The following is a 60,948-nucleotide window of genomic DNA, read 5'->3' on the forward strand; positions in this document are numbered from 1 at the left end:
GTTTTAGTTAGTTTTAGAGGTTTCCGTTTTAGGAAATGACTAGCTCTAGTTAGATTTTTATTTGAACATTTTTTTCGAAACAAGGTCGATTTGTTCATTGTGAATAGATGCATCAACCAGTACGAATGAGACATCACCAAATGAATAGTTTGCTGTGAAATGTGCACAGACATGGTTCTGGAACATTTATTTGTCACGCTATTATCATACTTTTTTGTTAGTTTTCCTCCCAACCTACACCCAGGGATTTTTTACAGTCTGGCTGGCCCTGTAGACAGCAAGCCATATACAAATGGGTTAATCTCACAAACCACTGGACCAATCAGCTGCAAATCTTGTTTTGCACACACTTTTTATTTACCACGTTTATATTTTTGGAAATCCATGGTGGTCGGACCTGTATTTAACAGTATACAGTATATCAAGGAAGTAAACCCCCAAATGTTTTTTCCACATATTGTGATTTTCCTTTTTGGGGTGAATATTTTCCACATTCTGTTGTGAATTCATTCAACATTTCATCAATACGATGTCAGAGATTCGATTGTGTTATATACAATACAATATTGTGTGTATATTTCTGAAGCGGTGAAAGCCGCTTACAAGGAGTGGCTTTGTGTGTCCCGTACATGTCCATATATGGTCATTCCAGCCCAGAATGAACAGGCTTTGTCTGTCCCGTACATGTCCAGTACATGTCCCGTCCAGAATAAACAGGCGGTAATTGGTCGGGCTTCACATGACAGTTGCCCACCTGCAGAATATAATATAATTACATTATATTATAATTATAATATAATATAATATAATATAATATAATATAATATAATGTAACATTTGGCCGGGCTGGCCAAATGATTGCCTTCACCGCTTTACTTCGAACCGAGGTTTGCATTTTTTTTAAACATTCTGTTTTCTAAAAGTACAATCCTTTCCTAAATATGGAGTCGTGGAGTCACAGATTACTTAATTGTACAAATACAGAATTCTACCCTGCCTGTCTGAGAAATGCACTGAGCTCACCTTTCTGGTTGTGAACTATTGTGCTGGTTGCAAATGAAACCGGTTTAATGGTGTGGCTCTATATGTGGGAGAGTTGTCTACAAATGGGTCTGTCTGTTTTTTCTCATGAGCCACTGGACCCAGGGTGCCACATTTCTTGTGCACGCAGTAGACCAAGTACCTCCATTCCATGTGCAAGAACCACGCAATATATTGGACACCATGAGAAAGAAAAGATCTAACCACAAATCTGCGCTGAACATTCTGCAAAATTAGCCGAAGATGTATATAACAAACACTTTTTTTGAATTCATATCCAGACTGAAAGCTTTTTCTTGTGGCAAGTTGGCCTTAATTGCAACCATAGGTCGCTACGTAGTATGAAAACCTCCAGCTCATGTCTGTCTGGACACACTGCTCATGCTCTTCGGACATCACAATGTTGCAAATGAATGGCCAAGACAGAATTCATTTGCACTGACCTGTTCCGACATCAAAATGATGACTTGACCAGCTCAGCAGAAGGATATAGGTGACCTGTTCTAACATCACAATGAAGACTTGACCAGTTCAGTGTTCGGGCTGGAAATTAAGGCCTGACCCTAACAGGCCTGAGAAAATTGAACTACTGTCCCGGCAATTTCTGGGAAATGTACCACAGTTTTCATAGTCAAAGTACTTTTGTCAAATGAAAAAGTGCTTGTTTGAGTATTAGTTGAGTGAGTATCCTGGAAGGAGCTAAGCTCCAACATCTGGGTTTGTCCGGTACGAAGCATCCCTGAAAAAGCGCCCCGAAGCGCGGCCTAGACCTGGCCTACGTCTTGCCACAAAGCCCTCAAGGTTTGTTGTACGCCCAGGGTCACATTGGCAAAGCTAAATGAAACTACACTGCACTCTGTCGAGGCGCCAACTTGTGCGCCAGCGGAGCGTGCCTTGTTATTTATATCAGGTCGCACTTGTTGATGGTGACGTCACCAACAATGCTGGTCCCTGATTGGCTATGCGGACATTGACCGACATAATCACAGAACGCAGTACTTGCGTACTCTGCTGGCTACAGTTTGGTTTGATTCAACACTTGGTTTCCTGTGTTCTTGCGTTTTGGGTCCTTTCCTGTTCCTCTCCTTTTCGTGACAATGGAGACAAGTAGAGCCTGAAATGAGGTGTTAATATAGACACACTGCAAGTCTGCAACCATAGACTGTACTGTATGTCTATGGCTGTCTGTGGGACCATTCAGAGACTGGCTTTAATAATTAGTACTGAATCAATCGTCCCTTAAGACACACACATGCACACACAGCTTGTCAAAATACAGTTTTCTTGACTACATCAGCTGTAGATTTTGTTGACTAAAATCTTCAGTCAACTAAACTAAAGACAAAACATTTCTGATGTGACTAAAACTAAATGGAATTTTATTCAAAAGTAAATCAAAATAGACCTCAACGGAAACAAGCCATGGAAACCACTTAAGCCCTAGTCTAACAACAAATTGTGAAAGTGGCTGAACTAAATACACACAGTGTGTCAATGCATTGTGAGCTTCTTCTGTCGTGTATCATGGTCCTTGATGATTGGGTGGCGACATTTGTTTCACCAGATTGTCTTGTTACTTGCAGGGGAGGCCACGTGGAGGCTGTCGTCTTCTCCCTATATTGTGAGCTACAGTAGTAGATCTGCTATTTTCACCTATAATGACATGCCCAAAATATTTGATCATATTTGGGGCTGGAAATAAAAGTCAGTAACAAGTCTATCAGTCCACACACACGCACGCACAGCCCCCTCCCCCCCCACACACACACGCACGCACGCGCGCACGCACACACACACACACACACACATTTATCTCCTACTTCTCATAGAGCTGTAAATTATAGAACCATTGTTCTGTCCCTGTTAAGCTCTGTTACTCCCTATCTTGACTATCACTATGTGACATCTATTGGACACACACACACACACGCACGCACGCACGCACGCACGCACGCACGCACGCACGCACACACACACACACACACACACACACACACACACACACACACACACACACACACACACACACAAGGTAACCAGACCGCTTCCCCAAAAACAAGCTCGCCCTAATTTCTTTCCCGCCGACCCCATGCCGACCGCTCGGTGGGGCGGTTCTTGTATTCTTGTATTTGTTTTACTGAGGATATAACTTCAGTTTTACTGAGGTTAAAGGGATATTTCACTTTCAAAAAAATGTTTGGTCATTTTATCGTCTATTCAGGCTTTTATGAACACCCTGAACAGATTTTAATTTGCTTGATTCAATATTTAGATATTTATGTAAATGTTTAACATTTACATCAATCAGGCCTTCCTCCTGCAGGACGCCTCCCCATACACACCCTACAAACTCCCATTTTAACCATGATAAATTCATTAAAAACACCCATTATTTTTTCTGGTGACTCATAATATGCTCCTAATACGTGAGCAGCCCGTGCTTTTGTGATAACCTTTTTCATTTATTTTGAATAATTATTTAGGGAAAAAAAAAAAAAAACAGACAAGATAATGGGTGTTTTTGATTAATCTATCATGGTTAAAATGGAGTTTGAAGTTACAATGGATGTGTATGGGGAGGCGTCCTGCAGGAGGAAGGCCTGATAACATTTACATGAATGATGATATCTAAATATGGAATCAAGCATTCAAATCTGTTCAGGGTGTTCATAAAAGCCTGATTAGACGATAAAATGACCAAACCTTTTTTTTTTAAGTGAAGTATCCCTTTAAGGTTAGAATAAGGTAGTTTTAAGTTAACTGTTTAGGCATAGTTTACAGAGGTTAACTTACGTTTAGGAACACCAGGCAGAGACTGTTCAACCATGGGTGGAAATATAGGGTACGCCTGGGGGGGCATAAAGGTTAAAGGGGCGGGGTAAAAAACGGGCACCCAGCTCAATATTGAAACGTCTACTCTACGCCCATGCGTTCAACCATTCCGCGGGATAGCCGTGTGCCGAGGCGACTGTGTTTTGGGGCGAGCGTTCTGGTATTCCACACAAAACACACACATTGCTGGGTGGGAAAATGCCATCATCTGATATCAAACCCCCACACTGGAAATAGCAGCTCACAAGCTCACAATGCGTTGCATCGCAAACTGTCCAGCCTTTGGTCAGACATGTAGGCCTAAGTTATGTCAGAGGGGGGTTGCATGCTGTGAAACAACTGTTCATCAAAACGATGGTCCATGCAGAGATGGAAGATGAACTGTGATAATAAGCAGTAGGAATGTGACATTTAAGCTTGACACTGCCTGGACATCCATCCACGTCCTACAAGATTGTTGCATATTTCGGCCACAAGGCGGCGCCATTGGGTATAGGAGCATTCACCTGTGTGAAAGCGTCACGCTCACAGCTAGGCCTGGTGAAGGATAGAACAGGTCTGAAAGACTTTACTTCTTTTCTGGTTCTAGATGTTTACCCAGGGGCATAGTTCCGCCGATTTAAAATGACTCCAATACGGAACTAAAACGATCTCGCGCTGCAAAATCACCTGAACAGCGTCAGTCTGCTGACAGAGACGCGCAGCGACGATCTCGCGCTGCAAAACCACCTGAACAGCGCCAGTCTGCTGACAGAGACGCGCAGCGACGATCTCGCGCTGCAAAAACACCTGAACAGCATCGAGATGCACAGCGACGATCTCGTGCTGCAAAACCACCTGAACAGTGTCGGTCTGCTGACAGAGACGCGCAGCGACGATTTCGCGCTGCAAAAACACATGGACAGCCTCAAGGTCCTGAGAACACACAGCCACGACCAACACCTCACCAACGTGAAAGTGATGCTGAACGATTAGCACTCTACGCTCAAAGGTTGGCTCAAGCAAACAGACAAAAACATCACACAGCATGCCCTGATGACATGCAATACTTTGATGAGACCCTGTATGATATCAAACACACACTCAGAGAAGTCAGTATTTTCCAATGCCCTAAGTGTCCCTCATGTGGCGCACATTGTTGGAAAGAAGAGAGAAAGGGATTCAAGATTCAAGATTCAAGATTCAAGATGTTTATTGTCACAAGGGAATGTACAAGTACATGCACTGTGAAAAACTTGTGTTGGGGGGTGCTCCATAAAACACATAATTAAAAACGGTACATAAATAACAATAATAAATGTATCTAAAGTTAAGAACAGTTAAAAACAGTTTAAAAGAACCACAGACAGCATACAAGGCCTTGGCACCACAGAAATGTTCATTTCATAGACTTGTTTAGCAGTCTAACAGCCTGGGGTAGGAAACTGTTCTTCAGTCTACTAGTGCTCGCTTTGATGCTTTGATACCTCTTCCCTGAAGGCAACATCACAAAAAGTTCTTTGTGGGGGTGTGTGGGGTCCTTAATGACCCTCAGGGTCTTCCTGAGGCAGCGCTGTGTGTACAGCTCCTCCAGGCTGGGCAGCTGACAGCCAGTGATGCGCTCAGCTGTGCGCACCACCCTTCGGAGGGCCTTATGGTCCTTGTCGGTACAGCTCCCATACCAGCTGGTGAAGCTGCTCGTCAGCAAGCTCTCGATTGTCCCCCGATAGAAGGCCTTGATGGTGTGCGGACTCAGACCAAACTTCTTAAGGTGTCTGAGTCCGTACAGGCGCTGTTGTGCCTTGGAGACCACCAGAGATGAATGTACCTCCCACGTCAGCTTCTCATGAATGTTCACCCCCAGGTACTTAAAAGTTTCCACCCTCTCCACCACAGCTCCGTTGATGGTAACAGGAGGTTGTGGCTCCCTCCCCCGTCTATAGTCCACAATGACCTCCTTGGTTTTGGAGACGTTCATGTGGAGGTGGTTCTCTCCACACCACTGCTCCAGGTTGGTCACTTCCTCCCTATACGCTGCCTCGTCATCCTTGGAGATCAGCCCCACCACCACCGTGTCATCTGCAAACTTGACGATGGTGTTTGTAGGATGCAGCGCCACACAGTCGTGTGTGTAGAGGGAATACAGGAGTGGACTGAGTACACAGCCCTGTGGTGCTCCTGTACTCAGAGTCAGCGATGAGGAGGTGCAGTCGCCCACTCTCACCACCTGGGGGCGGCCCGTCAGAAAGTCCAGGATCCAGTCACACAGGCCTGCAGGCAGACCCAGGTCCTGGAGCTTACTGACGAGCCTAGATGGTATTATGGTGTTGAACGCCGAGCTGTAATCAACAAAAAGCATTCTCACATAAGTGTTCTTTCCCTCCAGGTGGGAGAGGGCAGTATGAAGGACGTGTGCTATGGCGTCCTCCGTACTTCTGTTGGAGCGATAAGCGAACTGCAAGGGGTCCAGGGTGGGGGGAAGCATGGGGCACATTAATGCTTTTACCAGATCCTCAAAACACTTACTGGCTATAGGGGTGAGGGCTATGGGGCGCCAGTCATTGAGACTGGTCACTTTCTGCTGTTTGGGGATGGGAATAATGGTACTGGACTTGAAGCAGGTGGGAACAGTTCTGAGGGAGAGAGACTCGTTGTATATTCCCGTGAACACCCCTGCCAGCTGGTGGGCGCAGGCTTTCAGGACGCGTCCAGGAATGCCGTCTGGGCCGGCTGCCTTGCGAGGATTAATCCGACGAAAGGAGTGGCGGACGTCAGCCTCACTGATGGTAAGGGGCTGCTCGGCGACAGAGTGGGGGTGAGGGGGGGTCTGTTCTCCCACAAGGGTGGAGGTGAGGGAGGGGCCAGTCGTGCTAGTGGATCTGACAGAGGAATCAAACCTGGCATAGAATGAGTTAAGTTCATCTGGGAGGGTAGGTGTTATTTGTGGGGTTTGATTTGTTTTCCCCTTATAGTCACTTATAGCCTGGAGTCCACACCATAGGTGTCTCGGGTTTGTAGTGACGAGATTGGACTCCATTTTCTGACTATACTCCCTCTTTGCCCGTTTGATTGTTGCCCTGAGTGAGTACTGAGCCCTTTTATACTCATCTTGAGTACCAGATTGAAAGGCTACAAGCCGAGTATGGAGAGCTAACCGCACATCAGCATTCAGCCATGGTTTCTGGTTAGGCATGATTTTAATTTTCCTCATAGGGACAACATCCTCTGTGCACTTTCTAATGTAGCTGGTGACAGTGTCTGTGTAGTCATTCAGATTTCCTGCAACCTTGAACGCATCCCAGTCAGTGTTGTCAAAACAATCCTGGAGAATGCCTTCCGATTGGTCTGACCAGCGATGTACCGTCCTATAGACAGGGGCTTCCCGTTTCAGTCTCTGCCTATAGGCGGGGAGGAGCAGGATGGAACAGTGATCGGATTTGCCAAAAGCAGGACGGGAGAGGGCTCTGTAACCATTGCGGAAGGGACTGTAGCAGTGGTCCAGCGTGTTTACACCTCGCGTTCCAAAGTTGATGTGCTGTTGGAGTTTAGGCAAAACTTTTTTGAGATTTGCCCGATTGAAATCTCCAGCCACAACAAGCGCTGTATCCGGCTGACGAGTCTCCTGCCTGCTGATCGCGGTGTGGAGCTCTTCAATCGCTGTGTCGGTGTTGGCGTGCGGTGGGATATAGACAGCGGCGATGGTAACCGACGTAAATTCCCTTGGAAGCAGGGCCGTGCTTAGCGATTTGGAGGCCCCAGGCAAACCCCAGTTTGAGGCCCCTGGGTCGGGAGCCATATGCAGGTCGCGGACCAATTTCTAGGGGTCGCGAATAAATACTCCCTTATGTTTTGTTTCCTATATTTTAGCTTTTAATTATTTGAATATATATATATATATATATATATATATATATATATATATATATATATATTAATTTTTTTTAATAACACAAGTTTAATAGCCTATAAACTCTAGCACTTTTTCAAAAGAATTCCAGGGAAAATAATAAGAGGAGGAGGGAGAAAACAGGGGTTGGGTGTTTTACTCAGGGACACTGCAACACATTGCTAACCTGGCCTGGAACCATACCTGTGACAACCAGGGATCTGGTTCCCTTGGCAGGCTCACTAACCACTCAGCTATGGATGGCCACAACATTTGACATATAGAAGATAAAGCATGAGCTTCAACTTCTCTCACCAGAAGCAACTTACACAGGACAGGTAAAGTAATAAGAATAAGAACACTGAGTTAAGCATTACATTACATGACCATGTGTTAACAGCCTTTTGTTAAGGGCCCTTTTACTATTTATATATGAGGGTATTGAGAGCTTGAGTTTGAGAGCTGGTGGGGCACCAAATGAATTTGGGGGCCCTCAAAACGTTAAATATAAATATATACAGTATAAATCTTGTTTATATTTTTAAGGAGACTAAAGTAACTTGTGACATTAAAGCTCTTTTCAGATAATCAGAGCCCATTGTTGCAGCGACAGGCCAACTTCTTTCAGGTGGTAATTAGCTGCATGTCTGTGGCAGAAATGTCATCTAAGGATGGTTGCTTCATGTTAAATAACACACTTCAGCTCAAGTTTCATACTCTATTAAACCTATGAATTGAATCAGTGTTGTTACTTATAGTGTTTTAAAAAAACATAATTATAATAAGAATAAGAATAACTTTTAAGTGCATGTTTTGCAGTGGTTTTCAAAGACAAAGTTTGTCTCACAGGACAGTCAGTGGGTTAAGGCTATACATATCCATTCGAAGTTAAACACATACATTACATGACTATGTTAAGGGCCTTTTTACTGTTTATTTATATTTGACGATAACTGATGGAGCCCCCTGGGTGTTTCTGTTTGAGAGATTGAGAGGCCCCAAATGGATATATTTGGGCCCCTTAAAATGTTAAATATAAATAAACAGTATACAAACTATGCGTGCCATCTTTAAGAAGCCCCAGTAAACCCTGTGAAAGTATTTCAAGTTAAACATCACATTTCATGTTAAGGCCCTTTTTACCCTTCTTTTATATTGATCTCATCCCGGGCCCCACTTCAAACTATCTGGGGCCCCAAAAATGAAATGGAATTGATATAATAATAAATATGAGGGCCCTCAAAACTTTTTTTAAATATAAATATATACACACACTTTAGAAATAATGTATCCATTCCCTGCATCGATCCTTCTTAAAGTTAAAGTAATGTACGTGACATCACAGAACAGACACAAAAGAACCGCTTGGGTAATCAGGACCATTGTTCTCTGGTCACACCTTTGAGAGCCACGCTCTTTTCAGATTCTAATGAGCTAACCCTCACCCTCACTTCAACTGTTCTCTGTCTCATAGTTGAGAGCTCAACTGGGGCCCCCTGATGGCCATCTTGGTTAAAAAATAAAATAATAATAATAATCTCATGAGGCCCCCAGGCTGTGAGGGGGCCCCAGGCGGCTGCCTATTTTGCCTGTATGGTAAGCACGGCCCTGCTTTAAGTAAACACTGAGGATTTAAGGGGCCCAAATGTCCTTGTTGACGTGTGCGTACTTGTAACTGTCACCAGAAGTATGAATTTGCACCCAAGTTCACCCATCTCACCCCCCCTCAATCCCATGCGATGCGACCAGTTCTGGAAAGGCAACCATTTGGTTCACCAACAATGGTGGTTCTTCAGTGATTCTTTGCATGGTTGGGGTGTTTTGTATATACTACTATACAATACCCCATCCATGCTATACAATGTATAGCACTGCTGCTAAAGAAAGAACACCTTAAGACTATGCATGGTTCTTTAGAGGCTTTCTACCTGTTGGCATAGTTTATGCACCTCTAATGGTTCTATAGTACACACACACACAGAGAGAGAGAAGCAGATGCAAGGAGGAGATAACAAACTGCTTGAAGACAACAGAGCATGGACTTGATAGAAGCTCTGTGCAAACACTATGGATGGATGGATGGAAGGGTATTGATTTTATCGATACCGATATGATACTGCTTATCCGGTACTGCCAGATAAGCAATAATAATACTTTGCGGTGAGGGGGAAAAAATCACATAAAAAGAATGAACGGTTCTTGTTTGATTTGTTTGAGTGTGGGACAAATGTCTGATGTTGTTTCAACATTACCGACATTTCTACTTTAATTCTGTAGAGTTACCTATAATTCTATAGACATTTCGAGGTTGCAACATTGTTATCACCACGAGGCCAACGGCAAGGGTGAGATTATGTTTTCACCCCTGTTTGTGTCTGTGAATCCCGCGCTAATCTCACAAAGACACAAGACCAATCAGCGCGAACTTTATTTGCGTGAACAACTTTGAGGAAACAGGACAAAGACATTCTTAGAGGCTGGCTGGCATTGGTGGGGTGGCAGCAATGGCGGTTACTTTTTGAGAAAAAGGTTTTGTTATTAATGTTGGTGGCATAGTTCATAGCATTAATAGCAGTGAACAAAAATCATTTTTAATATCTTCCTTAGTTGTGACTCATTTTCAAGCCACTGCAGGAAAGTGCTGTTGTGGTCTCCAGTCTCCCAGTAGGCTGCAGAAGCATTTAGATTACTGCCTCCTTAGGAGATTACTCTCCTATTGAACATGCAAGGCCCCCCGAGGGCCAGCAGTTATTCATCCCGGTTGGCCTTTATAAAAAGACATAGAGCCACTACACTTATATGTTCATTTTTCACTGCAAAGGTTACCAATAACGCATTTGCACACTTGACATTGCGCACAAACGCACGCACGCACACACAAATATACACGCATCAGTATCCTTATTAATATTGGAATTATTTCTGCTATGAGATGTATATATACTGTACAAACTTATATTGTAGATGTGCATGTTAATATGTGGCCAAAATGGAACTCATGAGCATCCTAAATAACATTAATGAAAGTGAAGATATTGTAGGCTTTCTTTCCCACATCTTTAATCCCATTTAGGCCTAGAATTATTGAATGCTTGAACCAGTGAAAAATAGCAGATCTACAAGCTCACAGTGCGGCACCCGTGCTGCGAGCTTGTAGATCTGCTATTTTTTATTTTTATTAAAAAAATTAGAATTTTTACCTGATTCTATAAGTGTCTTTTGAATCCTTCTAAGACTTTTTGAAAAACCTATGTTTCTATATCAGCAATCTGGCCAGCCATCGTCAAAGAAACGGTCCTTTTCACTTGACTGGAGCTGGCTGGAGTGGGCAACAGCTGTTTTCCAAACAGATGTCTATTCACCCTATGGAGAAAATGCACTGGGTGAAATCAGGCATTTCTAAATGGCAGATTACAATGTGGGCTGGCATAGTCACAGATATATTGTATCACAGTGGTTCTCAAACTCTTCAGGTCAAGGCCCAAAAGAGAGAGATTAGATGTTTGCCCGGGACCCAAACTAATGAAAACAGCAGATCTCCAAGCTCACAACACGTCGCTTCACGTTACGTTGTGAGCTTGTCTCCACCAGGCCAAAAGGCATGACCGAGAGTATGTTTTCACCCTTGTCCGTCCGTCCGTCCATGTGTCCGTCCGTCTATTACCGGCTAAATCTCCTGGACCGTTGGCCCGGTCGCGGCCAAACAAACACACACACACACTCCCTGGATGCCAATTCAGAACCTCTGACCCACATCTTTCACACAGGCCTGTTCTAGCACCACCATGAGGCTGATGTTAGCTTCCACTTGCACACAATTGGAAGTGATAAGAATATAAATAAATAATTGCATTCAAAATTTGAAATGGAACACTATAAAATTGAACCTGATAAATTATCTTTGTGGCGTTCCCTCTCCTGATTTTTGAAAATTTGTTCTCATGCGCTGGGCGGGCGGCACACAAATCGATAATATAGCCAAACGCAGGCATTTCAGCATTTTTGGCATGCATCTTAATTATTATATTTGAATTGTTATCTTCATTATTGTTATTATTGTTACTGGGCTGGTGCCCATTGGGAACGATGCTCGTTGGGAAAGCATGCTCCTCGGTTATGCAATACCACTTGCCAGCGTATTTATTGCAGTGCCCATTAGTACTTGGAGGCTGGAGATATGTTGGGGACAGCCACACACACACACACACACACACACACACACACACACACACACACACACACACACACACACACACACACACACACACACACACACACACACACACACACACCCACCCACACACCCACACACACACACACCCACACACACACACACACACACACACACACACAGTAGACACACACAGCTTACTCCCACTTGCTGTCACATGAACACTCTGCACACTAGCGTGCACGCATATACATATATACACACACACACACACACACACACACACACACACACACACACACACACACACACACACACACACACACACACACGCACCTGCACCTGCACCTACACCTCCACACACACACACACACACACACACACACACACACACACACACACACACACACACACACACACACACACAAGCAAGCCTGAGTGAATCCTCCCACCCGCTACATTTAACACACAGAGGGGAGGCCGTTAACGTTCTTTTATAGAACACGTTTTATGAGCTAAAGTACAGTTCCTTCTCTCACCGCAGCCCTGTGACGAGGACAGTGGGTGGAACATTAGCTCTCATCAGCAGTGTTGGAAGAAGTACTCACATGTTTGTAAAAGTATCAACACTGCAATGTAGAAATACTCTGTTACAAGTAAAATAATTCAAAATGTACTTGAGTAAAAGTACAAAAGAAAAAGTATACTCATTATGCAGAAGGTCCCATTTCACAAGTTCAAAACGTGTAAAAACTATATTTTATTCTCGGCATATCAGATTCGAGAGCACGACGACAACTTCTACCACTTTTTGTGGTCACATGTTCAGATACTGGATTCTGATTGGCTTAAAAAATGGAAAAACATCTGGAAAACGTACCACATCCGCATTTGATACAATGGAAAAACACATGGACATACACACACACAAAGTCACGTATTGGAGCGTTTAGCACCGCTCAACAAGTGCGTTTGAACTCTGCTACTATGGTAACTGTGGCGTCATCACAGTGCTATAAAATATGTGTAAGCCCATGCAGACTTTAGTTTGAGTTACCTTCCAGTGCAGAGTTGAAAATAGCCACCTACCTGCCCAGCACATTTAAGTAATGTAGAATGGCATGTGGTTTTGGGCAAGATGTCGGTACCGATGTGGAAATAAAGCACAGTGATGGGCGAGAAGAGATTGACTCTGAGGATCTAAATCCAGATGTGGCCCCAAATGAGGAGATTGTCCCCAGCCCAGAGACCCAACCACTTCCCACTCGTGCTAGAACCAGTAAAATTGCAAGGAAACAACAGCGTACGACAGCGCCGTCAAAGAGCGAAAGACGAAAACCACAGGAGGCAACTAACTATAATTTCAAGTACATGATCAAGGATTTCCAAGCCAAACTAGACTACAAACCTCTGTCCACAGCAGACATTATTGAAGAGCACAAAATATGTGTTTGTGTGAGGAAGCGTCCACTGAACAAAAAGGAAAAGACTTTGAAGGAACTGGATGTGATCTTCGTTCCCAGAAAGGATGAGGTGATGGTTCTCAAACCCAGGACGAAGCTGGACCTGACCCGCTACCTGGATACCCAGGGTTTCCGCCTCGATTACGTCTTCAATGAATGCACGACCAATGAGATGGTGTACAGGTTCACAGCCCGGCCTCTGGTGGACACCATCTTTGAGAAGGGCATGGCTACTTGCTTCGCATACGGACAGACAGGAAGTGGGAAAACACATACTATGGTCGGAGATTATTCTGGAAAGAACCAGGAATGTTCCAAAGGAATCTATGCATTAACAGCTCGGGATGTATTTCTCAAGTTGACTAAACCCCAATATAAGATGTTAGAACTACAAGTGTATGCAACCTTCTTTGAAATCTGCAATGGGGGTGTGTTAGACCTGCTGAATGGTAAAGCTAAGCTGAAGGTGATGGAGGATGACAAAAAGCACGTTCAGGTGTCGGGACTGGAGGAGAAAGCGATTCGATGTACAGAGGATGTTCTCAAACTCATAGAAACGGGAAACAAACATAGGACATCGGGTCACACATCAGCGAACTCCCGCTCTTCCAGGAGCCATGCTATATTCCAGATCATTCTGCGGAAGAAGGGGCAGGTGCACGGGAAGTTCTCGCTCATTGACCTGGCTGGGAATGAGCGAGGAGCTGACACATCTGGCTCTGACGTAAAGACTTGTCAAGAGGGATCCGAAATTAACAAAAGTCTGCTGGCACTAAAGGAGTGCATCAGGGCTCTGGGACGCGAACAGCCCCACATTCCCTTCAGGGGAAGTATGCTCACTCAGGTCCTCAGAGACTCCTTCATTGGCAAGAACTCCCGTACATGCATGATTGCAACAATATCTCCTGGTATGCTGTCTTGTGAAAATACCATCAACACACTTCACTACGCTAACAGGGTGAAGGAGCTGAAACTTGATGAGAGGCACGATCGTCTGCCCCAGACCCTGGCCCCCCTTACGTCCACCGATCGACTGAGAAAACTAGAGGATGAGATTAAGGAGAATGCCAAAGAGATTAACACTTGAGAGAGGAGAATGCCAAACTCGCCAACAAGGAGTGGGAGATGCAGCAGACATTGATCAAGGAGAGGCAGGAGTATGAGAGGGAGATGCAGCAGACATTGATCAAGCTCGCTGAGAGAGAGAAGGCCTTGCAAAAGCTTCTGTGGGAACAGAGAGGGGAGGCAGGGGAGACCGTTGCCAATCCCAAGGGGGAAATTCTGCTTCAACCAGCTGTTGGCTGCTCAGATGGTCTTGATGAGCGCTTAGGGGGGAGCTATTAGGGGTTTAGGGTCTTCGACGCGTAGATGTAGGCAGGCCGGGAAGTAAACTGGTCACCTCCAGACAAGACACCTCAGCCACTAAGCTACGGCCGCTTGTTTGGATTCAATAAAACCAGATAGGTGCTCTCAAAACTCCACCAGGTGGCACACCCTCCAATGTTTTGGTGTTACAGGTTTGTATAAAAAGACACGGGGCGATGGGGGTAAGAGCTATGAGAAGTGTGTTGGTACTTGGTACAGGGGCAGCCTTTGAACACAAATCAGCCCGGGGATTTGAATGGCAGCTACCCCAAAGCTGATCAAATCAACATAAAAATAAATCTAAAAAAAATGTTGTCCACCAGCTGATCACAAAGTCTATGAAAGTAAACCAACCCTATGGGAGCAGCAGCAAAACACAAGCCCTGTATATGTGTTCTGTTGGCTTATGAAGTAACGTCATATTTTGACGGCACTTGCAGTTTTGGACTGTATGGCTGGAAGCTGAGGACAAAAATATAACAAAGAATGTGAAATGTGAAAGTGACAGAAACAATTGCATTTTTTATCAACTTCATGTTAAAATGTCTTCTCCAGCAGACCATAATATGGTAGTATGGTAAAATAATCATCCAAATGTAACCAGGGTAAATCAATCTACTTCACTATACATAGTTTATAACACCCCCTCGCTGATCGTAGTGGCAGCCAACAGTCTATTCTCTCTCTGCGTTGTGCTTTGATGACAGTAGGTGGACTTTAGGCTGACATGTAGCGAGTCGACTCCAACAAATAGACACTGGCAGCAGCGGGGGAATACAAGCCCGGTATATCTTTATAACTGCATCGTTACCTCGGATACTTTGTAGTATTAACTATGAAATACATGAAAAAAATAAAATAATACAAAAATAAAATAATAATAATAATAATACAAAATACATACTTCATTTGACAGTTGTATATAAAATAAAGGTAAAATTACCGACAAAATTAAATTCTATATTACAAAATCTTGCTATTACACATAGTAACCATTTTAAAATCAAATGATTTATTTAATCTAACAATTTTAAATAATATTTATTAAAATTCCCAAATTGAATAAAAAAAACATATTAAACTTAAATTCATGAAACCTTGAGGAAATTCATAATGAGTAAAAAGGTGTCACCCATACAGATATTAATTGTCAAGATACTCTACTAGCGTACTGGCCAGGTAACAACTCAACACTAAGATAATGTGCCCGTGTACACATTTCTACAACCTAAAACATGAGGATATTGATAACACTGTTCAAACACTTAGCACTTAGATTTGGATTCAAAACTTTTTTTTAAACTTTTTTCTTTTTTTACTTTTTTTTTAGGGATTATGTTTGGATTAAACTACTATGTCCCAGGGTTTGTTTTAAAATCTCACAACCGAAAGGACCCAATGCCCATGTTGAAGCCACACAAATCAATGAATTGGTCGCATGGTAATCCAAAGATTCTAAATGAATCCTAAATGAATTCCATCTTACCATTTGTATTATATACAGTGACAACAGTGTGTGAAGCATGACCAAAAGCTTCACTTTACGGTTGCGCAGAAAATAAATCTCAGACCGAATACTATAGTGTGTTGTTGCCTATAGCAACAACACTAATAACTAGACCAGGTCAACCTGGTTGTGCCAGACCCCGGTTCTGCCAACCCTCTGGGCCTATAAATTTAATGGTACATTTATAGGCTGTCTGTCCCTCCCTCATGTCATCATCATTTGTGACATCATTGTGACCAAATATGGAGAAAAGAGGGAGGGACAGACCGACAGACAAAGCCTTTTGCTTTGTCTGTCGGTCTGTCCCTCCCTCATGTCATTGTGATGACATGAAGGCTTTGTCTGTCGGTCTATCCCTCCCTCATGTCATCATCATGTCATCATCATGACCATCTATGGAGAAAAACCGGACAGACCGACATTTGCTTATGTAGGCCTACCCATTTCATGGGTCTGGCAATAATCTGTACCGATCGTTCATGGATATTATGACATGACATGGGGGCGGCAGTGGCTCAGGGGTAGAGAAACAGCCATTATAGGACACGGAGGGTTCCCAAAGGGTTCCTTCGATCCCGGGCTCCCCCAGCGTTAGTGTCGAAGAGTCCTTGAGCAAGACTCTGAACCCCTAGTTGCTCCCGGTGAGCAGGTTGGTGCCGTGCATGGTTTCCTCCGCCATCGGTGTATGAATGTGTGTCTGAATGGGTGAATGTAATGTGCAATCTCTGTAAAGCGCCTTGGATTAAGGCTTTAACGTGGTAAAACACCTATAGGCTAGTCCGGAATTCTCCTTTAAGCCAAGCGGGACGACACTGCAGCATGATGTACTCGAGGTCGCGGGTCGCGGGTCGCGGCTGTTCCGACTGTCACAATATTCCCCTGGTCACACCAGGCTCGGTTGACCAAGAGACAAACACCTCCACCCGTCTTCTTCCCGGAGAGAGCCCTGTCTCGATCTGCCCGATGGACAGAGAACCCCAGGACATCGATGGCGTGATCCGGTGCTCCAGCTGACAACCAGGTCTCCGTAAGGCAAATGACATTACAGTTCTTGATGTCAGACTGGAAGTATATCCGACCACGCAGTTCATGCAGTTTATTTTCCAAAGACTGTACGTTGGCCAGCAGCATGCTAGGGAGTGGAGCACGGTGTGCACGCCGCCTCAACCGGACCAGGACACCGGCTCGCCTGCCTCTCTTCCTCCGCCGTAGTTCGGGGATCAGGGAGATGGGATCCGTAGGTCTCCCGCGGTGAGTTTGGCTCACTTCTCTGATGGTTAGTAGCATGTTCTTGCTGTAGGTGAGTCTCGTCATTGTACAGCTGTCAAGGTCTCCAAACTATACTAAACTGATGTTACAAAACACTAGTTTGTAATCAAGGTCCTATCACCAAACTAGATACTGCTAAAATATCAGTTTGTCGCTAAAGAAACAACTGTTCTCAGACAATTGTTTGCGGAGCTCCCAACAAGTCGCCTTCTCCCTCCTCACGGCGCCATCACTGTAGTGGTAGTTCTGCTGTTCCAACAGCCGTGTCGATCTACGCTGACCCGGACAACCCCAAACCAGGTTCAATCCCTCCCCAACCTCCACAGACCATCAGAGACTTATTTGAAAACCCACACTTTGTGCGTGACGCTAGAAATTACAACAACGCCCTAGCAATGGTCTCTATTGGTATGAAGGAAATCTTTCCACCAGGACCACCAGGCTTCAACCCAGGCCTGCGTATTCAAGGGAAGATGCATCATTATATTGGCAACCTACTTCCTGATTCAGATTCAGCAACCCCCTGCTTCGCCCAACTGTACGTGTACGATCCACAGAACGAATTAAGCAACCGCAGAGCGCATCCTTCCAATCAACACCTCGACGCAAGCCTACTGGAGAAAGCACAGCGGGAATTGCACAATTGTAACCCTCTCATACAACAGTTCAAATCCGCTGTGGAGCTTCTTACTCTTAACAATCCTGCTTCAGAGATGCACATCTACCTCAGTGACAACGCTCCTCGCAACATTCATCCAGGTTTGTACATTGACATATTACAAATGGTAACTGTTACCAGACAATGCTCCCTCTAAAAACTCTCTGTCTTCAAAACAAAGCAGCACTGCACATCCACTGCCATTGCTCTATTTCAATTCCCCTTATAAATTATGAGCCTTTATAGAAATGACCAGTACAATAACATCCTTTCTTTGCATAAAGTAGCTATATAAATGTAGCATTTACCATTTATGTGTACTATACAGTATATGTGTGTAATATCACTTCATCTGCTATAGTCCTTTCACAGACACATTTGACAACAACTCCCTCTCTCCCCACAGGTACCATCAACCTCCCAACTGGCACAGATATTGCTGTGATTGTGCCAGGCACAACTGAACAGCAGCAGTTTGGCCGTCTCCATGTACGGATACAACTTCGTGGTGGCGGTTTAAAGCACAACGACTCTCTTCACCCACTCTATGACCCCCTTGCTTATGTACTACTGTACCCCGAATGTATCTGTCTGCGTCCATTTTACGCCCATATATGGAGATCTCTGTATCTGTCTGTCTGTTTCCCTTTCATGCCCATATATGGAGATCTCTGTATCTGTCTGTATGTGTCCTTTTATGCCCATATATACGAATCTGTCGCTTTTTGTTTGTTTCTTCTTCAAGAAGAAAATGCAGATGTCAACAGCTAGATCTGTGACATCAGAACACGTCATACTGATGACATTCAATACGTAACCATGGCATTTTTTGTTGACTCATGTGGCGTACGTGATGTCAGAGCCTTTTATGAAGTGATGTCACAATGAGTCAGCGCTTGCGCCGGTTCCTCCGGAACAGCCTGATGTCAACAATCTGCTCCTCATACGGAGATTCTGAACGTTTTGTGCCCGTTCCGGAAAACTGTGCCGAATCTGAAGCCGGTGGGACAAACGGTTCTCGAGATATGCAGATTACATACATACATACATGCACAGAGACTTCTCGCATTTATTGTAAGATTATGTTTTGACGTCATTCCTGTAAAGATGTGACATGTTGAAAAGTTACATTTGTTTGGTTAATTGATTGAATGCCTCACTGCAGCTTGTAAATGGGCTATTTTCCATGCTGTTTTGTTTCATGTTTTGAGATTTGGATTTTAGTTTTACAACTAAACTAAAACAAAAAAACTAAACAAAAAAACTAAAGAGATGAGGACAAGTATTCTTAGGCTGTAACAATTAGCCCTATTCACGTCCCGCCTACTCAACAAATTTCTCAGCTTCCCCCGGGTGCTGAAGTCAATTTAGAAGGGCAAACTATAACAGAAATAGTTGGACTTAAAGCCAACAAATCATTATTTCGAACGGTAAAGTAAATTATAATGCTTTGTGCCTTTTACTATCTTGTGTTCTTGATCATGCTAGCCGTATTTTATACTTTACTATTCGGAAATTGCATTAAATTTGTGATTTCTGTGTTATCTCTATTAGCGAGGCAGATAAAGTGCATATTACAGGTGAATCGTTCACTTGCGGATACAAGCACCAAAATTGGCACACATACTCCTTAGGCATTGCTCTTTTCAGAAAACCATCTGGCCAAAAAAAAAATCAAGATGGCGGCCAATTTTCATGATGGCCGCCATTGAATATACAGTAATCTTGCATTCCGCAATAAAATCCCATAGACTTGTCCTATTTGAATAATTTTGGTGTCAAATCATACATTTATCACTATGTAGAATCCAAATTTGGACCCATGGACTTACTCAATGGCTTCCTTGTACCATATATCAGTCCCGGAATCTTAATATTCTGCTAATAGTGTGGTGCGATGCGACCAAAAAACAGCTCCCGTAGGATTTTTGTGCTAAAATTGATCTTTTTGCAGATCCTGGTTCTATAGAGTCCAAACTATGAGAAAATGATGGGTGTCAACTTTTCCGGACCCCCACCCCCTTTCTGGGGGTCATCTAGTTTGGGACCTGCATGCCAGAACAGTACACCAGCCAGTTAATGTCCAATTTTCTTAATATTAGGGTTGTTTTGTAGGTTTTAAAACATTCTGAGTTCATTTATTACACTTTTGAAGCAGCCAGAATAAGCTTTCTGACTTTTGGTTGGGGTCTTTCCTCACCTGGGACCCCCCCAGATGGACCCCTGAGCCTATCTCAGTACTCGCTCTGCTCCTGCTCCAGAACAATGTCATATTATTAGATCATAATTGAAGCATAAACTTTTTTTCTGAAAACAAAATAAAAGTAGTAACAAATACCAGGGGTCTTCCACAGGGGCTTCGGGACCCCTGGGGGTCCTCGGAGTTACTACCTAGTGTGATAAGAAGTGTACTTCTAAGGATTTCTTTGCTAAAATGTATTTTTTTACTGCTTTGGCATTTATAGGGACCAAACTGTCAGAAAATGATGGGTGTCAGATTTTCCTGACCCCAGCCCCCTTTCTGGGGGGTCATCTATGTTAGGACCTCGCAGAACAGTATGTCAGCCAGTTAATGTCCAATTCTCATAATATTAGAGTTGTTTTGAAGGTTTTAAAACATTCTAAGTTCATATATTGCACTTTTGAAGCAGCCAGAATAACCTTTATGACTTTTGGTGGGGGTCTCTCCTCACCTGGGACCCCCGGAATGACCCCTGAGCCTATCTCAGTACAGTCCTTGCTCTGCTCCTGCTCCAGAACAATTAGATCATACTTGAAGCATAAAAGCTTTTGTACCTGTACCTGGGCTCTGTAGCTAATACCAGGGGTCTTCCACAGGGTCCGGGACCCCCAGGTGTCCTCAGCGTTACTACAGGGGGCCATCCAAACGGCTGTTTACCCATATATGGAGACCCCCTGGTACCCATATATGGAGGTCCATGTACTGTATATGGAGATATGCTGTGAGAGCCCAAACATGCTTACTCAGTTATTTGTTATGTGAAAGTACTATGATGTCCATGACAACTGACAACATACCCTTTTATGCCCATACATGGAGATCCCTGTCTGTAGAACCAGTCACACAGATATGGGCTGTCTTGGCCATCTGTCTTGGCCATATATGGATTCTGTTAGTGTGGTATGTGGCCAATGTGTCCTCCATATATGGGCATTCCCATATGAAGTCCTGTTAGATATGGGCTTAATATTGAAGACATCAGGGAACTCCATATATGGACCTTGTCATACATCTTGAATCTATGACCTCAGCATCAAAGGCTGGATTGGGGTATGTCCCTGTGACAAACTATTATCATGTCCACTAGGGGTACTTAATGTACATCAAGCAGCCTCACAGAAACAGGACATAGACTCCTGCCCTATGAGCCTCAGGGCTGGGCAGTGGGTTGCCTTTGGCCAAAGACAGAACTTAAAGTGGATTCTGTTCATTACCTGTGTTGCACTCTTGCAGAAAAGAGCAAAGGGATGCTCTTCTTCCATGCCTTCACTGGCTGCGATGTTGTTTCAGCATTCCGTGTAAAGGGGAAGAAGTCTGCGTGGCAAACCTGGAATGTTTGTGATGAGGCTTCTGGTGTCTTCAGCAAACTCAGCCATTACCCACCTGTAGTGGATGATGAAGACCTGAAAACCTTGGAGAAGTTTGTGGTCATGATGTACGACCGATCCAGCACAGCTGAAGGTGTCAATGATGCGAGGTTGGACTTGTTTGCTCGGAAGCAGAGGCCATACGAAGCCATTCCTCCAACGCAAGCAGCACTGAAGCAACATGTGAAGCGCGCTTCCTATCAAGCGGCCTGCATCTGGAGTCAGTCAACAGTATGTCAACCAGAAATGCAGACTCCTGACAACTGGGGCTGGACCAAGAAAGGAGATCTGTGGCAGATTGATTGGACTGAGCTCCCACCCATTGCAGAGAGTTGCCAGCAGCTGACCAAGTGTGGATGCAAGTTGGAATGCTGCAGTCGATGCAAATGCTACCACTTTGGTCTGACCTGCACGGCACTGTGCAGCTGCAGGTGCGAGGTTTAGAAGCGTTGTAGTATAGGCCTACTATACTATTGTACTATACTGCCTAGGCCCTAGAAAAAAAAAAAAAAAAGAAAAGACAAAAAAAAAAACTACCTCCTGCCTCGACGGGATCATCACCTTATCGTGGTGAGGCAGTTTGCGTGTCTCCATGACCCCCAGAGCTATGTCGGCAGGAGTCTTGTACTCCTGTACTCCTGGCAGGGTTACCCAAGTCGAAGAGGTCGAAGAATAGAGACTAGACAAAGAGTGATCCCACGGCGCTATTATATCTACCATGCATTTTAGCCGCGTCAGCCGCTGTGCATTGAAATCCGCTCTGTTGAGTTACTACATTACTACATTACCCCCCCCCCCCCCCCCCCCCCCCACACACACACACACACACACACACACACACACACACACACACACACACACACACACACACACACACACACATACACACACACACACACACACATACACACTATAAACCTCTAACAATACTAAGATATACACTACCACCCATTTTATCCGAGTCAGACATAACACAAACCTCTAATTTAGCAGAATATTAGGATTCCGGGACTGATATATGGTACAAGGAAGCCAGTGAGTAAGTCCATGGGTCCAAATTTGGATTCTACATAGTGAAAAATGTATGATTTGACACCAAGATCATTCAAATAGGACAGGTCTATGGTATTTTATGGCGGCCATCTTGAAAAATGGCCACCATCTTGAAATTTGATTTGGCCAGATGGTTTTCTGAAAAGAGCAATCCCTAAGGAGTATGTGTGCCAATTTTGGTGCTTGTATCCGCAAGTGAACGATTATTTCTGTTATCTGCCCGGCTATATAGGCTTAGCAGGGTTTTACCCCTTCAAAATGTGACTTCAGCACCCGTGGGATGCTGAGTGGGCGGGCCGTGAATAGGGCTAATAATGTGGGTATTTTTCTGTAACTTTTGAAATGAGGTAAAGCTCTTTATCAACCAAGACTGATCTACGAGCTCACAACGGTTGCATCTGCGACGCAACGTGAGCTTGTATGTCTGCACAAATAATTCTACAGTAAATTCTCACGGAAACAGGTGGATATGTTACTGAGCGATATATGCCTTCATACTGAAACAGGGCTGGATTAACCATTGGGCCGGTGGGGCCATTGCAAGGGGCCCTTGGCTGAGTTGGCTCTCAGGGGCCCTTGGGGGAACTGGGCCGACAATTTGTCAATTTACTAAAATTAAATGTATATATGCATTAATTAACTAGACCAGGTCAACCTGGTTGTGCCAGACCCCCTGTCTGTCATCATCATTTATGACATCATACCTTTTATAGGCATGTCATCATCATGTCATCATCATATATACCCTTTATATAGAAAACCCGGACCGACATTTGCTTATGTAGGCCTACCCATTTCATGGGTCTGGCAAAAATCAAATGTGCGGGCCCCTCCTCTGTTGTCTACAGGTGATTTCTTGGCCCAGGTGTTATTTAATAGATATTGAGAACACTGAAGGTGAACTGGTTATGCTGTCATAAGAATTGAGCTATTGTTTATTTAGGAAGAATGCTGTCCATCTCCTTGACCTTGGATTGCAAGAGGATGACATGTAGGTTTGAATTGATATTGTTTGACTATATCATTTCACAGTTTAACGTCGTTCGCTGAATTTATTTGGATCGCTTTGAAAACTTAAATGTTTGTCTTTGTCATTGGTAAACAGAATGTTATGCATTAGCGTGTCCACTGTTGCGTGGGTCTCACGCGCGATGCAATAAAGCTCATTTGAATTCAATAGCGTCTACAATGGAACATAATTTCTCTCCATCGGCGTGTACATATTTCTCTCTTCAGCACAGTCTGTCAGCCTGTCATTGCCACCGTTGCGTGGCTCGCACACGCGATACCATGCAGCGGGTGAGTGCGTGTCACGTTGCGCTCTGTTGTCACGGTTACGGCCCGGTCCGCCCCGGACCTCCGGCCCATGGGACCAGTAGACTGGGATTCTGTCGTCGGGTAGCCTGTTTCAGACCCTGAATCGCTAGCCAGTACCACACCCCTTTAACATTTGTCGAGGAGGACCTGGTAATCTGGAATGTCCCAGAGGTTTCTCACCCAACAGTAACACAGGTCCTGGATAACAGAGCCTATGTTCATATTTTCTGATATTTTCTGTCTGCTTTTAACAGTCAACTTTATGTCTACCATTCAAAACAATGTGTGCAAATGACAGACCGATAAACCGAGGAACCATTCAAAATTGTGCTTTTCCACTAAGACAAAGTTCATAGTAAGTCCATTACCTCCGAACGAGGATATGGGGAAGTCTCCCCCTCTTCTCCATCTTTGGAAGCCGCACCTGCACCAAGGATGCTGCTTATATCTGACATTATGTTGGTAGCTGATTTTTAATGCCTGTTGACAATATATTCGGATTTAGGAGTGACAATTAGAGATATCTAAAATCCCCCCTGTAATTTTTTTTATCTCATATGTCAAGAAAATGAAACAATAGTTTTGAACCTGGCTTTATCACATCGCATAATCCTGTAATCGCCATTTTGCATATTTAAACATAATTTCAGAAAACTTGTATTATACAAAAATAAAAAATATATATATACATGAATCTTAACGTAATCAACTGGAGAAGTGATAGCTATTAAGGCTGGGCAATATATCGAAAATGTATCGAGGTATCAACATGCAAGGTATACATAGACAAAGATGGCTTGTAATGAGGTATTGGTGTCAAATTAATTAACACACACACTAATAGACACTACCTGTATGCATGCACGTAGCACATGCGAAAAAGCAGTCCATCTGTAACCAGGTGTGGTTATTTAAAAAAAAAACATTGTTGGAAAATAGAAATAAGCCTTGTATTGGGTCCCCATCCAGAATCAATGGGGGTACATTTACTATAATCAATCTTTTGTCTTAGGAATGTGACAAAAAAAAAATAACAAATAAAAAAAAAATATATAACTCAAAGTCTCCATGGCATGACTAATCAATGACTAACCCAAAAAGTAATTTTGGGGGAGTGAACTACTCCTTTAAACCACTGTTAAAGAGGGCTCCATCTGGTGGCCAGAACATGCATATTTGACTGCATAAGCTACAGTACAAAATACACTAAAATGGATCATTTAAATATTCGACTATTTTCGAAGATTTGAAATATTAAATGAATGAAATTCGAATGGGATTTTAGAGGGAAACTGACAGCCCTAACGTGGTCCCGATTTAAATTATGTTGAGTTGGTAACCAAATGGACCCTTAATATCTCTAACCCTTGTGAGTGTAAAATGAAACCAAAATGGACATTTATCTTTTGTCAAAAAATAACTCAAGTCTTCATGGCGTGACTAGTAATCAATGACTAACCCAAAAAGTCATTTTGGGGGTGAACTACTCCTTTAAAGGATCTCAAAGTAAATATAAGCTGCGGCTTTCCTGAGCTTATCCTTTTAGTTGACCGTGTACCAATGAACTGTAGGCCTACTGTCATGAAACTGTACCTTTTCCTATGCAAACGTATAATAAATACTTCAATCAATCAATCAATCAATCAATCAAAGAGAAGGGAAGAGAAGAGAGGTTTCTCATCCAGACCACTAGAGGCTCTAGCTCTAGGAAGTGCATGCTGACCTGACCAATCAGAGGCCCGTATGTACGGACGGTATTTTTTATCGCGAGAGTTCGGTCCTTCCTTTTCCCTTTTCGCTCCGAGTCCAAGATGGTAGGTGAAGCTACTGGAAATTTTAATCACACCAAACTAGATTATCCATGACCATCCGCTGTTTTACAAGCATCTAATCTGCTCACAACCAACCTTTACGAACGCCCGTTACTGTGTACTTCGAAATCCCCCTATTATTTTGTCCTGTACACATCTATTATTATTGTTGGCTTGATACCATTTGCGTCCCGGCGTCTGTGCCGACAGTCGTTCAGTGGTGTGTAGACAAACCACCAATACTCGCATTGAAAACGTGTACAAAACTGAACACAGTACAGAAACGCCGCACAATAAACACTACATTTGAGACCCTTTGTGTCGGCGTAAAACAAGTCTTTGCGTGGCTCTTATCTCCTTGTATGAAGAGCCGCTGTGTTTATATGGGTATGCTAACGCAGTGTCAACGCGTGTGCTTTTAGCCCTGATTAGATGTGTTTGCTAGACCATTATCAGACTGAAACGAACATTAAATTATACCTACTCTTGGGTGTAATCTTTAAACTCAAAATATACGTTTTGATTTGCTATGGGCAGTAAAGATACACGTGGGCATGTCTTGTGTTACTGTCTTGACATGTTAAGCTAACATCATGATGATGATGCTAATGACTCCTGGGAGTTGTTGAAACTAAATGGAAATGACTGGGCAGTGGGCTGTTGGTTTTTAAGTTGTTGCTTGTTGTCATTTTGCACTAAAGGGAGTCGACATCAGACACAACAAGGACCGCAAGGTGCACAGGAAGGAGCCCAAGAGTGAGGATATCTACCTCAGGCTCCTGGTTAAGGTGAGTCTACTTCCTCTACTGCAGTGTTTCTCAACCTGTGGGTCGCTGGGGGTCCCCACATTATTTTTGGTGGCCCCCAGATGATTACCATAACTTAATGTGCATTGCTTTCTCACTAAACAAACCAACAACGTTTTAAGTGTATAAAGGTTATCTAATGTCTGCACATTTCTAAAGTAACAATCAAAGGACTATTAAATACCTCTAAAATGACAAATCAAGCATTGGCCAAATTGCTAAACATTAGAGGCTGACAATGTGAAAATAGGCGATCTACATGCTCACAGTCACAACGCCTCGCGTTGCGAGCATGTAGATCTGCTATTTTCACAATAGTCTTGTACAAAATGTAAGTCCTCAACTCAGGGTGGGCTGTCCCAGTTGAAATATGATTATTTGGGGGGTTACGGCCTTAAAAGGTTGAGAAACACTGCTCTACTGTCCATGTTCTTTTCTAGCCATTTAATCAGCTTGCACTCATCACATCGTCTAAATCAATGTTGATATTGGAGACAATGGCACCCTGCAACAGTGTGATATGAAGGATTTCATATTCATTTGTCTTTTTGTGGTTGTATTAAGCTTCAAACATATTGTCTGCACAATTTGCACATTGTGCATATTGAAAGTCCAGACTTTTTCATGCATTCATATTGGATTTCTAATTATATGGCCTTGATGGTGAGCTAAAGCTAAACTATACATTAGTCAAGGTTGACTTGACTAATGTTAACCACTTGAACCCCAGCATCCATACTTTGGGTGAACATAATCTAAAAATAGCCCATCTGTAAGTTCACAATGCGTTGCTTTGACTCGTGAGTTTGTAGATTGGCTATTTTTTGGGGGGGGCAAAGATTTGGTATACAGTGGAGGAAAGAGAACCAAATACAGCGCCAATTCAGGTCTGTTTTAGAAAGTATAGAGTGGGTCTGAGTGGTTAACACGACTGTATCAACATGCTGTAACCTCACTGTTGTGTATGGTGTACAGTTGTACAGGTTCCTGGCTCGTCGTACCAATGCTCCCTTCAACCGGGTGATCCTGAGGAGGCTCTTCATGAGCAAGACCCACAGGCCTCCCCTGGCCATCTCTCGCCTGGTCAGTCTACCATTCTGTCTTTTTTTTAATCTCTCGTCTGGTCAGTCTACCATTCTGTCTTTTTTGCCCTTTTTGCTTGACTGGTTTCTTTCAAATTCCTATCTGTAATGGCTAAACTGATCTGCTCGTGTTAATATTAATTTCAATACTGTGATAAATGTTACATTTAGGAAACATTTGTTTAAAGTTTAAGTCCACAGCAGCTGGTACTACTTGTGAAGTGTTATGTTTAACACTTCACAACCCTAACCCTGGAAGATAAAAAAGAAATATAGAAATGATGCAGCATCAATTGGGAGCAGTAGTCATTTATCCAAGTCCTGCTTTGCTGCTGCATTTCCCACCATTTTGCAGTTTATACCATTGTATTGTTGAATGTATCTGTCCTTGACTTTTATGCCCTTGATAATCAGATGTAGCCACTGCTGTCCAAAGAATGTATATCTGTTACGTCTTTGTAGCAGTGACAAGACACTGGGCATTATGTACTACCCCTGTATCATTTGGCAACAGTCCGCCATTCCGAAACACCGCTATTCCGAAGCAGGGTTAGGGTTAGGTTTAGGGTTAGGGGTAGGGTTAGGGGTAGGGTTAGGGTTAGTTAGGGTTATGGTTAGGGTAAGGGTTAGGGTTAGGGTTAGGGGTAGGGTTAGAAGTCAGCGTTCGGAATAGCGGTGTTTCGGAATGGCGGGGTGTAACCGTATCATTTGTCACAACATTTCATCGCTAAAATCTGCAGACTTAGAGTTTTACGTTTGATTTAATGGCATGTGAGCAGTGTGGGTGGAAGTTGCTTTAGGTGCTGGAAGACGGTACAGTATATTATATTGTACGTATAGTACCTCTTAGCCCTATGGGACACAAGCAAGTTGATGGAAACATGCTATGGAGCAGCACTGAATTGCCTGTAATGATATAAAACTGAACACTAGAGGTAAATAATAAATGGCAAGAAATTATGAATGTTGAACATAGAATATGGGTTTCAAATGGTTCTTATATAGTTCTTGGTGAAGTATACTATGGTAACTACTGTACATGCTTAGGCGGAATTTGCTTACGGTAGCCTTTGCCCACGAGAAGTAATTTGTGGGCAGATATCTGCTTTCAACCATTACCTCCAACACTGGTCACTTCCTGCCCAACAGATCAGAAAGATGAAACTGCCCGGTCGTGAAAACCTGACTGCCGTTGTCGTGGGAACAGTCACAGATGACGTCAGGATTCAGAAAATCCCCAAGCTCAAGGTAAATATAATTGACAATTGAAGTATACAATACTGTATAGATTTTAGTCTACTGCAATTGTGCTCACTGTCAGACATGGGTGTCATTATGCTATTGTTTTGTGATTATTTGTATTAACCGAGATTCCACAGCACCAACCGTTGTTGGGAATTTTGTCAGAATAAACACGACTGGGAATATATTATGAATATCCACACAACCATTCTTTTATTCTGTAACTGTCAAATCTGTAAAAGTTTTGAATAATTGTGTGCCAACAACCAAGCTATATTGCTCCTAGTATTGGCTGTTCTTGAGCTGCTGGTGTGTGTTTGTGTGTGTGTGTTACAGGTTTGTGCTCTGAAGGTGACCGATGGCGCTCGCCGCAGAATCCTGAAGGCTGGAGGTTCGGTGGTGACCTTTGACCAGCTGGCGCTGAGCTCCCCCAAGGGAAAGGGCACAGTTCTGCTGTCAGGTTAGCACATCCTCATTTCACTCTACACCAGGGGTCTTCAATGTTTTCAGGCCAAGGACCCCTTAGCTGAGAGCGAGGGAGATAAGCAGGGACCCCCTCTACATGTTGTATAAATGTGTGATGCAGATTTTCATCGATTTCATAGACTCATAGACTTGACAGCACCGTCATCAGTCTTTTTGGATTCATGTTAATGTGTATTTCAGGCGTTTAAACATTTTCACCCATTACTCATACCTGAGTTGTTGTCCGATCTGATCACTTGTTGTGAACAGTATTTGAAGTAGTAGTTTAAGTAGTAATGGTGTCTGTATAGTTGGTATGCCACACAGGTATGCGTTTGGTCTGTGTGGTGCTTTTGTTGTCCTGTCAAATTGCTGCAACTCATGCAGTTAAGCTGACGAATGCCCTTAAATAGAACAAAGTACTGCATCCTTGTCTTTTCCTTAATGCTTGCCATATGCAAATATTCAGTGTTGCATGATTATGGCCAGTAATATTTTGCTGCCTCATTTTATGATTATTTTCTTCTGGGTAACAAAGTTCATGATCAATATATTCTACTTTCCTACTTTCAGCTTTTTTTAATGTCCAATCCATCCTGTCCCTACATTTTGAATCCATTGTTAAGCTAAATGACTGGTCAATATTTCAAAATGAATCGAGTGAAACTGTACAAGAATGAGTTTTGATTAGACCTTTTGATTAGATTTGTGTAACATAGTTTAACAAGTACTTGTTTTCATCCCAAATGTATTCTCGTTTGCATGTTCTGTGATTGTAGCAATGACAATTGTCATATACAATTGTGTAGTTCAATAAGAACCGTTCATGTATGAATTGATGTGTGCCTTGCACTGTAGTGGACACAGGAGGGAGGAGTGGGGATTCTGGTACTGGTCAGTGTCAGTCAGACCACCGTCAGCCGTTGAGCCATTGTATCTTGTCTGGATTCAACACACATTGATCCTGTGCCTCCCAATAGATCAAACACTGATTTACACCTCTTTGTAAGATAAATGGCACAAATAGCCAAGTCACATCACAGGGCTTTGTGATGAACGTGAATGTAGCTCCTATTCTACGACATGCTATCTATTATAACTGTTGTTTACCTCTTTGTGCTGCAGGTCCCCGCAAGGGCAGAGAGGTCTACAGACACTTTGGAAAGGCCCCTGGAACACCCCACAGCCGCACCAAGTATGTGCTTGCTTCTTACCTTTTAAACCCAACTGTTCGATTTGTGGACATGTTTATACTAACAGGGCAGACGATGACCAATTTATTTTCTTTTTTCCTTGTAGACTGTAGTTGAAATATTTTTCAACAGTGTTTTGATTGACAGCTTTATTAACCCATTTAGGCCTGAACACATTATGACGCAATATTTTATGCTTTAAATATAAAAAAATAGCAGATATACAGCGAGCTTGTAGATCTGCTATTTTTGAAAAATCGTGAAAATTAGAATTTTGACCCGATTCTATAAATGTCTTTTGAATCCTTCTAAGATTTTTGGAAAAAACCTATGTTTCTATGTCAGCAATCTGGCCAGCCATCGTTAAAGAAAAGGTCGTTTTCACTTAACTGGAGCTCAGTTAGTCTGTTCTTGAGAGACTACTATGTCAGTGGTGCTCAAACCTTTTCGTGTGAAGGACCCCCAAAATGATATTTATTTGGCCACGGACCCCCATTTCAAAATATCTAGTTCCAGGGACCACCCATGAAGCAATATTTGAGTTACAAACGTTTGCTTTGAAAACACATAATATTCAAAGATTTGCAAACATTTTCACGACTTTTTCAAAAATAGCAGATCTATAAGCTCGCAGCGCGGCACTCGGTGCTGCGCTGTGAGCTTGTATATCTGTATTTTTCACTGGTTAAAGCATTCAATAATTCTAGGCCTAAATGGGTTGATGCCATACATGCAGTAACATATAGATTAACACAAAGAAAAAGGCTGAATGTTAATTCATTGTGGTCCAAATTGTAGTTCTCAAATGAATGTCATACTGGGACGGGTAGTTGTCCTCACCTGACAGACATTTCAAAGGGTAGTGGGTCATTGCTAATATCCGTTAACTGTGCATTTAATTCCATCAAATTTCACTTGGAACATTCGATGTGGACAAATCAAATCCCGTCTCCAGATTTAATCAGAATTAATCTATTCACAAAATATTCTAATAAAGAGTTGGCACTCGGATGGAAGGACACTGGACACCGTCCTGATGTGCATGGATGGATTCCACAAGCTGCCACATATAGTGCAATATGGGGCTAGATTTTGGACTACACACAGCCTTATAGTCGGTAGCTCTATGCTTGGGTTACCTGAAATGTCAGATTTAGGGGAATTTCAGGCAACTGTGCTTTAACATTCTGAACTTGAATCAAAAATAAATCTATTATAAATAATATAAATGTTTTCCCAGAGTGACAGTGAACTGAGCCGCAATGTTGCTCACCCCTCAAATATTCTTTCTTTGTCTCTTGAAGTTTTTGCTGCGGTGCCATGTCCCAACCCCAAACACATTTATTGGTCCCATTCCATTCCTGGAATACTGTGATTATTAGGGTTACTTACAGCATGTATATACTAAGTTTCAAAGAAGAGGAAATCTGCAGTAAAAGGCAATAGGTGGCAGATGGCACATCGGCTTCTATAGCCGTGCCGCAACTATCCCCTGGTGCGCTTCATATTTATATTTCAGAATTGTTCAGTCAAGTAACATTGAAAAAACCCTGAAAGACTCTTCCTCTAGGGGTGTTTTTACTGAAGGAAGGGCTTCTCACATTAAGTATTTAAAGGATATCCGTGTGTGTGTGTTTGTGCAGGCTGCATGTGTTTGGAGGCAATATCTAAAAGACTGGTGTATGCGTGGTAGCTTCATGCAGCAGAGATATATTCCTTCCCCTCAACCGAGAGTTGTTTACACCCCTAGTTATTATTATTATTATATATATGTTTTTAAGGCTAGTCTCATGACGGGTGACTACATATCAGGACAGATTTGTACCGTCTTTGTCTCTGTCTCGCAGTCAGGAACTAGTGTAGCATGGCAATATTTTAAGGAAGTTGGTCTCTTGTTTTTTGTCCTCAAGAGTTTTTCCACAGTAGGTGCATGCATAACAAACAATCAAGGCATACATAAATTGAACTCTACAAAAGGAATTTACAGGAACACTGAACAACATTGGTCATACAACAGACATTGATTCAGACACTACACACCACTGCTTGTAACTTGAGATGAGGTTATTTATTTAAAGCTTTTATGACTGTGGGAACAAAGCTCTTGCTAAAATGGGCCTTTCTGCACATGGGTAGAAGAACTAAAGCCAAAAGGAAGGAAGAAGGTAAATTGATGGTAGAGAGTGAGTGCTCTGGGTCCTGTATGATTTGCCTCAGGGATAAGTTGACGCAAGAGTTTGAACAATGTGAGGCTTATGGAACTTTAGAAGTTGATGTTAGTTTACTGAAAGTGAGAGCCACAATTTAACCACAATATATACGTAATTGACCAGTCCCACTGTGGTCTATACTAGTGGTTCTATTATTTTGGGGGGTCCCCAGATGATTAGCTTAATGTGAAACATTGTTTTCTCACTCAAGTAAACAAACCAACAAAGTTTAAGTGTATTTGGGGTATGTGCACATTTATTATGTGAAAATGTAAGGACTTTTTATTACCTGTAGATAGTCAGATATTAGAGGCAGAAATTGTAAAAAATAGCCATTAGAGGCAGAAATTGTAAAGAATAGCCAATCTACATGTTCACAATGTAGATCTGCTATTTTCACAATAGAACCGTGTTATACAAAATGTAATTCCTCAACTCTTAGTGCTTGTCGGGGGGGGATTATTTTGGGGGTTGCGGCCTGAAAAGGTTGAGAACTACATACCACTGTAGGCTCACTCCTTCTTTCCCTTTACACCAAATCTCTTTGCCCCAGAATGGTTATGCCAGGGTTCATGTCAAAATTGAGATTTTTCTTGTCTCTCTTTCTTCCAGGCCCTACATTCGCTCCAAGGGCAGAAAGTTCGAGAGGGCCCGTGGTCGCAGAGCCAGATGTGGCTACAAGAACTAATCGTCTGTTTCAAGGTTCTTTATTAGATTGCTTGGTTCTTTGTTTTTGTTGTTCCATGCAATCTGATGCAAATAAAGATTGGAGATACAACATGAATCGTCTCTTGCTTTTTTCTCAGATGGTTTGCAGAACTGCTCTTCAGAAATCTCTATAGCACTGATGTCATTACTAGGCATGCAGAACAACATAAATGGGTTTATAGTTTACATGTTGGATGTGTTGTGAAGTCTCATCTAGAATGACATGGTGGTAGAGAACGGTAGAATTAAAACTACTGTGCTCACTTTTATTTGTTTACTTGGCAGGGCATATTATAGAGCATTAAGCAACATTTCATGTAAATGTACCAGTATTGGTCAACTGCTGGAATTCAACTGTAGTCCTAGGGCAAGTGGGAAAGCTGTTTAAAGTGGTTAAGCATGCCATCAGAGCAAGATCATACAACACTGCCTACTGCCACTACACACACAATAGTTAAACTATTTCATTGGGAAGTGATGCTCTGACACTTGATTGGAGAATGTGGGTGGGCGTTTCTGTTTGCCTTATCACCATTGGACTTCCTTCCAACCCATCTAAGCACATAGTGTAGTTTTTTCCCTTGAACAGTGCCTCTTCAGCCCATTGTATAAATGGTTACATAGGATAAAAATTATCAAATATGCCTCTGTAATTATTATTGATCAGTCATCATGGAAAGGAACAAATGTAGAGGCCAGAAATATAACTGGGTGTAGAAAAGTCTTTATTTGGGACTATGCTTTCCATTCATGTGGAAGGGCAGATTGTATTTGCTATAAATAGTGTCAATCATAGGTCATGTTAGTAAACACTGAGGAAAGTGACAACCAAAAAGATCTCTACAAACTAAACTCATTCAATAAAACAATATGTGCCTATAACGAATAAAAACGATCCCACACTTGGCATTTAAGTGAACTATAAATTGTTCTGTTGTAAATTTATTTGGCTATGAAATTATAGTCTACAAAGAATCTTTATTATAGTCTATCTGTATTTTCAATCTGAGTGCTGGTTGGTTAAGAAAAGTGCACTCATAGCTTTAAAAATACATTCATTTCTTTCTTTTAGCCAATTTTATACTGTTTAGATATGGGAGGAGACAATGCTCTTCTTTGATAAGCCAAGGGCAAAAGCTACCTTTAGTCGTTGAGCAGCAGTGAGATCCATGCATGGACTTGACTTCTATGGTAAGGCGAGGCAAAAAGGTTCCCTGTGCCGCTGAGCAGAGCACAGCGCAGACACTTCCTGAACAAGCGTTCCAGAGACCAGAAGGCTTCAGGGCCAAGAGAGGCTGCAAGCGACTTGTAACCGTCGCGGAGGGAGCAAAGATGAGGTAATTCCTTTCCGTCTTTTGTGTTTTAGTCTAACCTACCGTATGTAATATTAAGAGTCTCAGCAGCTCTGTCTCCTGGTTGTCCTGCGTTGGTAGATTTTAATTCAAGCCTTGTCGGACGGTATATAGGGCTAGAACAATGAATAAGATTCCTGGTGGTCTTCAGGGAGAGCGATCACACGTTTCTTATAACGGATAACGGTCTTTAACGACGGCTAGGCTAAACTGTTGTCACCCCGGTGCGGTGCGGGATCTCCTCTCCTATCAGCCCTGCTCCCGGTTGACTAGAAACCTCCAACCGTACATCATCAGCTCTTTGTTTTTACCCACTAGCCCGTTAAACCTGGCGGCTAAGGAAGTTTAAAGGAGTTGGTTATGGTAGCTTTAGCCAACTAGCAAGACTATAGCTGCTTGCTAGTGAACTGGCGTAACCTATGTATTGTTGTTATTATCTGTCAAAATGTGAAGTATTAAAAAGCCTTTGAAGCCAAAGCCACAACAGTTATTTTTGGCACTCCGTCAGTCATTGTTTTGGTCTGTGGCCAGGCACTGATCTTGTTGGGTAGCATGTTTCATTAGCTATTAAACAAACCTGAGTTCCGATCACATCATCTGATGGCACTTTGTGGAAAATATTGAGAAAATATTTCTTATAAAGTCTGAAATTGTTGTGTTTTTTAAATCTTTTATTGCCCGTTGGCGTGAAACTTTGAACCCTGCAGGCCCCAGCAGTTAATGTGATGTCCACACAAAATTGTTTTATGTTCGATTACAGCCTATATAAAACATTTTCCATGATTAGCAAAACGTTGATGCAACAAACAACAGTAACTTGACAGCTGTCAACAAAGTAACGGTAGACCTCTTTGTTTCACTTGTTCACAGACTGTTTGCACGGTGTGAACTGAAGACAACTTGTCTAAGCAGGTCTTGAGTCACAGCAATGGAAACAGGAGATGTTTTTATGCTAAAATGTTCCTTTATACTTTGGTCACTCAGCAGGTCATTGTGTGCACTGTGCATGGGAGACAAAATTAGCCTGCTGGTATTATGGTGTCCCCGCCCTGTGTCAAGGACATTAAAACGCAACAATGGGCATCAGCAAAGTTTTATTATGTATCAGAACTGGACATAAGTCAAGTATTGATTTTGTCTGCACTGAAGTTTGCTTATCTCCCAGCCCGTGTAAAACTTCACAGCAGGATTCGGAACCTTTAGTCTGGCGCTTTTGAGTGACTGAAATAATTATTACAGCTCCCTGATCTAATAATAACAACGTTTAGTCATTCCAAAGCCTCACCTTTAGTCTTCACCCTGGACTTTGGAAGATGAAGGATTCTGATATGATAGAAGCCAGACCATGAAGTTGTGCTTTAAAAGTAATCAATACAGTTGCAATATGTATGGATAATTTCAGCTACAAATGTAAACGGAACACACAAGTTCAGTTGAGACAGAATTTTAAATGAATCCTGTTGAGTGAAATATCTAGTGTACTATTTAACTTAGTTACTTAGTACAGTTGATTAGTATCAACTGTATTACATAAATAGATAACTGGATAAAAGGGATAATCTACAAAAGTCACTGGGTGATATGCTTGCTGAGCTACACATTAAATTATACTGTTATTATGAAAATATGACCCAAGAAACCAAGTGTTTTTAAACTTAAAGCCTAGAGCTGTCAAATTAGTAACTGCCATCAAACTTCAGACCAATTGTAGCCTACTTATTCTAACTGTTTGGAAAGGTATCATAAATAATATATTTTAACCACATTAACCCGGGCAAAGAAAATATAAATAATAAATAATAAAAGGACTATTTATTTCATCAATATAAGGCTTAAGGCGTTAATCGTTAGAACAATAACTGTCAAGTTGAAGTGTCAAGGCCAGCAATCTGTATAATCTCAATTCAGGGTGCAAATTGTAAAAGACAGTGTGTGTTGTAGGTCCCCTGGCAAATCAGAGAAGAAAATCTCTTCTGTTCCTGTAACCTCTCATCCCAAAACGATGTGCTGCCTCAGCCAAGGCTGCTTGAGGATGTGTGATTCTGAGTCATTGTGGCTTTCATCAGTCAGTCACGACTGAGGTTAAAGTTCGTATCGGATAAATGGAGATCTTGTCGCTCCGCTTGCCTCACCCTCCTTGTACAATCTGTCCCACATATCAGGAGGACTTTTATTGTCCTACTTCCATTTCTGATGAATGCTATTCTCTAGCCACAATGCCTCTTGCTTACTGCTGGTTGCTGGTAAAGTTGATGTATGTGATCCAGGACTGCAGCTGTGGCTTATTCCATGAGTGCTCTTGTAGGTTCAGCTTCTGCTAAATCCCAGAACAAATTCAATTAAGTATCTGTAGAAATTGTCATTCATTTTTCTATGGCGTGGGCCGTGGCCCGTGGCTCTCTGTGTGTCCGGAGATATCATAAACCAGTGGACCTTATACTTATTTAAAGGAGTAGTTCACCCCCCAAATGACGTTTTTTCTGCAAATATTATTGAATCAAGTCTCCATGGCATGATATGAGTAATCAATAGAAAAAAAAGTCATTTCGGGGTTGAACTACTCCTTTTAAATAATCAAACTTAACTTAATAATGTTAATTCAAAGGGGCTCTGGATGGGCTGAAACCATGCCCAAAGTTGGAGTCATATGTCATAGATGCTTAATAGACGACTCAAACACAGGTTAGCAATATGAATCTGAGATCGACTTTTTAAATGGATTATTTATCATGCCTTCTTATTATATGGTAGAATGGATGAGTTGGGTGCCATGATGCGCTTGATTTGTCTGTACTATTTGAACCACCAATGGTAGGTAAGTTAGTAGCAATGCCTGTTTAATGGTTTATCTCCTTCCTATCCCCTGTACAGGAACACACATCTATGGGAGGGAACATGAGGTTTGTCTCCAGCAGGACATCGCCATGACTTAACACAGGGAACCGTCTGGACCGTTCTTTATTTTGTATTTTTTATGTATTATTCTTTTGTTTTGTTATGTTCGTCAACTGTTTACTTGTCTGGTGTCGTTCACCCTCCTGCTACGAGGAACAAATTCTAGAATGAAGCAAGGGTATTAATTTTGGATAAAGACTGCATCTGTGTCGCACTGCCTGCTGTTCACTCCGTGTATCTCAAGTTACGGGCACACGTATTATTATCTGTAGCATTAAATCATTATTTTGGGCCAGCAGCCCAGCACACAAAATATTCCACACCAATATTTTTTAAAGAAGTGTGAAATCTACGTAGCCTCCTTGTCAGAGCAAGGTGTGTTTTTATGTTTTTGTCTTAATCAGTGAATCAGTTTTTACGTGCAACCTAATTGTTTCCGTATCGTCCCTTTATGTTGTGCTTTATTTAAAAAGTCTGTATTGATGTCGCGTGGCCGTTCTTAACTACAGTGAGCGCTTTTGAACTGTTAATTTAAACGTATCATTATTTGTACTTAAGTGATCTTTGTGTGAACACTCTTTAATTGACCTACTGGAAGAGTTGAGTCCTGTTGGCCTGGGATCAGGTGTTTCTGAAGTGCTCTCCATCATTTGTCACTGGATAGTGCTGAGAGACTGTATGAACTGGTGGCACTTTAGACCAAACTGTCTCTGATTAGACGGGAGCTTTATGAATAAGACATAAGGACTGGCTGTCAATAAGCTGCACTTAATGGAATTGCAGGATAAAACAGAAGCACCTTCAACTGGAAGCTGTTGTTTTGTTTCCCAGATCAATAAGCCAATGGCTACAAATAGTTTTTTGTCTTGGACACTATTTCTTGAATACAAGCACTGAAGAATGATTTTCAAGGACGATTCAGGGATGATGTTTAATATCGACTGACTGACACATTTTTTAGGGGTTTCTCAATCTTTAAAGAGCTTGCGCAATTTACTCCTCCAAGACTCCTTTGAAACGGCTGCCGTCCGCTTGTTAGCAGAAACCTCTTAACAGCCATCCAAGCTCTCTTCCTTCGCTAAACCAAAAGCAAGCCACCATGCGATCCCCAGAGCCGAGTCCTGTGCCATCCCCGGCAGAGGCCCTGCTCCACAGCCAGTTTGCAGACTGGGGCTCGGGCACTAACAGCAACGGCAACAGCTGTCCCAACAGCCCCGGCGGGCCCTCACCGGCTGCCTCCCCCACCACGGCACCCGTCTCCAACTATGCCCTGACCCTCACCCACACGCACATCCACATTCAGCGCCTGTCGCCGCGACCCGGTAAAGAGGCCCGCTTGCTGATGCCCCTGTCGGAGCTGGCCGGCTCCAGCTGCCCCCGGGCACCCGCGCCCCCGTTGCTGGTTCTGTACTGGTACCCCCCTGGCAAGAAGAGGAAAGGGGTGTCCAGACGCCGGCAGGTCAGGGCCTACCTGGCCGAGAGCAGGCCAGAGGCAGAGAAGTGGTCCCTGGCGGTGCAGTGTCTGCTGAGGGGCGTGGTCGTAAATCCTGAAACGGGTGAGTGTACATACTGTATATGCATGTATGTTAGTCCCCTTTTGTGAAGCTCAGTGCCTTTGACAGAAATGTTAATCCTAATTACATGATATTTGGGACCGTGATAATAGCAGGGGTTGACACTAAGGTCTCAGAGGCACTTGCCCGTCGGACAAGTACAGATAATTTTCTACTTGCCCAATGGTCAAGCCCACTTGCCCGAAAAGTAAATTGCCCATTAGAAAATGATAAGTTAAATGTAACACTTTAAAAATGTCATATCTCAATCTTGATCAAAATACCTACATAGTTATAATTGAATATGACTATGGGTTCACACCTATTTTATATTTTTAAGTGTAGCAACAGTGAAAACAGCACATTACATTATAGGTTAACAGTGCTTTTCCACATTCCACAGACCAGAAGACAGAGCGCTTTGGCCAGGTTCAGGTGTTTAGACAGATATCTCGTACTGTGTTTATCCACCTCTTTCCGCAGGAATTTACTGGAGAATATTTTGCACCACTTCTGGTTAACAGCAGACATACAATCACGCCGCGTCGCAGATGCAACCGTTGTGAGCTTGTAGATCACACTTCGGCTGCAGCGCCGGAAGCTCCGTGCAACTTCTGCGCAATGCACAATGGGATGTTGGAAAGTTGTGGATAGACAGTTGTGTCCCCTTTCAAACTAGCACTTGCCTGGTCGGGCAACCTGAAAGCAAACTCCACCTGCCCGAAGGTTTTATTTACCTGCCGGGGGCAGGTGGGCAAGTGTCAATGCCTGTAATAGTTATTTATTTGGTGAACAGAATTGTTTTCACATTGATGACGTTCAATCAACGTGTCTCTTGACTGCAGTCAGCTTGCTTTGCTAACAGTGTTTAATGTATAGCGGCACTAACAGGAGTCACTCTGACAATCATCGTCTTGTTACATGAATGAATCTCTGGTACTGTGTACTTGAAGGCAAATGAGGTCGGTTACCTCAGGTAACCAGGTTGATCCAGGTGTCTGGTTCATGTTTGCTACTGGGCGACCTGCTTTCTAAAGAGCCTTCATGTGGCCAAGATGGTCGTATAAATACAGCAGTGTTTAAAAAAGCTACAGTAGACCTTTATTGATTCCGCTGGGGGGTCATTTTGTTATTAATCATTTCTTATTAATCATTTTTCTTATTAATCATTTTAACCCTATATGCTTCATTGACCAGTGCGGCCCACAGATCGATATATACTGTAGTCCCCTCCTTTTTTTTCCCCTTTACACCAAATCTCTTTGCCGAAAATAGCTAATATACAAGCCCATAAATAACCTGCTGCTTTTTGAGGCGTTGTGACTCATGAGCTTCAGAGAACGTTCACCTATTTATACCAAAAGTTCACCTATTATGACATGCCCTAAGCCCTATAGGGATGCTAGTGTTCATGTTGTTCAAGAAGGATATGTAAATTAAGAGGAAACATGCCACATATATGCCATCGTAGACACCATAGATGCACTGAAAGACAAACTGGAGATCCATTGACGTTTCCAATGGAATGCAGTCAATGAGAGCCGGCTGTACCCAACCCATAGAAAAAAAAACACTTCTTAATGATCTTTGTCAGATAATCGGTTCAGGAAAATAAAAGGCATATTTCGTTGTTTTTTCTAATGTCCTTTTTTTATGTGCACACTTTCATTTTATTGAGGCATCTAAATAGCACAGAGTACGTTTCTGACACTATTTGCTCTGGCAGGATGGACAGCCCAGTCAGGAAGGGTTCTAGGTCTTTTATTTTCCTGAACTGATAATTTAACAAGAGCCGCAATCATTAAAAGATAGTTTATCCATAAGCCTGTCCACCCAGCTCATTGATGGAAGTCAATGACTTCCATGCATTCCATCGAACTTTCTGTCTCCAGTTTGCCTCCCTGTGCCGACGAATGCTGGTGAATCTGCCAGCTGGTATTGCTGCCTGACCAAGAAAGTGATGTTTCTCCCAACAGCCAACAGGAAGTCATACTTATTCCAATTTCCAAGCCTCTATTGGGAGTTAATCCGTTTGGTTTTGGATCAGGCACATTGATTTTCCAACTTACCCTATCTAACATTTAACCAATTCTCTCTCTTTTTCTCCATCCATCTGGGTTGTTATCTGTCCTGCACACATTATGGTCTGTATCATTCATTGTATGACTGAGTGTCCAGTGTAGAGACAGAGAGGGTGGGTCAGAGCTGCCATTTCCTACCCCTCCTACCCCTCCAATAAACAGACGGACAGATACCACTGTAGTGTCTACCCCTCTTGTCCGTGCGTAGGCCTCACCTTTCTCACCACTCCCATGGTTCTATTTACTCCAGGCACATCCGACTGCCCGACCCCGTCTGCGTTTTCTTCCTGTCTACTTCCTCCTTCCTATGCCCACTCCTCTACCTCTCCCTGATCCCCCTGGCTCTATCTGTTGCTCCTCCGTAGCAGGCTGCCATGCACATCCGCGTGCAGCTGATAACAGCCTGCCCTTTATCGGCAATTTGTCCCCTTTCTTAAGAGCCTTTCGTCTTCTTCTCGTCCCTGTCACACCTCCACTCTGTCACGGTACTGCCTGACATGGCGTCCACCGCTTTGCACGCCCACTTCCTTCCGCGATGTTCCTGTATGTGTGATTGAGCGAAAGAGTGCCGTTTGATCTCCCGCCCGGCATTCTTTGAGACTTTGGGGCGACAGTGACTCAGGAGGTAGAGCGGGCTACTTGGGAATCGGAAAGGTTCCTATTTTGATCCCCGGCGACCCCCGAGTTGGTTTGTGTAATTGTAATTGAGCAAGGCACTTCACGCCTAACTGCTCATGATGAGCAAGTTGGTGGCTTGCAGGGTTTCCCCCGCCGTTTAATGCACAAAGCACTCTGGATAAAGGCGCTATATTAAAAAATCACACCCGTGTGAACTGAGCGGTGGTTTACCCACCAACCCCCCCCCCCCCCCCCTTCCCCCCTGTGTGTGTGTGTGTGTGTGTGTGTGTGTGTGTGTGTGCGTGTGTGTGTGTGCCTGGTCTGGCCTGGCCTGAAAACAGCGCCCCTCCCTTAACATGTGTGGTCAGAAAAGGTACTACACAGGCTTGAGGCTACATACGGACGCACCCACCCACGGACGCACCCACCCACATACACGTACCTCTACACACACGGCCACGTATAGGAGCGGCGTGACCACCGCTCAAAAATCACGATTTACACACAAACAGGAATTTGGGGGCATGGCCAAGCCAAATCAATCAGTGTCCCGGAGGTGCAAACAACACCGGCATCTAGCCTTTGTGAGATTGTACACCGTGATTTAATTTTTCTGTCATCTGCACAAAACTGTGTTTACGTATTGTACACCATCTTATTGAAAAATTAAGACGGCACGTCTAAATATTTGTTTTTCATGCTCCAGAGCCACGATAAGGAGCCAAGTCAAATCCATTCAAGAAGTGCCTTTCGTTAGCATCTTCAACAACACTGACAGCGATTCCCATCGCTTCCCCTAGTCACACTTACTAGGGTGTGATGCATCTGTAGCTAAAAGAATACTGCATTTGTGAACCCCCCCGCCCCCATCTTGTCGAGTCTGAATAGTGTCATAACCACTTAACCCATTAAAATCGGGAAAGCATCTGTCATTTTAGATTTTAGCGTTAGCTATTCGAGAGCAGCAGATTCACAATCTTTGAACAGTGTGAAAACTGCTGATATAGAAGGCATTTGTAGAACTGGCTTCAGGTCTTAATGGGTAAAACCTGGGGTCTACCAGGGATCCATACAAGCTCACAATGCATCGCGTTGTGACACAATGTGACGAACTTGTAGATTGGCTATGTTCACAAAATGTTTGCCTACGATCTGCCCAGAATCGGCGGGGGACTGCCCCTTGGTTAGACCTCTATTTGGTTAGACTTAGGGTTTAGGGTTAGGGGTAGGTTTAGACATAGCTTTACTGAGGTTAGGTTTAGGTAGTCCGGGGGTCAGCAACCCGCGGCTCTAGAGCCGCATGCGGCTCTTTAGCGCCACCCTAGTGGCTCCCTGGAGCTTTTTCAAAAATGTATATTTTATCGTCACTGTCGGGCAGAAACCTTGTATCTCCAAGTTTCAAATGTGTATGTTTTTTTCGCAAAGTAAAGCCCTGCTTCATCATACAAGACTGACGCACAAAAGTAGTGAAAACAGCCGATCTACAAGCACATAATGCCTCGCACCGCGAGGCGTTATGTGCTTGTAGATCTGTTTAGTTAATGTTAGTTAGTTTAGTTTAGTTAATAGTTTAGTTAATGTTTTAAATGCTAAATATAAAACGAAGTTTTGGACACACAAGGTTTCCACCCAACAACGACGATATATAAAGCTTTTATAATTTTTGCGGCTCCAGACAACATTTTGGGTTGCCGACCCCTGAGGTAGTCTAACCAAAGGGAGGTCAAACCAATGACATGTTACCAATCGGCGAACTAGGGTTCATGTGGTTAATAATGACTGATAGATATTGGATACGCACCTCTCTCTGGCACTCTCAGTGATGGCTCATCTGGTTTCCCCACACCTGGGTACTGTGTGCTATCTTTGTCTTCTTGAGTATCCTACCTGAATGTAAATGATTCATAGACGCTGCATCCTGAAGAGCAGCAGCAATGCACAGCAGGAGGCAGATCCTATGACATGAACAAGCAGGATTGAACTTGGATGTGCCAGATAGGCCAGTCACAATGATTACATCATTGTCTAATCGCAGTTATTTGACATAATTGCAGTTATTTCGTCATAATCGTCATAATCGTTTACATGTTGAAAAATGTTCATATATGTTCAAACATTTTCATGATGCGACACGTTGTGAGCTTGTTGATCGGCTATTTCCACTATCAATGTTCTTTTTTTACGTATAAAGTTGTCAAACATGTCAGTCGTTTCTTTGTATATTTAGGTTATGTGTCATATCTGCCATGTGCAACTTCAAAGCCTACAAGCCAAACAGAAATGTAATTGTCAACGACAAAAACGCAATTAAATCGTTAATCGCAATTATTTGAGTGACAATTAATCGTCATGTAAAAGGTCATAATCGTGACAGCCCTAGTGCCAGAGGTCCCAGGCCGAGGGAACTCTGTAACGACAGCTAGGGCGCTTTTCCACCGGCAAAGAACCGGTTCGGGTTCTTTCTCCCGCCTATGGGATGAACCAGAGGTGAGCTTTTCCACTGAGAACCGAGTTGGTTCCGAACCGTAAAAGTTGTTTCGGAACGGGAACCACAAAATCCTTGGTTCCTCTGGTTCGATCTGGTGGAAACGCAAGCCGGTTCGCGGCCGGTTCGCAAGAACACACCAAGGTTCCAAGAAAGTTGAACGGCACTGGTTCTTGAAACCAAGGTTCTTTTGGTGGAAAAGGCCCCCTAGAGAGGTTGATGAGTCTTAGCAGTGTAATGACAATGCTCGTCCACTAAACATCCATACTGTACTTGACATGCCTCCAAATTGTTGTATTTCCTGTAATTGTCCTTAACCCATTTAGGCCTAGAATTAGAAGGATTCAAAAGACACTTATAGAATCGGGTCAAAATTCTAATGTTCACGACTTTTCAAAAATAGCAGATCTACGAGCTCGCAGCGCGGCACTCGGTGCCGCGCTGTGAGCTTGTATATCTGCTATTTTTCAATAGTTAAAGCATAAAATAATGATACACAAAATGTGTACCCGTTCTAAATGGGTTAAACACACACATTTACAACATACCGCCATGTTTTGTTCGGCCCTATTTTCAGTAATATATGAATATATTACGTTGTGTTTGTAGAAATCTGCCTCTAGTGTAGAAGTATTTTAAATGCTTCCCGGCCATAATTAGATATTCCCCAGCCATAATTATAGTTTAGCTTACCTCATCGGTAGCTTTCCTTTGCCAATGCAGTGTGTTGCTGATTATGCCCAGCCCTTTGCTTAGAATCCAGTTCTTCTCACACCACATGCGTTATGTAATGGACAAATATATTTTGCATTTCAGAATTCACACGAAGTCTGCTACCTCGACCCCGACGACTGATGCTATTGGTCAACCCTTTCAGTGGGCGGGGCCAGGCGATGCAGTGGTGTCAGACGCACATCCTGCCGATGATCAGAGAGGCGAACATCAGCTACAACCTGATCCAGACAGGTAGCACGCACGCACGCACGCACGCACACACACACACACACACACACACACACACACACACACACACACACACCCTGCAACATCAGTTACAACCTGATCCAGACAGGTAGCACGCACGCACGCACGCACGCATGCACACGCACACACACACACACACACACACACACACACACACACACACACACACACACACACACACACCGCAACATTAGCTACAAGACCAGGTTTTTCAACTTTTTCAGGCCAAGGACCCCTTAGTTGAGAGAGAGATGAAGCAGGGACCCCCACAACCTTTTCATAGATTCCATATACCGGTAGTTTCATCGCAATCTTCAGTGTATTTTGGATTCATTCATTTAACCACTTGAACCATCAATACCTAATAAACTTCACCTTTCACTCTGTATTTATATTAAGTCTGCTCCTTTTCCCCTCTACACCAAACCTCTTTGCCGAAAATAGCCGATCTACAAGCTCAAAACGCCTCGCTCTGCGAGGTGTTGTGAGCATGTAGATCTGCCATTTTTGGCCAAAGTCATCAGAATGTGGACGCTAGTGTTCAAGTGGTTAATATAAAAAGGTTTCTATTACATAAAGATTTGGAGGACCCCCTGTAGTAACTCTGAGGACCCCCTAGGGGTCCCGGACCCCCTGTTGAAGACCCTTGATCTAGACAGATCTCATACATGCACACGCACGCGCGCACACACACACACACACACACACACACACACACACACACACACACACACACACACACACACACACACACACACACACACACACACACACACACACACACACACTTATTCACACACACTCACTGTCATACATCAAGTTTTGTTTGTGAGAAAGTTTGAGTGCCAGGGTGATTGAGGGTACACTTCCATACTGTCAAAAAAATAATGATTCCCAGGGAGGAAGGGGAGCCGTGGGTGTGTTTACACTCTAGTGTCAAACATCCATCTTGTTTTGCCCAATTTGATCCACCGAGGCAGAGCTGCAGAATGACTCTTCAGTGACGCATGCAGTGACTGGGCAGAATCAAATCACTATATTTTGTGGCCATCCACAATCACATCCATTTGAAAAAAATGATGGCTGATGCACAGACAAGTGGTAGCTTTTTACCTACCAAATAATGATCAACTTAGTGTCGAAGAAATATCAGTTTCCATTGGATTATCGTTGCCTTCCTGAACAGATTTGGATTCAGACTCATACCAAAAACACACACACACACACACACACACACACACACACACACACACACACACACACACACACACACACACACACACACACACACACACACACACAGACACACACACACACCAAAATCAGCTGCAACCTGACAGATAACCGCTTAAAGCTTCATACATCTTCGCATAACAAATAGTGAAAATAGTAAATATATCTACAATAGATTGTAGATAATACTATTTTAGCTATTTATTATTTATTCATTTTGGGGGGAGACGTCGCGGGATGTCATGCCAGCAGGTTTATTCATCGGCCTTAGCAGTAAATGCTGGGCTCTCATGTTATTTCATACATTTCAAAATGCTGACAAATGGGCAATAAATAGACCCCAGAACATGTATCTTTTCAGACCACATGTCTTTTTTCAAACCAAGAAATACACTTTCATGTCCACAAATTGAACGTTTTCTAATATTTTGTGGAAAGATGTGAGACGACAAATTCTGATCATGACTAGTATCTTTTATTATTGGCCAGTTGTTGTGACTGTGAGTTTGTGGCTGACCAACATTTATGAAGATGACAATTAACAAAACAAAAATATATTTTGCTTATCATTATAACAACCATTTATTCATGTGCAATAAATGTTAAATGGCTTTATAATATGAATAGTACTGTAATAATATCTTTATCGCCTCTTGTCTTGATTGTTTAAACATGATGTCTTGGGATGCTATATGCTCGATAACAGGCTTGATAAGCCCAAAGCTTATTGATACCGGGTACTCACTAAATGTGTTATCGTGTACAGTATGTAACAGGCTAGTGTTTCGAGCTCCATCCCTAGTTGTTGACTCCCATGTATGTGTTGAAACAAGTGCTTGATGTTTGTGCTGTGTTGTGCTCCCAGAGCGCCAGAACCACGCCAGGGAGCTCATCAGAGAGGTGCGCCTGTCGGAGTGGGACGGCATCATCATCGTCTCTGGAGACGGCCTGCTGCATGAGGTGGGTCTCCAAGGGACTGTGTGTTTGCTTGCTTGTATTACTATTAATACAATGGGATGGGACGATATGAAAATTTCATATCACTGTTATTGTGACCAAAGAAATCGCGATTTACGATATTATCGCGATAATCAAAATACCCCCAAGTAATTATCCTCAAAGTGGGGTCCAGGGACTCTGTGGGTTCCTTTTGGGAGGTCTAAATTTGACCCTTACAAGATTGTAACTCTGACAGTATACAAATACAAAAAAGTATGTAACTCTGACAGTACAAATGGACCCGTAAGGGTCCTTTTTGGTTTCATTTGTATAAGGGGAGTCCATGACATTTTAAAGTTTGAGAACTGCTGATTTAGACCAAAATGCAGGTTTACATGGATTCTGCAGTGAATCTCTGTATTAATTCAACAGGAGTTTTTTTTTTATAAGGCTCCCTCATTGTATCACGGTATATACGAAATCTCTGATAAGGCATTTCGTGGAGTATTGTGTCGTCTCAACGATATTTATCACCATATTTCCCTCCCCTACGTGTGTGCAGGTCATCAATGGCCTGATGGAGCGTCCGGACTGGGAACAGGCAATAAAGACCCCGGTGGGCATCCTTCCCTGTGGCTCCGGAAACGCCCTGGCCGGTGCCATCAACCACCATGCTGGGTAAGAGCTCCTCTCTGCACGTCGCTTCACCAGGGGCGTCACAAGGGATGGGGAAAAGTGGGACTGAGTTACTAGGGCCCAAGGTGGAGGAGGGGGCCTTAATTATTTTGATACTTAAGCTATTGAAAAATAGCAGATCTACAAGCTCACAGCGCGGCAACAAGTGCCGCGCTGCGAGTGTGCAGATCTGCTATTTTTGAAAAGTCGTGAGAAAGTGTGCAAATCTTTGAATATGTGCAAATCTTTGAATATACGTTATTTCAGTACGTTATACTCAGATTTTGCTTCTGGGGGGTCCCTGGAACTAAATATTTTGAGATGGGGGTCCCCCCCCTCCCCCCATGAAGAACATTCATGGGGGGGGGCCCGCAGTGAATCCACACATGGAATTTCTCACGGTGTGATTACGTACAAAGTCAATGCAAAGACACAAATCACGCTGCTATGGGAATTCTGCACCCACACACAACATTGTTATGGTGGTCCCAGATGGGACAGAAAACCAAACAAGGTAGCAATAGTGGTTAGTTCTGGGCAATATTGATATGGTGATATCAGACTATATCTTCTGGGGTTTTAATGATTGCAATATCATCATATGGTGCATTTTCCCTATTTATACTTCCAAAAGGGGGGGGGGGGGGGGGGGAATAAATCGTCACTATCGATTTTTATTTGGTAAAAAATTGTGTATTTGATTTTGATCTATCTACAACCAATTTGCCCTCCATATTCACATCATCCAAGTATTCTGTGTTTGCGTTGCCGCTTATAAATCCTGTGTCCTATTAACTCATTCCCTGCCAGGCCCGATAGTCCCGAGATTATTCCAATGTCTTTCCCCGCCAGTCCCGAGAATAAAAAAAAAAAAAAAAAAAAAAAAGTTAAAAAAAAAAAAAAAAATTGACCCCCAAAAATGGAGTAGGCATGATAGCAATCGCGAAATTGCATGTTTAACCCCCATAGCAACCCCATCTTTCAAGCATGGCAGCCATTTTGGCAGCCATCTTTGTTAAACATAGTGGCTGTTATCTCATGAATGCCTGAACGGATTTCCATTCGGATTTTTTTGTTTGAAAGCTGTGAGCAATGTGGACACACGTGGTGCATTATCTAGGCATGGGTGTGCATGATCCGTGCACACCCAATTACATGGAAGTCTATGGAGACGAATGGCAGGTGGGAGTACGGAGGTATGTTAAAATGGCGGTCAATGTGTTAACAATAATCCGGGTAAGCTCTTATCCCACCTACGCAAAACTAGGATAAGTTTCCTGGGATATTCTAAATCATCAAGGATAGTGAAAAGAAAACATTATTCCATGATTTACTGATGGATATTGTAGTTTGACTCTGCTGTTTCAAGTCATAGTCGTGAGTTAACAAAATAAAAAGATATATATATACAGTATGTTTATATCGAACTTATAGGCCGTGAACTTATCGAACTTATAGGCTGTGAACTTATCTGACCCAACAGCTGCTGTAAAACTAGGTTGATTATCAACGGTGTGATGAGACTTGTGTATAATATCAGCTGAGTCATGTGGAACAGTGAATTTGTCAAGCCGTTTATACATTTGTCAGCCTGGATCAAGATAAATAGCCACTCTGTGAAGATGTGGAGGGTTTAATCAGTGCTGACCTTAGGACTCTAGATAGACCCCTCCACACACACACACAACACAGATAAGTTTGATGTTGATATCGCTGTTAAGTGATTGCACCGTGATAGTGTAATTGTAGAACTTACATAAGTGGTCACTTCCTCTCGATGACAACAAGCTGGGTCGCCGCTGACCTAGTGGTTAACCCAGTGGTTCTCAACGCCTTAAATTGTCACTTTAGAAATGTGCAGATACCCTCTATACACTTAAACCTTATGTTGGTTTGTTTACTGTTGAGTGAGAAAACAATGTTGCACAATCATCTGGGGACCCACCAAAATGATTTGGGGACCTCCCTGGGGTTCCCGACCCACATGTTGAGAACCACTGGGTTAACCCATTCAGACCTGGAATGCATCCGTGACACGATAAGACTTGAACCCATTTAACCATTATTTTATGCTTTAGCTATTAAAAAAATAGCAGATTTACAAGCTATACATATTTTGAGACGGGACGGGGGGGGGGGGGGGGGGGTCTCAAAATATGTTTAGGTTTCTTGTGGGCGTTATTTGCAGAATAACACTGTGCTACGCAGCAGTCGCAAGGTCTTTGTAGTGGTGCTGGGCCACAACGGAAGGATCCAAATGATAATCTTCAAGAGACAATAAAGTGGCCACACACACTGGTTGCCTAAGTGCCAATATTTTATTCTGGACGCAGAGTAATGAATATTTGCAGAATGAACCACACATCCTTTAACTTAAATCTGTTGGGCTGTCTCGTGTCCTCGGCAAAGAGAAAACAAGCAGGTTTTCTTTATCTCTGATCTAGTTATCTGACCGTAAGTATATCTGTAAAGAGATAGAGAAAGGACTCTGTCTTGGGCTGTTGTCTGTAGAGGCCCAGCTTTTATCTGTATCTGCGGGCATTCCGGGCAATGGTGTGCACTTTCACAGTTTGTTCTGTTGTTCCTCAGTTATGACATGTGCCTTCGCGAGCCACTCCTCCTCAACTGCTGCTTCCTGCTTTGTCGCGGCGGGGTCCGCCCCATGGACCTGGTGTCAGTGACAACCAGCCCCGACCCCTCGCATCACGGCCGCGGACCCACCTCCCGACGACTGTTTTCCTTCCTGTCCGTGGCCTGGGGCTTTGTGTCCGACGTGGACATCGAGAGTGAGAGGTGTGTTTGTGTGGGGCGGAGGTTGGGACTGGAGACAGGCCGCGGTATGAGAAAGAGGGGTGTGTGTGTGTGTTTGAGAGGGAGAGATGCATTTGAGAGAGTAGGAGGTAGTATTTGTAACTGGAGCTTAATTTTGCTAAGTTCTTGATCATTTCTTAAAATCTAGTCATTAAAATATTTAATGGATGCACCATGTGTGGTGCCTACTTATGTTATTCCACACATTTTAAGGACTGAACGATTGTCAAACTGGATCCTCAATGCAGAGTCTTCTTCCCAGTGAATAAACATAACGTTCTGGATGTCTGGTAAAATACAGCTTCATGAATGTCCCTCAACTTTCCCTTGCAGGTATCGGGGCTTGGGCTCGGCCCGCTTCACTCTGGGCACTCTGGTGCGCATTGCGTCCCTGCGCTCCTACAAGGGCCGCCTGTCCTACCTGCCCCCTGACATCGTTACCTCGTCGCCCCCGCCCAGACGGCCCCTGTCCCGCAGCATCACAGAGGGCCTGGAGGGCTACTGCCGAACGCCCATCCACCGGACCTGCTCTGACATGGGCATCAGCGAACAGCTGAGCCTCCGCCGCGGCGAGGGAGAGCGGGAGCGCGAGCTGGAGAGGCAAAGGGAGAGGGAACGCAGGCGACGGCGAGCCCGGGGTGGGAAAGGCGCAGGTGTGGTCCGGGCCAGCAGCCTGGCAGAAGACAGGGAGCGCGAGGGGGAGGCGGAGATGATGATGACGGGCATGGAGGACGGGGAGGAGAGGCCGGCCGCAGGCTCGGAGGCGAACAAAAGGGACGGGAGGAGGATGGAAGGGAGCCTGGAGGAGAGGGAGGACGAGGGTCGGGTGGAGCAGGACTCGAGTGAGATGGAGGAGGATGAGGAGGAGGAGGAGGAAGGGGGGAGGGTGAGGGATGGGGGTAGCAGCGGCTCCACAGAAGGAGAGGCCACTGTGCAGGCAAGGGAGCTGGGAAAGCAAGGGGAGGACAGGGACCAGGAGGAGGAGTGTTACCCAGACAACCTGCAGGAGGCCAGGCAGGCGCTGAGGAAGAACTCGGCCCCTTCCAGCCAGATAGCCAACACTCTATTCAGCCAGCCACTCGCACTCAGCCAGGACGCCGACGCCGAGTCTGGACCGTACGGCCAGGAAGACACGGGTCTGAACGGCACGTACTACCCCAAGGACCCCTACCCCATGGATAGGGAACGATCCCTCACCATCTCCTCTCCCTTCCGCCACTCTCCCTTCTCCTACAAACCCAAGAAGCTGGACCAGAACCAGAACACTGTGCGCCCCAGGCCCCTCTCCCTCCTCCAGCACCCCCACTCCAACACCCTGCCCTCCAAGCTGCCCTCCCTGTCCCTCTCGCCCACCCCGCCGTCGTCGCCCTCCTGCGCCTCGCCCCGCTCCTCGTACCTCGCCCCGCGCCCCAACACGCCGGGCTCCACCTCCCCGTCGCCCACGTTCCGCCTGCCGGCCTCCTCGTTCAGCTTTGACCTCGCCGAGCCGGCCGGGCCCCTCGGCAGCCGCCCGTTTGTCTGTGGCCTGCCGGCGAACTCCCCCCGGGACGACCTGCTGCCCCCCCTCGACCAGCCACTCCCCACCCGAGACTGGGTGACCATCGAGGGGGACTTTGTCCTGGTGCTGGCCCTCTACCAGACCCACCTGGGGGCGGACCTCCACGCCGCGCCCCAGGCGCGCTTCGACGACGGCCTGATCCACCTCACGTTCGTGCGCGCGGGGATCTCCAGGGCCACGCTGCTGCGGCTGTTCTTCGCCATGGAGCGGGGGACCCACCACACCCTGAGCTCGCCCTACGTCAGCCACATCTCCTGCAGGGCCTTCAGGCTGCAGCCGCTGTCCACGCGGGGGACGCTGACCGTGGACGGAGAGCTGGTGCCCTACGGACCACTCCAAGCACAGGTCAGAGACACTTCCACGTAGGGATGGGACGATAAGCGATATTATCGTTTATCGTGATGAAAAACAGATTTAATTTATGGTGATTTCGTCTTCTGTCATGCACTGGGATCAATTCACCTTTTATTTGCCGAGCTGCATATCCGGTACCACTTAAACCCTCTATTGGTAAAAGGTACTTTTATAAACAGGCACTTGATATAGTCTTTTTTTCACTCTATCAAATGTCTTTGCCGAAAAATAGCCGATCTACAAGATCATTGTGACCTTGTGGGCTTGTAGATCTGCAATTTTTTGACAGGATTTTCCGCCCCAGGATAATGGATTTTGATTATCACGATAATATCGTAAATCGTGATATTGTGACAACATTTTCTTTTGTCACAATAATCGTGATATGAAATTTTCATATCGCCCATCCCTACTTCCAAGATGTTTCCTTGTGCTCATTAAACTCTTTAGGGCTACTTTGGTCATTAGGATATGAGGAGTTTGAAAACAACTGCACTCGCAATAACATTAATAGTCTTTAGTAGTCTTTTAAGCTTTTAATGCAACAGAGCGGCAGTTACAAAAAACAATGCGTTTTTCGTCCTATTGGCTTTTGGCGTTGTCAGCGACTGCTTCTGCTGCTGTTGGATTAAAAGCTTAAAAGACTACTTGTGAGTGCTGTTGTTTTTATGTCGGTATTGCTTGAAATCTTCACCCGACTGAGTTCATAGACTACACCGTTCTGGTGCTGTGTAGTTGAGCAGAGCCTTTGACTGATGTGAGTTTGAGCCCTGCTAGGGTCACTCATGCTGAATGTACTGCTGTGGGCACACTGTAAAATTTCACCTGGGGTTTATCTCTTCTGTCTCTCCTGCACTCTTCCCTCTCAGCTTTCCTTCTCTCTCTCCCCCATACTTTCTCCTCCTTGGCTTTACCGCTCTCTCTCTCCAACACTTTCTTCTTCTCAGCTTTCCTACTGTCTGTCTCTCCTACACTTTGTCCTTTTCAGCTTTCCTCTATCTGTCCTTCCTTGGGAGAGTGTTTTTTACATGTCTTTCAGTCCGAGTGTATCAAAAAAAGCTACTGGGTTAAGCACTGTTGGTCAGACCAGTTTAGCATTCCCCAGGTTAGCATTCACCAGCGTCAGCAGGTTAGCATTCACCAACGTTAGTTTTACTGAGGTTAGGTTTAGGTGCACCTCCGCGCAGCCAATCACAAGCTTCCGCTGCCTTAACCCAGTTGCTTTTTTGATACACTCGGACTGAAAGACTGCAAAAAACACTCTCCCGTCCCTCCTACATGTTCTCTTTCTCAGCTTTCTTACTGTCCGTCTCCTACAATGTCTCCCTCATCTCCCACTCAGCATTCTTACTGTTGGTGACAAGAAAAGATATGAATTAGAATAGGGGTGCAAATATTCATTTATTTACATGGCGATTATCCTATAGAGATTATATTTAATGCTGTGTTAAGCGCTTTCTATCCCGTTTATTAATTATTATTAATGTTGTCAATTACTTTTTTGATTATATAAAGAAATACAGGTAGAGAAAAACGTGCTTCTCGATTAAACGAATCGACGCAAAACATTTGGGGAATTATCTTTTATAATAAACTAAATCGATTAGTATGTTGTTTAACCACTTCGTAGTGCAACGGATAGCCAATCTAGCGGCTTGTATTGAATTCTTTATTTTTATCGATTACCTTTTGAGCTTGTATGTCTGCTGCTTTTAATACTTTTGAATTTTAATCCTGAAAAGTAACGGTTTTGGACATATGAGGTTTCCACCCGACAGATAAGATTCAAATTGAATCAGAAATACATTTGTGAGGCTTGTCAGATATCTGAGCTGCCGCAGTCTGTTTTTAAATATTATGTAATCCAGTGAGACGAGAACGGGAACCATTTTTAATTCAGGCTCCCTGAGGGACGCTAAAAAGCTGTCTCTTACATTTATAACACTCAGCCTGAGAGATGTCTGCACGTGCAAGCAGGGGCGTCACTAGGGGGGGGGGGGGGGGGTCACAGGGCCCAGAATTTGGTGCGACACCACTGCGTGCAAGTGTTAAACATGTGTATAATACTCTTTAGACTTGGGAAAACTGGACCTGAGTTAGGTCCGTACTACACCAAATGTCATTGCATCAGGCGTTGTGCGCTTGTAGATCTGCTATTTCTTTATGCAGAATATGGATGCTAGGCAAATTGTTAATCACTTGAAATGGGAGCATATCGTTGCTGTTGCTGAATTAATGTTTGCTTTTTCCCCCATCCCACCCCCACCCCCACCCCAACCCCCACCCCCACCCCACAGGTTCATCCCTCCATGGCGCGCCTGATCGTCGGTGACCCCGGGGAGCAGATTACCAGATTCTGACGGGGGGATTTGCTGAGAAACGACCTGCTGATGGATGCAGCACTCTCCTGAATGATGTAATATCTGTTGGTATCTCTGCAGGGAGGGGGAGGGGGGCAGCCTGGATTGCAGTGTGGTTTTTAATGAAAAGGGATCACCCGCCACCGCCTGAGACATGAACGTAGGGATTTAATAGTGAATCTGAAAATGGATGGGAGAAAATAGAAAAACAAACAGCGCCTCATTGCACAGCTGTCGCATTACCATGAGCTTTCACACATAGGCCCCCCCCCACCCCCCCACCCCCATGACGCATTGGGGGGGGGATGATAAAAGCCAGCCCAGTCCCAGAGGATACCAAGAGGGAAGAACAAGTGAATGTTAATGGAATTGTTAGTTTTTTTGTTTGTTTTCAGTTTGCAGCGCATGTGTTGGATGCATACATTCTAGTATGCACGCATGCCGAGGAAGCACTACCTGATGTTTATTATGCCTTACAGTGAGTCCCAGATGACCCGAACTGAGTCTTGAGAAAGCTGTTCTCGGACAATGACTTTTATGTTAGTCGATCTTGGTCATTTAAAGGACAACTTCGTTTGTTTGTTTTTTCCAACAAGGGTTCATATTTTAGATTGTAATTGGAGAAAAGAAAAGATGAGTGTTCAAATGTTTTCATTTACTGCTTTCTATTGTTTTAGCCATTTTAGTATTTAGATTTCAATGGTTGTTCAATGGTTTGTTACTGTTTACATCGGTCCCCATAAGTCACATCTGCCCATGAAATATTGTGGTGCATCTTGGGAATGGGCTTACTGTGTCTAAAAATACACATTTAGCCACTTGCATGCAAATCAAAATCATTAAAACGATAGAATGACTAATGACTATCTAAAATGTGAACCCTGAAGTTGTCCTTTAAAAAAAGAATAAAATCGAACTCCTCCGTCCCCTGGAATGAAATGCCTTATCCAACACTGGGACAATACAATCGATGAGACTTTGTCCTTTTGTTCTTGGGTACATACACTAAGAAGTCTAAAAATGGCTTTGCTCAACAGATCGCCACGCTGCACTTCGGTGTGCATCCGTCCGTCCGTCCGTCCCAGAAGAGCAAAGACTTTGTTATATGAACTGATAGAAGTAGGGTAGAGTCACCGTAACATTATATCACTGCAACACTACTCTATACTGTCCAGCACTATGTCTCTGTCAGTCGACAAAGACAGGGGGTTAGAAACCACTTGAATCCTATGAAAATAGCTGATCTAAAAGCTCTGGTGAGTTTGTAGATCATCTAGATACTTTGTGACTGTAGAGGGACACAAGGAGGGGACCTACTGTAGACCCCTGGGGGACTCCGTTAAGTCTAAGTTTATAGGGTTTAAGTGGTTAAAGGGAAGCACCCGAGACAATTCTTGTTTTGTTTTGTTTTTTCCTCATGAAAATGCCAGTCACGTTAGAGCAACACTGAAGGATCAATCTTTTCAGGGTTAATACAGTTGTCGGATCAATGGAACTGTTGAACAGTGACCATTACAAGTTTGTCTTTATTTTTTTTTTGTATAATCTGCCTGTTTTTCTTGGAAAATGGATGCATGATGTTGATGATGTTAATGTTGATATCGGATGTATAACTGAGACATTATCGAACGTTTAAAATATTGCCTGAGAAAAGCGAAGCTTCTCTTGTTAGTGGTTTTAGAGGCTGGCTCACTTTTTTTGAGAAATGTTCTAGAATCTTCACAACCAATGACCCCTCACTGCTAGTTCTCCTTTTTATTTGACTCCAGAAATGGTCACTTCCTCTCTCGTAATCTGCCTTGGGAAGTGTAATTCGGGAGATTCTTTTTTTTTTTTTACCTCTGTTGTAAATGTATGATGACAGTTATAGTGGATATTTTAGTTTGTTTTGGAGCAAAGCAGAACGCGGCAACACTAGCATGGGTTTTTAGATGTTTAGATGGACCACAAAATCCTGAGTGCTAATTTAACCACATAGACCTGGAGTCCCTCCCTATGTTGGCCATGTTAATGTTGATTTAAGGGGAACATTTAAATAACTAAAGGGAATAATTTACTAAGGGATGAAACAATTTACACAATTCTATTTCCCCCTAGCGATGATAAAACAACAAAACAGCATGGAGCAACAAAATGCATTAATAAAATGTTCTTTAACTACGGAACTAATTAATCAAAGGATTGTGTTAAAAGTTTAAAAAAAAATAGCAGATCTTAAAGCTCAGAACGTGTCGCAATGCACTGTGAGCTTATTAAGATTCGCTAGTTTCGCTATTTGTTTTATGATTAATTATACAGGGCTTAAGTGGTTCAGCATTATTTCGAAGTTTTGATCTTTGCCTATAATGATAAAATAGGGGCGCCAGGTTGAAAGTGGTTAACTCTGGGTCTGTTTTTACACTCTCAAGAGCCCTATTTTGCGCAGCGTCTTATGCCTTATATCTTATTGGGCCTTTTATTTTACCTTGAAAAACATTTTAAAATAATGAAAATGGCCTAATAGATCTACAAGTTCAAATGAGCTGTAGATCGGCTATTTTCACTGTTTTCAAATGTTTTTCAAAATGGTAAAAATGCTTAATAAGTTAGTAAATTAGTTATAGGGCATAAGACGCCGCCGCGCAAAATTGGGCCCTCAGAGTTCAACTAACACTGCAGACTTTAGCCTACTGTGAAACAATAAGAAGTAGAACTATACCAGAGCACTAGGATAATGATTTCTGGTTTATATGAAATGAATCACATGATATGACCTAGTATAGGAGGAGGGGGGGGCACTGAATTAGTCTGCACAAGTTTTAACGGGTAGGATTCACTGATTTATTCTGAATCTGTTGGCAGCTCTTAAATTCCGCTATTATAACTCAAAATAAAAGCAGTTTTCCTCCCAGTACGTTTATACAGTACATAAAATTAGAACGTAATGGAATAGCCATCTCAAAGACTCGTGTTCAGATGTTGCATAACTGTTATACTGGCTATGTGGCAGGAAAAATATCAATGTATCTGCTCCTGTTGAATCTAAAATGGTGTGCTGTGCGTGCTGTAGCTACCCTACTAGAAACTGTACGCTTGCATATCGGCCGAGTCTTTGTACATTTCTGGAATTAAAAAGTATTCTGCTTATGTGCTTGGTCAGACCCAACGATGAACCAGATGCTTATTTGTAGGTATCATTCAATAACAAAATACTGTGTTTTTTTTTTATCCAGTTCCATCCCCCAGCACCAACAAGAGCCTGATTTATATTTGGTTGCGTCACATGCGTGCCAGTGTTGCATGCAAAAATAAAAGATCTACAAGGAAGCTTACAAAGCGCTGATGTGCACACGGCATAGCAGGTGCTGGGGAACCATGTAGCAGTCACCATTGGAAGCAGTGTACACTTAGAACTAGGGATGTCCGATATTGACTTTTTTTTTACCCAGAACCGATAACCGATAATATCCAACTCTTAATTTCCAATACCGTTATTAACCGATACCGGTATATGCTAGTATAATATCTAGCTATCTAGCAGTGATTCTCAACCATTTGAATTTCAAGGACTCGCAGTTTGAAATGCATTAGGCTACTGACCCCCATTTAATGCCATGTATATATCGCCGGGACCCCTATTTATATTATAAAATTATATTAAGAGTGTAAGAGTGGTTCTATTTGTATACTAAGAGTTACAGACCTGTAATGGCCCATTTGGTTCCTTTTGTACACTCTAGATTTACAGACCCATAAGGGTCCATTTGGTTCCATTTGTACACTCTAGATTTACAGACCCATATCGGTCCCATTTGGTTCCTGACTAACATTTAGCTGGGGACCCCCTAGACCCCAAGGATCCCTGAGAGTCCCCAAACCCCACTTTGAGAACCACTGTAACACTTTGGCACACCCCTAACGACCATACAGTAAGAATCCTGTCAAAGAAAAAAGATATATATATATTTTTTACCAATACCGATGTTTTGCAATATTAATATTTGTGCTAATATCGGCCGGACGATAATATCAGACATCCCTTCTTAGAACGTATCTATTTTGTGTGTGCAAAACCGGTGCGCAAGTATAAATCAGGCTTATTCTGGTCAGGTCTTGGACAAATACCGTTGTGTTCTTACACCTTCCAGTGTGGCATATTTAATCTACACTATGGCCTTGAAAAGTCAACATTTTACTTTTTATTTTCTTGGTGTGCTGTAGGCAGACTACTCTCCAGTAATTCCACTGTACTTTTAGCACATAAAAAAAGCAGAGCAGAGAATTTCTGATCTAGACGGCTATCATTACAAAATGCAAGAGATTTGAATTCATTTATTGCAAAAAAAAAAAAAACAACCTGTTTACTCTCAGTTTTAAGAGATGTGATGATGACTGAAAACCTGCTGGACATTCTCTTTAGCCCTGCATTATTGGACCACAATGTTTTAAAGCAATTTGATATGACAATGTTCGGGAAGGGAGGGGGGGGGTTGGGGGGGTGTTTGACAAACGCCCTCCCTTTTATTGATAGTGCCAGTAAAATGTCTTGTCTAATAGTCAACTGTCTGTATGGAAATTGTAATTATTTACTAAAACGGATGAAATATAATATACGTATATAATGTACAGTTCATAGTTATATATGGTTTTGAATAAATTTAACTTGGAAAAAGTCCTCGAACAAAATCCTCTGCTGTGTTTTTTTTTTTTTACCTCCCAACAACTCCTCATGTTGTGTAGATTAGGGGTCTTCAACAGGTGGCCCGGGACCCCTAGGGGGTCCACAGAGATACTACAGGGGGTCCTCCAAATCTTTGTGTGGTAGAAACCTTTTTTCGCCTTTTTTATACTTGAACCCTAGCGTCCATATTCTGAGAACTTTACCCAAAAATAGCAGATCTCGTTGCGAGGCGTTGTGAGCTTGTTGATCGGCTATTTTCGGCAAAGAGGTTTGGTGTAGAGGGGAAAACGAGCCGTCTAAGTACAGAGTGAAAGGTCAAGTTTATTAAGTATTGACGGTTCAAGTGGTTAAATATCAGAAAACACATATTGACATGAATCCAAAATACACTGATGATTGTGCCGTCAAACAATGAAACTGTATGGAATCTACGATAAGGTTGTCTGCTTCATCTCTCAGTTAAGGTGTCCTTGGCCTGAAAACGTTGAAGACCCCTGGTGTAGATTGTGAACAGCCTGTGAAATATTTGGTTTCATGCTCTGTCTGGACAGAGGAAAATGGGTCTTATCAACAACATTCTTTGGGTATCTATTGCCATTGTGTTAAAGTGACCTAATATATATATACACACACACACGCACACACAGATTATCATTGGTCTGGTGTTTCACTTAGTTGCAATACAATAACAAGCATGGAGGATAACCTATTAGGAATGTGTCA

The 60,948-nt window shown here is 43.3% G+C and overlaps 3 protein-coding genes across 3 annotated transcripts; all 3 read left to right on the forward strand.

The window, feature by feature from the left end:
* Positions 1 to 13,025: 13,025 nt before the first annotated feature.
* Positions 13,026 to 14,459, forward strand: LOC308299769 (kinesin-like protein KIF2A; the record flags this gene model as incomplete). The annotated part of the gene is made up of 1 exon (XM_080743557.1): positions 13,026 to 14,459. The coding sequence occupies one exon, from the start codon at positions 13,026 to 13,028 to the stop codon at positions 14,457 to 14,459; it is 1,434 nt and encodes a 477-aa protein (XP_080599683.1).
* An 11,482-nt stretch (positions 14,460 to 25,941) lies between these two features.
* Positions 25,942 to 33,743, forward strand: rpl18 (ribosomal protein L18). Its single transcript, XM_080748441.1, has 7 exons — positions 25,942 to 25,964; positions 26,663 to 26,749; positions 27,743 to 27,850; positions 28,999 to 29,097; positions 29,428 to 29,551; positions 30,682 to 30,751; positions 33,572 to 33,743. Exons 1-7 carry the CDS (start codon positions 25,962 to 25,964, stop codon positions 33,645 to 33,647), a joined length of 567 nt encoding a protein of 188 aa, XP_080604567.1. The 5' UTR covers positions 25,942 to 25,961; the 3' UTR covers positions 33,648 to 33,743.
* A 4,181-nt stretch (positions 33,744 to 37,924) lies between these two features.
* On the forward strand, positions 37,925 to 59,998 carry sphk2 (sphingosine kinase 2). The gene is made up of 7 exons (XM_080748383.1): positions 37,925 to 39,470; positions 45,468 to 45,617; positions 47,734 to 47,828; positions 48,370 to 48,485; positions 51,072 to 51,275; positions 51,627 to 53,196; positions 55,503 to 59,998. Exons 1-7 carry the CDS (start codon positions 39,014 to 39,016, stop codon positions 55,563 to 55,565), a joined length of 2,655 nt encoding a protein of 884 aa, XP_080604509.1. The 5' UTR covers positions 37,925 to 39,013; the 3' UTR covers positions 55,566 to 59,998.
* Positions 59,999 to 60,948: the final 950 nt, after the last annotated feature.

This window comes from Nannobrachium achirus, assembly GCF_963921795.1.
Source record: "Nannobrachium achirus genome assembly, chromosome: 2".
Classification (NCBI taxonomy): domain Eukaryota; kingdom Metazoa; phylum Chordata; class Actinopteri; order Myctophiformes; family Myctophidae; genus Nannobrachium; species Nannobrachium achirus.

Bases quoted from the DNA above. Each gene is read 5' to 3' on its own strand.
- rpl18 (XM_080748441.1), top strand. The intron at 26,750-27,742 runs GTGAGTCTACTT...TATGGTGTACAG, and splicing joins ACCTCAGGCTCCTGGTTAAG to TTGTACAGGTTCCTGGCTCG. The intron at 29,552-30,681 runs GTTAGCACATCC...TTTGTGCTGCAG, and splicing joins GGGCACAGTTCTGCTGTCAG to GTCCCCGCAAGGGCAGAGAG.
- sphk2 (XM_080748383.1), top strand. From the start codon at position 39,014: ATGCGATCCCCAGAGCCGAGTCCTGTGCCATCCCCGGCAGAGGCCCTG. The intron at 45,618-47,733 runs GTAGCACGCACG...TTGTGCTCCCAG, and splicing joins CTACAACCTGATCCAGACAG to AGCGCCAGAACCACGCCAGG. The intron at 47,829-48,369 runs GTGGGTCTCCAA...ACGTGTGTGCAG, and splicing joins GAGACGGCCTGCTGCATGAG to GTCATCAATGGCCTGATGGA.